At 58.4% G+C, this 60948-nt stretch overlaps 1 protein-coding gene across 1 annotated transcript; it reads right to left on the minus strand.

Moving 5' to 3' along the window:
- TRMT44 (tRNA methyltransferase 44 homolog (S. cerevisiae)) lies at window positions 31868-60470 on the minus strand. The gene is given in 14 exon segments (XM_021100950.1): window positions 31868-34975; window positions 39335-39451; window positions 41821-41967; window positions 41970-42026; window positions 42029-42200; window positions 44634-44817; window positions 47035-47110; window positions 47113-47140; window positions 49721-49792; window positions 51413-51520; window positions 52070-52138; window positions 54704-54923; window positions 58189-58303; window positions 59803-60470. Coding segments are annotated over 14 exon segments (2376 nt in total). The 5' UTR covers window positions 60440-60470; the 3' UTR covers window positions 31868-34601.

Below are 60948 nucleotides of genomic sequence, written 5' to 3' on the forward strand. Positions count from 1 at the left end.
AAGCCCTTTCTGTGCCCAGAGAGGTGCTGTGGGCGCAACCAGGACCTGGTGGGACTGCAGGCAGAGCAGATGATGGACACGGAAGGGCTGGGGGCGGGGTCGTCAGGTACTTGCTCCGCAGCCCCAGTGAGCGCCGATGGTGACCAAGAGCCAGAGCGCCAGCAGCCTGTTGGGGAGTTGAGCTGGTTGGTGGTTCTGCAGCAGTGACCACACTCTCAAACACACACACACACACACAGATACGCATGCACATACACCCACCCCCACCCACACACCACACACATGCACGGGCACCCTAAGTGTTGGAAGGTGCTAGAACCTCAGAACCACAGAGGAGTACAAACAGCAGCCCTGACGCCTACCGGCCAAGTGGCTCCAGGCAGCCTCTCAGAGCCTCGAGCAGAGGTCCCCAGGTGGGGGCTTAAGGGACTGAGTCTGGGGCAGCACAGCAGGTTGGTGTCCAGAGAGGGTCCCCTGGCTGGAGCTGCTGAAAATCAGGCACCTGCCCTGCACATGCGCGTGTGCGCACACACACACACGTACCTGCGCACATGGGCTTACATGGGCACGTGTGCACACCGTCAGGATCCGGCTCTGATAAACCACAGCTCATGGGGAAGACGTCACTGCTGTTCTCTCCACCTGCCAGGACGCCCGTGCAGTTTCCTCAAACCAGAGGCTTCGCAGGTTCACGTGAGGAAGCACAGCGCCTGGGATCCAGGAGAAACCCACGCCACATCCTTGAGCCAGATGGGATGGATGGCCAAGAGCCACGTGACTCAGAGCCTGCAGCTGCTGATTCTCAGCAGGAGCTTGATGCAGAGGAGAGAGCCCACCACCCGGAAGCTCAGGCGCCTCCCAATGACACCTAAGGACCCCGAGGGGGCCTCAAGAAACAGAGGCCTGAACAGACAGGCTGACCTTGCGGGGTGTCCCGGCGCTGCAGGAAAACGCTGTATGACAAAGCTGTGAGCATAGCGCCGCACCCGGTGCCTGCTTGCCCTCCTTGCATGATGGCCTAGGCCAGGGGTGACCCAGCCCCATGAGACTGAGGACAATCGGCTCTTTCTGCGGAAGTGAGAACCACCAGGGAGCCTGACCATAGCAGGGGCCTGGCCACAGAACAAGAATCCCAAGAACCCTGTAGGCAGGAACCCAGACCCACGGTGTCCTCACCGTAGGATGGTGACAGTGGTACCCAGCAGGCCCTTGACACAGACTCTTCCCCGATCTGCAAGCTCCAGGCCAGAGTCTCCAGGGAAAGGGATGAGAGGGGGAGCAAGGAGACCACTCAGCCTGCTGTGACAGTCCTGCGGCCCCAGCCTGGCCCTCCACACAGGATGCCTGCAACCCAGGCCCAGGAGAAGCTGATCTCAGGTCCGGCTTGCTCCCAGGTTGAGCAACGAATGTTGAAAACTTCCTAGGATTAGAAAGGGCCAGGTCCTGGCCCAGACGGACCCCACACCTGCCTGTGCCCAGTCAGTCTCCCTGGATAGCAGGCTCTTCATTTAAAACATGGGAAGTGGGGCTGGGGACAGCTCAGTCCCATGGCTTTGGGCAAGAGCTGAGACGAGGCCCCTGGTACCTCCGGTGTGGAGGAGGGGCCTGTGGGTATGGGCTTCCTTTGGGGTCTCTGGCTGGAGACCACAGGGGCCCTCTGCCAAATGAGCCAGAGCCCCCTCCCCAGCAGCTCGCAGGATGGGGGGCCTGACAGCCAGGACCCACCTTGTCACAACAAGTGGGGCAAAGCAGATGGAGAAGGACCCACTGGAGATGCTGGTCTTCCTGACACACACACCCCCCTCACTGCAGCCCTGCTTCTGCCCTGCCACACGCTGCTGCAGGGAGGGGAGTGGACAGCCCCGAGGGCAGGGAGGGGACAGAGCCGAGCCCAGAGGCAAAGAGTTCAGATGCAGAGCCAGGGACCAGGGACAGGACGGAGAAAGAACCAGGAAAGAGGTGAATTTCTTCTGTAAATGTGAAATAGTGGAGGCCTGGAGGGGGGGGGGGGGTCCTCCCCCTCCCTCTCCAAGCCCCACTCCTGCCCACTTTTCCTTCCGCTGGATGCAGAGGGAACTAAGATTTGAGGGAGGATCAGGTTGGACCCTTGGTGAGGGAGAAGCCACCTGCACCCGCAGGACATGGAGAGGGGTGTGGCAGGTGGCAGGGGCTGCAGGAGCTCCGTGCACAGGTTGGAGGAGGCAACCCCCGGCAGTGGCCCCAGCTGGGGATTCAGGGACCATGTGCATGCCAGGTAGTGAACAGACAGAACCCACCAGATCCACCCCAAGACTTGAGTCCCCAGGTCAGTGGGGCAGAAGTGGGAAGTATTCAGATCGACATCCACCTGCCCCAGGAGGGGCATGGCCAAGTCCCCACATCAGGGCAGGGGCAGCCCTCCCCTGCAGCACAGACCTTAGAGCTTGCTTCAAAAGCTCCTGTCCTCTCTGGATGCAAGGCTGAGAAGCATCTGTTCTTTCCAATATGTGGACACGTGGAGAAGTGTACAAACAAGCCAGTGTGGAAACTGGTGAGCAGCCTGCAGAGGAAGCCTCACGAGCGTGGCTGGCCTGAGCAGGTGATGGCACCTGGAGGCTCCTCTGAGCCACCTGCCAGGGGAGTACAGGAGCTCAGATGTGGCCCTCACACTGGGCGGGGCTCGGGGGAGGCTACCTGCGTGGTGAAGACATTGCTGCAGCAAAAGTGGCGGCGTGCCACCCGCAGCATCCTGAGCTAGGCGAGGCTGAGCACCACGAGCTGCAGGCTCAGCTGGTGGCACCGCACAGGGAGGCTAGAGTGGTGAAGACCTGGTGCTCAGGCTGGGGTGGCAGCCAGGGCAGCGAGCAGGACGTGAAGGCACCTGTAGCCAAACGGGTGAATGCAGGGAGCGAGGGTCAACGACTGTTCCCACGTAGACCAGCACCAGATGGGTGTGCGCAGTCCGCAGGCACCTATCCTAGCGCAGTGGGAAAACCCGCAGCCAGCCACTGGTCCGGGCTCAGCGCCACCAAGTTCAGCACCGCGTTGGACTCCAAGAAAGTGTCCAGGGAGCGGACCGCCTAGTACGCACCAGGCCCCGACCGCGACCACCCGCAGCATGCGGAGCAGCGTCAAGGCAAGTCCAGGGCCGCAGCAGCAGGTGGTCCAGGGACTGGTTCCCCAGGAACACGCCTGGGGCGCGCGCGCAGCTTGGCTCTGAAGACCTCAAGCAGCACCAGCGCGTTGGACAGCGGCGACAAAGCCGATACCAGAGCCAGCGGCCCCGCCAACAGCGCCTCTCCCCGGCCCTTGGCGCCAGCAGCTCGCCAGGTCCCCGGCGGGCCAAGGGCGGCGGGCGCAAGCGGGAGAAAGCGCCGCGGTGGAGCGGGTGCGCCCGCAGAGTCCTAGAGATCCGGAGGCAGCCGCAGGTCCGGAGCGGCAGGCGGAGCGGCGCAGGCACCGGCCACGGCGCCGCGCGGCGGAACTGCGGAGCCGGGCAGCGCCGAGCGGGTGGAGCGCAGACGCCGCCGCACAGGCCACCGCCCGCGACGCTGTCCAGGGTGCTGAATGCGCTCACTGTCGCCCGCACCTGGCGCAGAACCGCCCTTGGCATTTTCCAGGGGGCACAGAGGCCTCACGGCTGTGGCACTGCCTTTCCTTCTCTCCTCGTGGAGTGGCCGGAGGGGCGCCCCAGCCCTCTGCTCTGAACCACGTTGATTCTCGCAGGGGATCTCCACCAGAGGCTCCAGAGCGACTCGTGCACGGTTGACGTGCTAACCAGCCCGTCAGCTCCTCCTCCCATGCCCCTGGCCACGTGCCTCCCCCTCCTCTGCGCTTGTACCAAATTGGAGAACCCAGGGGCTGGTGGTGGGCTCAGAGCAAGGAGACTGCGGGGACGGGGCCAGCAGAGGGCTTACAAGGAGGACACTCAGGGTCGGGGACTGGACCCATGCCGGGTGAACCAAGAAGGGTAGCAAGGGGTGAAAACAGGGTTGGAAGAGGATGAGAGAAGGAAGGCAACGAGGAAGGAAAGGCAAAGAAGTGGGGAGGACATACGGAGATGGAGGCGGAAAGAGGCGGAAAGGCAGAGAGCGAGAAAGGATGAGAACCTGGGAGGCGGCTCCTGGTATTCTGCGATCCAGAAACACCTTTGGAGCTGGAGCTCTGCTGCTGCACGCAGCCCCTGGAACCCCTGGGAGGGGATCTGACTCGCTCCCACCTGCGCACGAGCCCTCTCGGCTTCTAAACCGAGTCACCCTGTGGGAATCTCCAATGTCTTCAGTGGCCAGTTGGCAGGACAAGGATGAGGGGAAGGCACGTGGTCCCAGGACGCTTCTTGGCATCTTCTCTGTAGTGCCAGCCCGGATGGAGAAGGAGCCAGCCTTTCCCCCACCCTCACCCGGAGGCTCCAGCAGCCCAGCCCCTTCTGAAGAACAGTGTGTCTAGTGGGGAGAGGGCTCACCCTCATGGGACTCTCCCTGGCGGGCAACTGGAGGAAGCAGCAGGGCGGCCTGGCCCCATCACCCCATCACGGGACCTCCCAGGCCTCCTCTTCTCGTCTGGGCAACAGGGATGCTCCCAGCTAGTAACCGCAGCTGCCTTTAGCGGCTGCTATGAAGATAAACTAATAGGAGGCATTCTTGCTGTGGCGCAGCTGAAGCGAATCCGACTAGGAACCATGAGGTAGCAGGTTCAATCCCTGGCTTCACTCAGTGGGTTATGGATCTGGTGTTGCCGGGAGCTGTGGTGTAGGCTGCAGACACGGCTCGGATCTGGCATTACTATGGCTGTGGTGTAGGCCGGCGGCTACAGCTCCGATTTGACCCCTAGCTTGGGACCCTCCATATGCCGTGGGTGCAGCCCTAAAAGGACGAAAAAAAAAAAAAAAGATTAAACTAATAGGAGTTCATTTTGTAGCTCAGAAAGTTAAGAACCCAACATAGCACCGTGAGAATGTGGGTTCGATCCGTGGCCTCACTCAGTGGGTTAAAGGAACCGGTACTGCTGTGCCTGTGGCATGAGAGCTTCCATATGTTGCAGGGGGAAAAAAGATTAAACCAACAAATACACAAATGGCTTAGCATAGTGCCTGGCACACCCCAGCAAATGCTCAGAGAAGTGCCAGCCCCTGTTAGGATTCGCACTTCACAGTTGGGAAGAGGAAGACTTAGACGTTAAGTGGCTTTGGAAAACCAGGGGTGTGGTGCTGGGGATCAAACTCTGGCTCCAACCCCAATGTCCTGGTCGCCCCTACACGGAGGGACCCTCAGAGCGGCTCCAAGCCCAGCCTCCACCCATTCGATACAGCAGGTCCTCTTGCTTCTTCCCTCCTGTCAATCTGCTTTCAAACCCAAGGACGTTTTCACCAGATCAGATCTTGCCGGAAACCAGAACAGCGATGGCAAAGCCTTGATGCTGTCCTCAGAAAGAGAAGGGACTCTGAAGCCCCTGGCGTCCATCAAGGATGCAGGGACATAGCTGGAGCCGTGGAGGTGGCCATGACCCACAGCAGCAGGGGCTCCCCCAGGCCCACCAAGGCTCTGTGGATCAGTGAACACGTCAGGGGCCTTGGGCACAGTGAAGCCTTGGAGAGGAGCAGACGGGGCATGGAGGCAAACTCTTAGAGGGAGGGACACCTCAGCTGGAACCTGTGGGTCAGGTGCATTAGCCAGCTGAAGACCAGGGAACAGTGTTATTGGCAGAGGGAACAGCATGTCTGCAAGAAACTCTGAGAGTTTCTTGTAACTTACGCAGTTTGTAAGGAATCAGGCTTGATTCCGAAGTAGGAGGTGGGTGGTCTCACTTTACAGGACCCCACCTGCCACGGTGTGGAAGGCGTGTTGGAGGGGCACAGGGGAGCCCCAAGCCGGCGAGGAGATCCATTGGCCAGGGGGAAGACATAGCTGGGAACTGGCAGGGAAGGAAAGTCATGAATCCCATTTCACAGATGAGAAAACTGAGGCCAGCAGCGGGCCCCCACCCCTTGGCTTCCTTTCAATGGGATTTGGAGGGAGTCCTTTCTCTTTCTACACAGAAGAAGGCCTGGTTCTCTGAGAACCTTCTTTAGATCAAAGTTCCTTCCTCACAGACCCGGGGGGCTCCCTTCACCCACAGTGAGGAGAAGGAACATCTGGGGGTGGGGGGGCTGGGGCTCCCACCCTCCCTTTGTGCAGCAAAACGGGCACACCGCTCCTGCCTTCCACCCTCAGGCCCAGCCATGCAGAGAGGAACGCAAAGAGGTTTTTAAAGGGAGGAAAGCACTCACTAGGAAGACTGAATGAGAAAGCGAGGGAGATGCCGGTCCTACAGCTGCTCGAAATGTTCCAGCATCCTAGGATCAAAGTTACACGGGGCAAAAGGCAAAATGTGGTTCCTCATCACTCGTTGGGGAAACCACTTCCCAAGGGGAGGGAAGCAGTGCCGCGGATAAAAGAGGTTTCTCCTTTGGCTCAGAAATCCAGGCTTTTCACACCCGGAAATGAGCTTGTGGGTGCAGAGGTCCAGGGCTGATCATCTCTCAGAGCTGGGGGGGGCGCAGCCCCTTCCCACCCAAGGAGAGGCCGGGGGCGGGGGCCAGGTTCACCTCCACACTTATGGGTCCCGGCATCTGTCCAGGCTTATTACTGACGTGACAAAAGAGAACACATGCTCAGGTATCACGTAGGATGTCGCTGTAGACCTGTATCTGTGTGTGTGTGTGTGTGTGTGTGGTGTGTGTGTCCCCCAAAAAAACTGACATAAGGTTCACCAAAAGGTTCAAGGTTGATGTTTCTAGGAACAGAACTTGATCTGATTTTTCAAAACTCTATCTAATCTGTACAGTTTACCTCAATATGTGCATGTGCCTTTTTTAAAAACACAAATATGCTATTTTCAAAACAATTCTTTATACAGTCACCTGCAGAGAAACCGTGGAAAAGACACATCAATTTCTTTATTTCTAGTCTTGAAGAGCAGCTTGAAGTCACTTCCTTGGCAGTCCGGGTGACGGGGCCAGAGTCACCTCCCCCTACCAGGAGTCCCTCCCAGGGCAGGCCTGCCTCTGGGGACTCCAGGAACCAGGGAAGTTCTGAGCAACTTTGGAAAATTATTTCTTTTTTTTCCTTTTAGGGCTGCACGTGTGGCACATGGAAGTTCCCAGGCTAGGGGTCAAATAGAGCTGCGGCTGCCAGCCTACACCACAGCCACAGCAACGTGGGATCCGAGCCACGTCTGTGACCTGCACTACAGCTCCCAGAAATGCTGGGTCCTTAACCCACTGAGCTGTGGCGGGAATTCCTGAAAATTCTTCAATTCAACCCACACCATGGGAGTCCCTCAAGGTGGAGTCGTGGGGTGGGGAGCAGGGGGGCCTGGGAAAGAGCGGGGCCCTGGGCAACCAGGACCCACAAGCTGAGACACCAGGGACCAGACTTCGACATGGTTCATTTTAGTTATGGATCTGCTGTCTGCGCTGCCTAGCAAACAACCCGCTTAAAGCAACATCCTTTCAGCAGCTCCCATTTTGCGGGTCAGAAGCCGCCTGGGGCTAGGCTGGGTCCTGTGCCGAGTCACGCAGTCGGGCAAGGGTCCTCCCCTGAGTTCATGGGGTTGTGGGCAGGGCCCACTCTCAGCCCGGCCATGTGGCCTCTGCCTCCAGGGCTGGTGACAGGGGCCACCCCCCATAGAACCTCCCTCTGAGGAAGAGCCTGATGAAGCCAGGCCCACCAGGATACCCCCCACACACCCCCCATGCCTTGAAGTCACAAGTGAAGTCCCATCAGATTCCTGGGTCCAGCCCACATTCCAGGGTCGCTGATCAGCATGCACCCCTGGTGGTGCGATCTTGGGGTCACTCCAGAATCCTGCCTCCCCCCACCACGCTGGGCACGCTGGGCACAACAGCTGAGGTGGCAGCCTGGCCTGGCTCTGGGCTGTGGGGCCCACCCCTGCCCCCCTCCCCCCTGCCCCTGCAGCCCCGGAGTCAGGGCCAGACCCCAGCTCTGCAATCCTGGGACAACACGGCCAGCTGAGCCATGTGGGTCCCGTCAGTCATTTTACGGGCAGGACAAGGGCCCTGCGGGTCTACACGCACTTCTCACGCAACCCTCACAACCGCCCTGAAGGAAACGGGGCCTCATCCCCTTTCAAACACCAGAAAGCAGAGCCCCTGCTGGCGAAGCCAAGTGCCAAGGCCTTGGGCGAGTCACTAGACAAGGATCTGGATTTCACGTGCATTCATTCAACAAACGTGTGCTGGGCCCTGGCTCTGGGCTGGCCCTACAAGCAGCATAAGACGTCACCACCAGCTGGGGACCTCTGGGCACACCCCGTCCCCACCCCATGGGGGGATGAAGAGCTCCTGGGCCCGACGGGGCTCATCGCCAGCAGGGCAGACAGTCGGGGGGGGTTCCTGGAAACCACCCCTCCTGGGGAGCAGAGGCCCCAGGAATCCGCCTCTTCTCACACCCCCGCGGGCGTGGACCCGGCACCTCTCAGCTGAGCACTGCCCCAGCCTCCCTCCCCCCCAGCCCCCCACCAAGGTGCCCCACCTCAGCGCCTCCCCCCCCCCCGCCCCAGGATCCTCCGAGCCCCTGAGACTCCTCCCCTCCTTCCCCAGTCCCGCCATCCTGCTGCAGGTCCTGCCCCCCTGGCGCATCAGCCTTTACTTGGATGCCTCCAGGAATGGGGAACTCACTCGCTGGCATGGGAGCTCGGCCCCTTAGTCTACTGTTTGGAACTTCCTCTTAGCCTTGAGCCTTTGCCCATGCCAGTCCCTCTGCCTGGAGGATTCTCCCCACTCTGCTCCAGCCCCCACTGCTCAGGCCGGCTCTGACCCCCCCAGGTCTTGCTCTAGGATCACAGACCCTCCCTCGGTCTGGAGGACATGGGCCCGGCACTGCCACGCCCCTCCCTGTCCTGTCGCTGCCATGCAATCCCCCGCTCACGATGCCCCCTCCACTATAGTCTGGGCACCAGGCCCTGCACCTTAGTGCCACCTTGTCCCCATATGTGGCTCCAAGCTGCCTCCTCGAAACCCGATCGTTAACTCCCATTCTCCCTATGAGAGCCACGCAGAAGGTCATTCTTCATTCCCAACCAGCAGAGAGGCGGCTCCCCGGGTGCCCAAGCCCCTCCCCAGAGGCACCTGCATTGATGAGCCAGAGGCAAAGCGGCGGCTGGTCACGGCAGTGCTGGGAGGCACGGGAGGGAAGTGGCCTGGCTCCTTCCCGCTGACAGGGGACTCCTGCCCCTCTTGCCAGGTTTTCGTTTTACCCCCAACATCCAACCATAAACAGGCATTTCTCTTGAATGCGGGGAAAACCACACACTGAACTTTGCGGCTGCGCTTTGGAGCACTGGAAGTTTCCGTGTCGCAAAGAAGGCTCTCAGGAGACCCAGGGACCTGCTCCGGGAAGTCACAGCCATGCCCCTGACGGCAGGTGGCACCAGCTCAGGGGTCTACACAGCAGAGCCCCGGGGGCCAGGGCTCCTAGGGTCTCGTCTCAGCAAAGGCTGAGCCCTCCCTGAGCCCCGTCCCCTCCTGCACGAGCTCCTCGGGCGTGAATAGGACTGAGGCCGGGCCAGACGCCCTGCGCCCTAGACCAGGCTGGGCTTAAGCAGCTAGGCCAGCTCCCCATGGGGTGCTCTTCAGCGGGGGACATTCCTGCCTTTGTCTGTCGTCAGCCAGCCACAGACCAAGGGCGAGTCCCTTCCTAGCTGCTGGAGGCGCGAGGGGGGCCAGTGTGGCTCTGGCCTCCAGGGACCCCTGCCCAGGGGAAGGCACAGATGGGTGGCCGCGCGTGGCGCTCATGGCACTGGGAGATGGAGGATGAGCACCTTCTGGGTCAGGAGCCCTGGGGGAGGGGGACAGATCAGGACCCCACCTCACTAAAGTCGCCCTGGAACCAGGTCCGGATGTGACAGCTTTGTTCTCTGGCTCACTGTGCTGGGAGGTAGAAGGACCCGTGCCCGGGGCCCTACGACGTGCCGCGCAGTGTGTGTGCTGTCCTCCCCCGCTCACAGGGCCAGTGGTCGCCTCACCTGTTGGAGGGAACGAGAACTCGCAGGTCATGTGGCGCATCCAGGGTCTCGCACCACTAGCAGGACGGTGCTGGGATTGGAACCTGTCTACACAGCCAGAGCACGTGGCCATGGAGTCAGTCTCCTTCTGTCCGGCCACCTGCTCTAGGCACTCACCTGGATGGTTCTCCAAGGCTTGGTTTGTTTGTTCATTTTTTATCAGAGTCGAGTTGATTTACCATGTTGCGTCGATTTCTGCTCTACAGCAAAGGGACCCAGCCATACCTAAATATACATTTCTTTTCTCATGTGATCTTCTATCGGTTCTATCCAGAGAGATTGGGTATAGTTCCCTGTGCTGTATAATAGGATAGAGGTTTGGTTTTCATCAAACATTGTCCTCAATTCCTCCAGCAACCCATCAGGAGAGGGAGGCCCTGAGCCATCTCACAAGGTGGCCTCTGGGCACTGCCTGGCCACCTGTCCCTAGGTCCACAAGCAAACCACTCACTCCTGAGCCACAGACTTCACTCTGGGGGCCCAACCTTGCCACTGGCCACAGTTGTCATGAAATGTCCATCAGGGACCCCCCCGACCTCCGCCCCGGCTCACAGAAGGGGCAGACAAGACCCAGGCCACCTGATGCTCTCGCCCTGGAGCAGAATTTCGAATCTACTGAACCACACAGCGCTGTGGAAACACCTCCAGAAGTCACATACTACCCCCCTCCTGCCTCCCTGGCCCTGCTCCAGCCATCACCCTCCTCCAAGTCTGGGCCCCGAATCTCTCCTTGGCTTCTGCGAAAGGGGCCACATATGTATTTGGTGCAAGTTGTCGGCAGTCAGGCTCCACTGCTTCTGAATGGAGAGCCTGTTGGACCCAAGGGACTAAGGTCCTTGCTGGATCTCAAGTTCCAGGCAACTCCCTTGCTCAGGAAGCTCCAGCGGCTCCTCAAGGCCCATGGACCAGATTCCAGCCTAAGCCTGGGATTCTAAGCCCTCCAGGCCTATCCCCACAGGGTGCTCAAGCCTCATCCCCAGGGTGCCTCTGCACGTGCCCGACTGCACACACTCATCTCTGCGCCCTGTCCTAGACACACCTGTTCTCACCTCCACAGCTTCTCCGTCTGGACCTTCCAAATTCAGTCCACCCCTGGAGGCTGTGCTGTCTCAACCAGCACTCAGGGAAGGTGGGACCAAGGCATGTGGCTGGTGGGGCTGAGCGAAGCAGAAAAGCTAGGACTTGACCCAGGCCGCCAGGCTGCAAAGCCTATGCCTTAATCACGACCCCTTGCTGCCACCCAAGGAGGAGGGAGCCCCAGGAACAAAGAAACAGCAAAGTCAGCCCAGGAGAGGAGCCGGCAGCTGGGGACAGTGGGGGTGTGGGGGCAGGGGCTGCATCCCAGCCAGGTTGGGGGGGCGGGGGGTTGAAGAAAGGACCCACACGGGACCTGACGTACCTAGCCACACACGGGGAGTTTGGGGATAAGCTAGTGATAAGTACATGAAAAGCCAAGCAAATGAAAATGCACGGCAAGAGTCAACTCCAGACAAGCGAAAAAGCCGTCCCAGAAAGGCAGCGAAATCACGGTGCACTCCGTGTCCATCTGTCAGTGGCATTTACTTGGCCATCACCACACAGGTGCTGAAAACTGAAATAACTGAAACTGTGCAACAGCTTCCGGGGAGGATGTGCGGGGCAGGGGGAGGACCAGCCCCTTCCCCGAGGAACAGTGAGAAGCAGAAGCCTTTTGTAGGGCAGGAAGGAAAGATGCCGCAGCGGACACGCTGCCAATTTCGCCAGCACTTTCAGGGCTGAACAGTCTATAGGAGGCGGAATGCTTTCACTTAGCAAGGCTTCAACAGGCTCCGCAAACACAGCATATTCTGTCTTCCCTGTTTCGGCCCCACAGAGCCGTGGGGGCAGGGGTGTCCTGAGGCTTTCCGGCTTAGAGGCGGTAAAGAGCTGAAAGTCCGAGCAGTGAGGGGTTTCCTGGGGCCTCAGGACACACTTCCCAGCAACCAGAGAGACACGACCAAGGGTGTGGACACCTGGGAAACATGACGGGCTGTGGCCCTGGGCGACTGGGTCCGGGCTGCTCCTGGATGACCGCTGGCTCAGGGGGCAGCACCTAAGAATGCGGCCCTCCCACAACCCCAGACCCTGCCTCATCCCACCGTCCAGGTTGCTCCCAGCTCCCGGTCAGCCCTCTCCTAGGAGAGGACAGATGGGACGCTCCCGGGAGGTCCAGAGCGGGAAAACCAGACGGGGAGGGACAGGCAGGAATGCTGAGCCACCGTCTCCGGTCCCTCAGGACAGAGCAGAAATGGAGCCCATCTTCCACCGAAACCCCCAGACCCTGTCTCCTGAATGAGCCAGTGAGGGAATGAATGAGTACCTCTCTGGGTCTCCCTGTAGGTCAAGGACGGCGTGAGCTATTGATAACTGCTTCCTAACGCTAAACAAGAAAGGAAGGAAGTGGGAGGGAGAGGGGGAGGGAGGGATGGAGGGAGGGGGGAGCAGCTGCCCTGACGCTGAGGCCTTGTGCACCAGCAGGAAGCATCTTCCTGTATTTCACCCCAGCTGTAACCTAGGACACTGCAGCCTGGCCTGAAGGGAGGAAGGCATTGGGGCGGGGGGTGGTTACACAAGGGAAGACGGGGATTTCTCTGCAGATCTGTGATGCAAAGAGCAAAGAAGAGAGAGTCCGGCAGGTATCGCTTTTAGGTCCAGCTTTCTCAGCTTCTCTGAGCCTTGGTTTCCTAAGGGTTCTTTGCTTAAGAACTGCAGACTCTAAGGGGTGATGGGCACAGAACAGCCCTGGCCTGTGTGTATAAGTTGCGGTCAGTGTGACTAAGTGCCACATGGACACAGGAGGCAGGAGGGAAGGGGGGATGAGAGGGGGTGGGGGAGCAGGAAATACCTCTCCCTCTGAGAAAGTCAGGTCCTGCTGTGGCGCTGAGGCTCAGCCTGTCTCAGGAGAACCAGCGGGCGGCTAGGTGAACAAGACAGAACCTGCAGGTAGGGAAAGCTTTCAGCAGGGATGGGCACAGCTCCTGTGGGTGGGTATCCAGCTGAGGGCAGCTAAGGGGAGAGGTGGGGGCTGTATCTGAGGACGGACCAGGTGCCCAGCCTCCACCTGTTCTGGCAGGTGGGCTCTACCCAGGCTTCTCTCAGACCATGGTGGTGGCACTAACAGCTGCGGCAGCAGAAGCCCGTAGGTGTCCAAACCTTCCTCTCCAGGCAGAGGAGCTGAAATCCCAAAAGGGCAGGACAAATCATATAGCTTTTTAGCCCTGTTCTCCCACTACTTTGCCTTGGACTCGGGTGCAGTCCCAGGAACATACACAAAACAGGGTAAGTAGAACTCTAGGCTTTCAGTTAAAAGACTGAGAGAGGACCTCAGGGAACTGGAAAATCCCAGAGACGTCATGAAGATGAAGCAGTTTGGACCCTGACACAATGATGCTGACACAACCCTTGGGCTGCACTGTGTGGATCCGACAGTAAACAGTCTATGAAGACCTTAAGGAGTCCTTCTCAGGTCCCAGACTGGCCACTGGGTGGTGCACACTCAGGATAAATCACTGCAAAGACTTTGAAAATGGAACTGATGTTGAAACACGACCCACAGAAGGCTGCTGGATCCGTGTGAGCTGGACCCAGGTGGATCCCATGCTTGCTACAATGAAAATATCAACTTTCTTTGTAGGATTGAAACAAGGCCCAGAGGCTCATAAGATAATATTCTAAATGTCCAGGGTGCAATCCAGAATTACTTGACATACCAAGAACTTGGAGAACCTCTATGTGCCCAGGAAGAGCCCACTGACAAATGCCCATGCCAAGATGCCCATGCCAGTTTGTCTGATTAAAACTTCTAAGCAGGTATTGCAAAAATAACCCAAGAAGAAAGGTGGTCACTACCGAAATGAATGGAAAGATTGAAAGTCTAGGCAAAGAATGAGAAGATATAAAGAAGAACTAGATGAAAACATTAGAACTGAAAAATACAATTACCAAAATTAAAAACTCATTGTATGGGCTCAGTGGCAGAATGTACATGACAGGAGAATAGGTGAGTGAACTCGATGACAGAGCAATAAAAATTATCCAATATGGGCGAAAGAGAAAAAAGAGAGTAAAAAATGACCAAAAAATCCAATACTCTTTCATAATGAAAACACTCAACAAACCAGGACAGACAGGAACTTTCTCAACGTGATTAACAGCATCTGTGAAACAAGCATGGCAACCGCCAAACACCATGGTGGAGACTGGATGCTTTCTCCCTAAGATCAGGAACAAGGCAAGAACGTCATCTCTACTCAACGTTGTCCCGGAGGGTTTAGCCAGGGCAATTAGGAAGAAAAAGAAAAAAGGCATCCAGACTGTAAAAGAAGAAGTAAAACTATCTCAATTCATGGATGACAGGATCTTATACCTAGAAAACCCTGAGAATCCACAAAAGCATCTCTTAGAATGAATAAAAAAACTGAGCAAGGTTATGAGAGCCACATACAAAACTGGGTTGTATTCTTATACACCAGCCATGGACAATCCAAGAAAATAACTCCATTAATAGTTTCAAAAAGAATGTAATACTTAAGAATAAATTTAACTAAACTATAAAACAGCACTAGAAGAAGTTGAAAAGACCTAAATAAGTGGGAAGACATCTTGTGTTTATGGATTGAAAGGCTTAATATTTTAGGCAGTATCCCCCCAAATGACCTACAGATTCAATGCAATCCGCATCAAAATTTCAATTGCCTGTTTTGCAGACATGGAAACCCTGATCCTAAAACTCATGGAAAGGGAGCCCCAACAGCCAAAACGCTCTTGAAAAAGAGTAATAAATTTGGAGGATGAACACTTACTTTTCAAAACTTATTACCAAGCTAGCATCACTGAGATAGTCTGGTACTGGCATGAAGATAAACCAAGAGATGAATGGAATAGAACTGAGAGACGAGAGATGACCCACACAGTTAGGGTCGATGGATTTCCTACAAGGACACCATGATCATTCAATGGGGGAAAGAATAGTCTTTTTAACAAATAGACGTTGGATAGCCACATGCAAAGGATAATGAATTTGGACCCCTACCTCACACCATATACAAAAATTAACTCAAAGTTAACCCAAAGACCTCAGTGTAAGAGCTGAAACTACAAACTCTTGGAAGGAAACATGAGTATCAGACATTGTAGCTTCAGATTTGGCAACCGTCTCTGAGATATGAAACCAAAGTAAAATAAATAATAAAAAAAGGAGTTCCCAATGTGATGCAGCAGAAATGAATCTGACTAGCATCCATGAGGACACGGGTTTGATCCCTGGCCTTGCTCAGTGGGTTGAGAATCCAGCATTGCCATGAGCTGTGGCTTGGATCTGGGATTGCTCCAATTCCAACCCTGCAGCTCCAATTTCAGCCTTCGCCTGGGAACCTCCATATGCTGCAGGTGCAGCCCTAAAAAGCTATAGATACATATGTACTGGACACCATCACAATTAAAAACTTTTGCTGCCCAGGACTCTCTCAAGAAAGCAAAAAGGCGACACAGAACGGGATGAAATATTGCTAAGTACAGGCCTTAAGTAAGTAAGTAAATAAGTAAATAAATAAATAAAATTTAAAAAGGAAAATAAATGAACAAAGCCACACAGGCCTGTGAAGAAATCATGCAAGGTCTAATGTTTATGCCCTCAGAGTCCCAGGAGGAAGGGGAAGGGGGCAGGGGAGGGAAAAACATCTGAAGAAATAATGGCTGAGAACCTCCCAAATCTGGCAAAAGACATAAACTGAAAACAACCCAAATGTCCTGGGGGTGAATGGATCCACAGACAAGGCTGCATCTGTGACTGAAGGCCACCAGGACAAAAAGGAACATCCGGCTGAGGCCCACAACTCCTTGGCTGGTCCCAAAGGCAACACGCAGAGGAAAGAGGCCGGGCTCCAGGTCTCCCATCCTGCCGGGGTGTCTTTCATCGTCGTGGCCTGAGGGCTTTTTCAGGTCATTCCAATGTCTTATTCTGCTCATTAGACATTCTGGAAAAGACAAAACTCTGGTGATGGAGAGCAGGCCACTGGTTGCCAAGGGTTACAACTCGGTGGATGGGGGGGACCGTGAGCAGCTCTGGGACGGCCGCCTGGACCACTGGGTCCAACAGGAGAGCAAACACCAGCCCCCCCCGCCCCGAGAGTGGAGAGTCCTGACACTCTGCCCACACTGGGGTCCAGGAGGGAGCTGGGGACACAGGGAGCAGCCAGCCCTGACCACGTCCCCTCAGGAGTCACAGGCCCAGAAACAGGAGGTCCCAGGGGAGCGGGGCCATCGCACTCACTGCCTGGCCCCACTTTGCCGTGTGCACCTGTGCCCCTGCCTCCCCGAGCTCAGCCAGGGGCCATGGTCATCCAGCTCAGCACATGCCCCAGTTCATTGCACTTGACGTGTCTTCAGAAACGAGGTGTTTGGCCTGAGATGAAAGCGTTGTGTCTGGTTTCTTGGCAGCAGTTTCTCTCTTAGTGGAGGCATCTCGCAGCGGTCCATGTCTGAGGCCATGGGTTGTGCTGGGTATTAATTCATGCCACCGTCCTGGGCATTGCGCCTGCTGGTTGTCACCACTGCCCCGGCCGAGGTCCACTGAGGAATAAAGACCCGTCCCAGGGCCATGGACGATGCAGCTCTGCACACGTGAGTGAGGCTGGAGTGAGGCCACGAGAGCTCAGGTCGAGCTCAGCGCCAGCCTCGCCCCCAGAAAATGAGAAGCCAACAGGCCGCGCTCCAGAGGCCTCCCCCCGCCCTCACCATCCGGGAACACAAACATCCTTCCTCTTAAACTGGGAATATTTTAAATTCCATAGAAAGCCCCATTGAACTTTTCCAGAAATATTTCCTGAGCAGCAAATTCTTAAGCCTCCTTGGAAATGCATTTTCCTTCTGTCCTGCTTTCTCGGCTGCCCTTTGTCTCCCCCGTGGCCCAGAAAATGCTCTGGCTCACAGGAGGGCCAACGTCCTTTTGAGCAGGCTTCCAGGAGGGGCCTTAGTGAGCGGCTGTGTTTTCAACCTCCGTGGGCCCAGGGGCCTCCATGGAGGTGGCTTCCGTTACCTTGTGTCCCCTCGGGAAACGCCTCCCCCGGGAAGCCCTCCTGACCACCTCCCCAGCCTGGGCAGCCCCTGGGCAAGCTGTGGGCAAGAAGCCATCCATCCCAGGCTGCGACCTGGTCCTACTACGCATGCGTGTGCGCCTGGCCCCGAGGGGGATGTGCCGTGTGAACTGGCGTGTCTGCATCGGGAGGACAACTGGTGAGGACGTGCTGGGGATGCTGCCGGGCAACCTGCAGAGACATCTCCCAACACCCGCCAAGGACCTGGGAGCAGCACCTCGAACAGATTCTGCAAACTCTGCAGAATCACCCAACGGGGCCTCTCGCCTCCCGTGTGCCCAGGATGCCAGGGCGAGCCCCTGCGCGAGTGAGTGTGGGCGCCACGTCCCAGCAGGAGGCCTCCTGCTGGAAGCTGAGGGACAGAGGGAAGCCAGGACCAGCTCTCTGAATTGGGACCTAGAATGCCTTCCTTCACCGCCTCCCCCGGGCCAACTCCTACGCATCCCTCAATGCCCTGCTGTGTGCTCACTGCTCCCAGGCAGACTTCTCTGATGCTAAACCTGGCTCTGGTGCCTCCCCTGGGTTCCCGCAGCCTCTCTGCTCCCCTCGGCCACAGCAGAAAACATGTGAAAACGCACTTGGACAAACTGGAGTCTGGCAGGAAAGGTTGGAAGCCTGCCCCCCTTTCAGCTGTGTGACCTTGGGCAAGTTCCTGACTCCTCTTAGTCAGTTTCCTTGTCTATAAAAGAAGAGTAATAATATATACCCTGAAGTCTGCTGCAAGTGTTACAGAAGGCAATCTTTATAAGCTTCCTGGAACAGCCGGAAAACTCCATAAATGAGCGTGACTGCTGCGACGCCGACTGTGGCTGTTACAATGGTCTCTTTCCTCATCTGTTTTCCCCCCTGAAGCGGGGGTGGGCACTGGGTCTGCCCCATGGGGATGTTTGTGTTTGCGGAACAGAATGCCGCCTAGCAGCCCGGCCCGGGACAACGAGCGGATGTGACCTCGGCCATCAGGGTGGGGAGGGGGCTCATTAGAAGGAAGATAGGCCTGGGCTTGGCTGGGAGCCAGGGCTCCATCCACGTGGCCACCTGTCCCTTCCAGAGCCTCTCTTTTCGCAGCGGAAACTCAGCCCTGGAAACCTCTCTGCGGGGGCACCGGCACTGGGGAACGCTGGCCAGCCCTGGCCAGGAGGGTGTCTCCAGATGGCCCTGGAGCATCGCGGCTGCATGTCTGCTGAGAACGCTCTCCAGCCCTCAGCCGCAGCCCTGCGCTGGCACACAGCGAGGGCCGCTTGCTGCCCTCCACCCCACCCGCGACCAGGGACGCAGTCGGGCGAGGTCCGCATGGGGACCCAGGCCCCCGCCTTCCTCCCTCCTGCACTAAACGTCAAAGTAGAGACGCTGGGGCGTTTAAAGCCCATGGGTCCTTTCGGCAAGACCGGCTCTCCCATTCTGTGTCCAGCCTGTGACAGGAGCAGCGGCGGAAGCGGTTGGAGCCCCGGCCTCGCTATGTACCTGCAGAGCTGCCGCAGGTCCAGGGGCGAGACCCCATGGCTGAGAGAGGAGCTGATGGGCATCGGGGACCCTGTCCAGCCAGTCCCAGTGACAGGGCACAGGGCAGCCGCTGTCCAGCCCCCAGAGGCTCTATCCTCACCACTCAGCCTGTCCAGAGCCAAGCCAGTGCTGCCTACCCACCTCCCTGCAGCTGAACTCTGCTCTTTGGGTCAAATGCTGAGCAGTTCCTGGCAGGGCCGAGCCTTCGGCGGCAAATTCTCCTTTCATTCATTCATTCATCTCCCTGGGCTTCAATCCCTTTATCTGAAGAATGAAGATAATGGCAGCCTCCTTGCAGGCAGATGCCATGTGAGTTACCGCCTGGAGTAAGCACATCTTCACGAATGGCACTCTTCTGCTCAAGACTGGAGCCCAATGGGGACAAAGAAATCAGACAGACGGAATGGGGACGAAACCTCACATCACGACGTAAAGCGAACAAAGCGCCATCCGAAGGACAGCTTGGATATGCAGCAACAGCCCTGAAACCCGGTCACCAGGAGGAGGCGGCCACGAGGTGCCTTGGAGGGGACACATCCAGCCAGGCGGGGCACTTGGAGAAGACTGAGGGTGCAGAGGCAACACATGTCGGTACCGCCCACCCCCTGAGCAGGGACAAGGTCCCCCCCGTCCAGGAGGGTTTAGGAAACTCCCTCCTTTGGGACACGAGGGGAGGGGAATGCACTCGACACACCCACCCCCATCCAAACGGGGCAGATACTTATATAAGATGCGTAGACGGTGCCGGGCTTGGGCTATCATGATTCCCACTGTTCTTTGTCAAGCCCAGCAACGCACAGGCATGAGGCTAAAGCTGAGGATGCGGAAGCGAGCAGAGCGGGCACGGTCCTGCCCACCTGAGCCTCTGGCCGGGTGTCACTAGCCTGGGGTATGGGGGAGGCGGCCACTTCCCCAGGTCTCCGTTTCCCCTTTCTCTGGTTAGGAGGAGGTACCGTGCAGTGTGTGTTCCCTGCAAGTCTCGGGTGCTCCTGCTTCATTCTTTTCAACGCGCTCTGGGTCCCTTTGGTCCTTTGAACTTGCATGTGATTTTACTATCGGTTTGTCAACTTTTACAAAACAGCCCGCTGAGACCTCGCCTGGGCTGAGATCCAATCTAGACACATTTAGGGAGAAGAGGCATCTTAACCTCTTCTCTGTCCTTAGGTTTTTAATTCCTTTTAGCAACATCTGGCGATTTTCAGTGCACCAGCCTTTCGCCTCTGTCAGATTTATCCTTCAGTGTATCCTAGTTTTTGATGTCCTCATAAACAGTTGTTTTAAATTTCAGCCTCCAAGCGGTCATTGCTAGTGTGTTAAAAATGATTTTATATTATTGAGCTTGTGTCCTGCACACTTGCTAAGCTCACTTATTAGTTCTGGTAGCTTTTTTGTAGATTCTATCCGACTCCATCAGATTTTCTACCTAGACGGCTATGTTGTCTGTGAATGAAGATAGTTTTACTTCTTCGTTCCCAGGACGCGTGCCCTGCTTCTTTTGGCTGCCTCCTTGCCCTCGGTGGCCCGGGGTACTGCTGACCAGGAGTAGGATAGAGTATATACCCTCGTCCTGTCCCTGTTCTCAGAGGCAGCTGGTTTTCCTCCACTAAGTAGGATGTGACTCCAGGGGAGGCGATATTTTGTAGGTGTCCTCAATCAGCTGAAGGAAGTTCCCGTCTATTCCTCGTGTGCCAGGAGTTTTTAATCAAAAGTACGTGTTGGGTTTTATCAAAGCCTTTTTTTGCCTCTACTGAAATGGTCACGTGATTTTTTCATTTTTAGCTCATGAATGTGGTAAATTACATGGATTGCTTCCTAAATGTTAAGCCAACCTTGCATTCCTGGGGTAAATCTGCCTTGGTTATAATATACTATTCTATTTAGGTATTGTTGGATTCAGTTTGCTAAAATTTTGTTTACAATATTTTCACTTGGAGTTCCCATTGTGGCTCAGCGGGTTCTGAACCTGACTAGTATCCATGAGGATGCGGGTTTGATCCCTGGCCTCGCTCAGTGGGTTAAGCGTCTGGTGTTGCCGTAAGATGTGGTGTAGGTCTCAGGCTGACTCAGATCTGGCATTGCTGGGGCTGTGGTGTAGGCTGGCAGCTACAGCTCTGATTTGACCCTAGCCTGGGAACCTCCATATGCCACAGATATGACCCTGAAAAGAAAACAGAATTTTTTTCACTCAAGTTCTTTAGAGAGTTTAGTCTGTAGTTTACTTCCTGAAATACCTGTGTCTGGTTTTGGTATCAGGACAATGCTGGCTTCAAAGAATGTCTTGAGGAATATTCTGTTCTCTTCTATTTTCCAGAAGAGCCAGGGTACAATTGGTGTCATTTCCTCCTTAGATTTTTGGTAGAATTTCCCAGTGAAACCACCTGGGCCTGAATTTTTTTTTATGTAAAGGTTTCAACTACTCATTCCATTACTCTAAGAGCTATAAGGCTATACTCTGAAAAAAATAATGTTTTTCTTCTTGAGTGAGATTTTTTATCTCATGTGTTTCAAGGATTTGTAAGGATAGCTAAACTGTTGAGCGTATTTGTTTTTTTGTCTTTTTTTTTTTTTTTTTTTTTTTTTTTTAGGGCTGTTCCTGCAGCATATGGAGGTTCCCAGGTTAAGGGTCAAATTGGATCTATAGCCACTGGTCTACACCACAGCCACAGCAATGCCAGATCTGAGCCACGTCTGTGACCTACACCACAGCTCATGGCAACACTGGATCCTTAACCCACTGAGCGAGGCCGGGGATTGAATCTGCGTCCTCATGGGTGCTAGTCAGGTTCATTTCCGCTGAGGCGTGATAGGATGTCCCTGTTGAGTGTACTAACAAAAAGTTGTCCATACTATTTCCTATTTTCCTTTGAATATCTGTGGAATCGTAGTGATGTCACCTCTCATTCCTGCCCAAATAGGATCTCCTATAAAACAGTGAAGCCTTTTGGCCAGACATGCTGAGTCAGCTTCTCCAGTAGCTACTTCACATCCTTCTGGAACCCCTAACTTTTCCTCCCCTCCTTCCCTTCTGCCTGCATCCAGTTGGCCCCAGGGGTGGCCAAGCCAGGTAGGACCAGGTGTGGCTGCTTACAACAGAAAACAGAATCGAATGGCTTAACAGATCAGCAGATCACTTTTGCAGGTAAAAGATGTCAGCAGGGACCCCAGTCTGCTCTCTTTCTGCTTGAACACACTCAGTGTGTGGTGTCTATCTTCAAAGTCACAATCTGGCTGCCATAGCTCCGACCAGCACATCTGCCTTCCAACCAAGAAGGGAAAAGCACGGGTTAAGGGGGGCGAGCACCTGCTGTCTGTCCCTCTTTAAGGAACTTTCCTTAAGTCTCACTTGGGTACTTCCACTCCACCGACTGGCCTATGCCTGCAGCTCCAACTTCACCTGTTCCTTCCTCCAGCCTGTCTCCTGGGGTCCCGCCAAGCCCACTCATTCCCCAGCAGGACTCAGCACCAGAGGCTCAGAGGGTAGACCTCTTTCCTCAAGACTCTATAGCGGGGAAACTCAGGCCCCAAGAAAAGAGGCTTCTCAGAGTCTCACAAAGTTGGTGACCCAGCAGGGTGACCACACCAGCCACAACTTCCAGCCAAAGGTCTAGCTGGCACAGTCTGCCTGGCTCTCTGAAGACAGCCTTCCAAGAGACTCGAGGATCCAGGACCACCCAGTAAGCGGCTGAATGAGTCATCTCGGAGCAAGGGTACCAGGCGCCCCTGAGCCGTCCAGAAACGGGGTCCTGTTCACAGGAGGCGTCTCCCATCCACACACCACATCCGCTCAGCCCCCGACACAGGCCACCCGGCGCCTGCTGAGCATGGGGTCCAGCTAAGCGTCCCTTCGTCTTCCTAGAACAGTTCTTCAGTCTCTCACCCGCTCACCTCCTATCCCCCAGAGGTGGGCACCGCTGACCCCTGCCCATCTCCTTGGTGAGGGAGCGCTGGGGCAGAAATGGGCAAATGACCCCAGAGCCAGGGGGCCTCCCCCCTACACTCAGACTGCCAGGGTTGGAGAGAACCAGAGAGAGTGCTAGCTGATCCCACGGCAGCAGCCCCTCCGGCACATCTGCCCCCGCCCCCGCCGCCCCCCACCACAGGTAGGCAGCCTGAGGGTCCCAGAAACACCTTGTCCAGGGGGTGCCGCGACAGGAGTCAGGGCCCGGCTGCCCCGCGGGCTCTGAGCAGAGCCGGGTCCCCACCGGAGGCACCTCCCCTTTCTGTGGTGTCCCAGCCCCCCTGCACCGGGAGTTGCCTTCCCATTTTGCAAGTGAAAGATTACACTACATCGCCTGGAGCGTTTTCAGACCCGCGCCCTGCGGTCCCGCCCAGAGAGCTGCGGCTCCCCCAGCCAGCTCCTCGGCGTCGCCTCCTGGGGCAGGAGGACCTAGATGGGCTTCCTGCCCCCCTTGAGGCCTGGCTGGGCAGAGGGAGGCCAGAGAGGGCCGCGCAGGGCAAGGGCGCCGTCCAGGCCGAGATGCCTGAATGAGGCTCAGTTCTGGGAAGTCACTTTTTCCTCCTCTGCTCCCCAGGCGCCCGCCCTCTCTCTCGTGTCCTGCCAGGAGTTCGTGCCTCGTGAAAACCCTGAGAAGACAGGGCGGCCTTCCAGCTGTGGGCCTGCTGCTGACGTGGCCTCGGGCCTGGCCACCACCAGGAGCACGAGGGAGCCCATGCAGGGAAACAGCCAACCTGTCCCGGCCCTTCCTGGCCAGAGGGACCGGCCTCCGGCAGCCGTCTTTGGGGGCTTTTGGGGCAAGGGGACTGGCAATGGAGCAGAGTGGTCCCTTCTGCTACCAGTCCTGGGGGTGCGCTGACGCTGCAGGGCCTCCTCCCCAGCCCTCGCCCCCCAGAAGCCCCCCACCTCCTCCTCCTTCCCTGCAGACAGGAGGGCCGCCCCGGCATCACCGTGTGCGGAGAGACTGACCCAGGGCAAGGCCAGGTGTGTCTGAGCCCAAACTGGGCCCTCCACACTCCACCGCCCTCCCCGTGGCCTCATGCGACTGAAAACGGACCCTGTGAAGGAGCACGAACCCCAGAGACTTTCAAGGTCAAGGGACACCTGAGCTGGAAGGACCAGAGAGCCACCAGCTGAGGACTTGGTGGCCCAGAGCAGATGGGGCCCCCGGCCTCACATGGCAGGTTAGTGACAAGGCTGGGACAGAGCTGCCACCGCCTCCCGAAGCCAGGAGAGCCTGCGTGTCCCCTCCCCAGGGCCTGTGCTTTCCTCAGGCCCCTCTCTCTCCCCTACCTCCCCCGTCCCCCGTCCTGAGGGAGGGGGCAGTCCTGCTCCAGGATCTGGCTCAATCACCACTGGATAGAAATGAATTTCAAAAAAATTTCTGGATGAATCATCGCACCAGGAAACCTCGAAAACGGCCTGTGTCTGCTGGAGGCCTCTGTCCTCCACCTCACCCGTCAAACTGCTTCCTGCTGTCTCCTTCTTAAAATCCTGGAAATAACCCACTGGCTAACGGTCCGCGCAGAACAAACGCTGTGCCTGCTTCCGCCCTGGGCCCCCCCACTGGTTAGAGCCGCCCGGAAGGCTGCCTGCTAATTGCGATCCATCCCCCGTCCTCGGCTCCTTTTGCAGCTGTGGTGCAAGTCCGTTCTCTTCTCAGACAGTCATGAGCGGTCGCCGCTGAGAAGAGACTCCATCTGCACCCCACTCCCTGACACGTGTTTAAAACCAGCTGGAAAAGGCACCAGGCTTTCAAGAAATTGTCTCCTCCATGGTGTCAGTCACACTGTTACAAGGATGCATCATAGCAAATGTCACTGGGGACCCCACTCAAGACGACACAGCGCCTAGCACACGGGGTGTCCCTGGTTCAATCACATCTTGTCAAACTGAGGGAAGAAAGCAGGTGGGGCGGGAGGGAGGGAGGGAGGAAGTGTGAGTGGATGGGGGGGGGCAGATAAAAGGATGGAGGGAGGGAGGGGTGGCTGTTGGACGGCTGGAAAGATGGGTAATGTGAGGTCAGGCACTTTGTCCTCACGGGTGCACGTATTCACTCATTCCACAAATATTTATTGAGCACCTGTTATGCAGCAAGACCATTCCACACACAGGGAATCAAGAAAGAACAGTCTCTCCCTGGAGTTCAGAGCCTGAAGCTGGAAGAAGAACAAACAGTCAGGCTCCATTTGCACAGAAGGAATGCAGAAAGCAGTTTCCCCATCAGCATCAGCCAGCTCAGTTCTTGGCTGAATGTGTCAGCATTTGTGTGCTGAACTCAGCTGCAATAAAAGGCAGTGTGGTGCATTAAAAGGAGCCTGCACTCCAGAGTCTGAGCAGGTCAAATCAAAGCTTTGATGCTTACCTCCCATTTAACATGGGCAGATCGATTCTCCTCTCTTGGTCTCAGTTTCTTCATCTATACAATGGAAGAAATCGTCCCATTTGCAGTGCTGTCATGAGCATTGAGAGATGTGATGCTCTCAAAAAAAGGAAGTTTCTGGAGTTCCCTTATGGTGAAGTGGGCTAAGAATCCAACACTGTCACTGCTGTAGCTTGGGGCGCTGCTGTGACATGGGTTCAATCCCTGGCTCAGGAACTTCCACATGCCACAGGTGCAGCCAAAAGAAAATAGAGAAGAAAAGAAAGAGAAGTGGTAGCTTCTATGACTGTGCCTCAAGTGTCAGCTTTATCCTCCCCCTTGAGTAGTGCAAACCTAGGGGAGTTTACCTATAGGACCCATCCTGTCCCTGAACCACTGCCCTCTTCCTGGAGGAGGCGTCTCTCCATGGCTCACTATGCCTCTGTGAATCCCCCTAGGCAGCTCACGGACATTCTGCTCAGGGCCTGGGCCCCCAGGCAACCGGCCAAGGCCCTCTCAATCTGCTGCGATGCTCCCAGGCTGCCTGAGCTTGCCCTACCTTGTCAGTGGGGCAAGGAGCAAACCACCAGCAGACAGTTTGTTTACAAACAGAAGGAAATGTTGATGCAGCTGGTGGCCTCCGGGTGGAGCAGGGGGCAGTCCAGGCAGCCTGTGGTGTCTCCCTGGTCACAAGACCTGAGTCCAAACAAGCATCAAAGAAGGGTCGCACGGGCAGGGCCGGTCAGCTGGAGGCCTCCAGATGCCCCGTATCCCCCTGCAGCTGGCGGCCGCGGCCCTGCCTCTGTCTCTGAGACTCAGAGCCGCCCGATCCTTTCCACATGGACTTGAGTGCAGTAATGGTGTTTTCTGCCCCTGCTGAGCACCTGCTGTATGCCCGGCTCTGATCAAGGGTGGGGAGCAGGCGGCTCCCCGAAACACAAGGGAAACCAAGGCTCAGAGAAGAGTCTGGCTTGACCACAGTCACAGAGTGTTTAGGCAGTAGTGCTGAGACTGGGCCCAGGAGCCTCCAAGGCAAAACCTTACATATTTTTAGCCGAAGGGCCCGGCTCCCAAGTCAGTAAAGCCGGCCTAGAGGATGGGGTCTCAGCTGCTCTGCCAGCCTGCTGGTCAAGCGTCAACTGGACAAATATTTCTGGAGCGGCCAGGACATACCAGGCCCTGGGCTGGACTCCTGGGGCACAGCCAGCACAACACAGTCCTGCCTCCAGCAGCCAAAGTGAACCAGCCCAGATGATCTGGCCTGAGGGGAGGGGAGGGGACCTTGAAGCCAAGGCCCAGGGAGCAGAGAGTATTTGGGGAAAAGAATTCCATGGGCCAAGGGACACCCCAGAGCAACCCCAACCCCCAGCCCAGCCCAGCCTCCTGCCCGTCCTTTAGGCCCATCCCGGGGCCATCGCCCCCTGGAAGCCTTCCCTGATTGGGCTCTCCTTCCCGCTCTGGGCTCTCCTCCTTGGCCTGGCTGCCTGTCCGGGTGCCAGCCCCTCACTGAGTGCCCTTTGTGCCAGGGCTTCACCCGGCCCGTGAGCCGCTACAGCTTAGTTCTGTTTGTGCAAGGTCACGTGACTGTGCTGCTGTTGGCATCTCCGCGTGCCTGTGACCTCCCTGTCAATGTTCCCAAGAAAGAAACGCTGGGGTCTGGGGGCTGTTTCTTTCCGCCCTTTGCAGACGCTGCTCCGGGTTCCCTCCTTCCTGTCGAGGCCGAGGCGGCGTCAGCACCGCACAGGTGAGAGCCGAGGCCCAGGGAGGGGCCCTCCAGTCGTGCCTCCTCGGTCTCCTCTCTCCCAGGAGGCCCTGGTCCTGGACCGAGGAGAGGGCCCGGCCCCCCAAGGACTAGAGTTAGGTTACCGTTGCCCTGGGCTTCTCTGGTTATTCCGGGAGAGGCGCGGTTACCAAACCCCAGACTCGTCTGCATCCTGCCTTCCAGTTTCCAGGGAAACCTGAAACGTTATCTGCCACCTGCCCACAAGAGGAGTGGCTGGCAGGGACCCCTCCGGGCTGGCCAGCGGCCAGGGCCTGGGCTGGGAGGGGAAAGGGCCTCGGAGCTGCTGGCTTGGAGGGGCTCTTCCCCCACCTTGCACGTGCACCAGCTGAGGCTGCGGGAGAGCGCGGGACTTGCCCCAAACCCGACAGACCAGTCCCAGGACCCGCTGGCAAACCTGATGGTGTCGTGGGCGCAGTGTCTCAGGTACAGCCAGCACCTCCCATCACAGCCACTGTCCACATCACTGAAACCTTGTGACCACAGTTAGGGTGGGCGGACCCCACGGCCGAGAGGGGCTGAGGGACAGATCTCCCTTCCACGCAGTCCCCCGGGGTCTCCGAGCGTCCGCCTGCATGCACAGGTGACTCGGTGTGGCTTTCAGGCATATCAGAGGTGCCTCCTCCAGCTGGGGCATCCCTGGGGCAGGGGCTCTGGGCTCCTGTGGGTTCTACCAGCCCGACAATAACCTACAGCCATAGGCAGGGCCGGCAGCGCCAGCCACCAGCTAACAATGGCGCAACAGCTGACACCTGCCGCTCACAGCCTGAAACACTGGCCCGAGTGGCTCTGGGTTTCCGTGGAGTTGGGGGTGTTGTGGGAAGGGCTTGGTGACCCCAGGCCAGGCCTTCTGGTCCTGCCTGCTGGGCCGCAGGCCGCCCCCTTGACCCACTGCTGCCAGGTGGGCCCTGATGGGAGGGAGGGCACCCAGCTAGGCAGCAGCGTCTTTCGCTGGGAGCATGAGGGAGCTGAAGCTGTGCTTTTCATCTGCGTCAAGAAACAGCTCGCAGCCCTCGCAGCTGGGCCTCTGCTGGAGCCTCAGCGGGGCGGGCGCGGAGGAGGGGGGACGGCGGGAGTGTACACGCGGCCCCTGGCCGGCGTCCCTCTGGACAGAGCCCCTGCTTCCCCCTTGCAGGGATCCCCGGCCGCGAGGGAGGGACCTGCCCGGGTTAAATCAGGCGAGGCTGTGCTGAGCGTGGTGGCGCGGAGCCCTAGCCGCGCTGGCTGGCTGGGGACCTTGCCACGCCCGGGCCGCTGGGCAGTGGGGCTGGTGAGGGCTCGCTTTGCATTTAGGAGTCTCGAGTTCTCAGGAGGAAACAGACTGTTGAAAACGTGGGGCATTCCAGCAAAGCCGCTTTCTGGGGCCCTGGGGGTTTAGGAGAGATTCTTTTCGCTTTACCCCCTGCGTTGGAAGCAGTTCTGCACCGAGTCCTCTCAGCGGTGTCCAGCGGGGGACGGCCAACTGGAGCTCTGTCACCACCCCCGCCCCTGCTCCCCACGGCTCCAGGTCTCAGGAAGCTCTGGGTGCCCGTGTCCCTGTAAAGGCTCGCAGCGGCAGGGAGAGCCGTTCTCCTTTTGTGCCCTGTGTGTGCTCCAGCCAGACAATCTGGGGATCAGCTCTGCACTGCCATTTACTGTGTGGCCCTAGACAAGTGTCTCAGCCTGTGTCTCTGACTTCTCATCAGTACAGAGTGACAATAAGGACACCCTCCTCTGGGGCTGGAGGATGAGCAGCCGGGCAGGCGAGCTTCCTGCTCCTCCCCGCACCAGCTCCGTCTCACTCCAGGGCCACAAAGGAGGCCTTGGGGGTCTCCACCCACCTCAAGTCTCAACAGCTGCCCACCCGGGGACAACTGCCCACGGTCTACAGTTTACCGCAGAAGGGGGTCCCCTGGTCCTCGCTGGGGGACACACGGCCCTGCCAGCCCGTTTGCTCGGGACCCTCCACCCGACCACACACCACACCTCTGGCTTCTGAGTCTGGTGCTCCGGGCTGGTTCCCTGGGGACAGATCTCAGGCCTGGGCGCATCAGCTGGGGCCCGGCAGGTGTGATCTTGTGACTTACATCACATGTACCGGGTCTCAGGCGGACGGAGGCGGGGTCTCCACTGCGGGGCCAGGCGAGCGCGCCCACCCTTCAAGGCAGGTGCTGACATCCTCGCTTTACAGACTTCTCATCCGCATGGAGAGTGACGATGACGAAACGGAGGCTCCCTGCCCTGCCCGAGGTCACCGAGCTGAAGGCGGAGGCCACACTCGAACCCGGGGCTGCTTGGGCTGGTCTTGTTTTCTCCACACCAGGCGGCCTGGCTCCTCGTGCCCCACTCCCGCCCCCACTGCCTCCCTAGAGGACAGCGCCTCCAGCCCGGGGTTCGCCAGGGGTTAAGCTTCACGGGGCTTGAGTTCCAGGAACGAGGGAGCGGCCCTGCAGCGGCGTGGGGCCCCGGGCCTTGCATGAGGGCCAAAGCCCCGCTGAGCTCACAGAGGCCTGCGGCTCTGGGGCCCTGTGTGAGGCCTCATTCCCGCCCTGACCCCGGACGCCTCTCGCGGGGCGGCCCAGGCCCCGCAGCTCTCCGGAGGGGCCTTCGCAACGGTGAGAGGGACACAGTGGCCCCTGGGCGTCAGGCCCGTGAGGCGGCCCGAACCCGGCCCGCTGGTCTCGGATCTCAGGGGCCCGGATCCTGGCCGAGCCCCACTTTTAAGAAGCGGACTGCGGCGGCTTCTCCCTCCGGCATCGGTGAATCTCTGACAGAACATCTGCATTTCTTGACTCTAACAAACACCCCCACCAAATCTACATTCTATTGTAAGGAACATGCGCAGAAAAGGAGACGACCTCTTGAAGGGAACGTATCCCGAATTAAACTTACTGTCAAGCACATTTCGAGGGACTGGAAACACCGGCCACAAAGCAAAGTCTCGGCAGAAAACAAGGCAGAGGCAGCGGACAGCGCGGGCACTGCCAGGCACCCCGGCTTCGCTCCACAGCGTGCTGAGCTCCTGAACCGGGCCTGAGCCTGGCCAGGCCCTGGAGACAAGGGAGGACCCAGGGTCACTCCTACTCCTGAGTCCCCCAGGGGGACAGACTCCAAACAAAGGACGGCACCCCGAGTGACAGGCACCACCCTAACTTCAGCAAAGGAGCCAAGGCCGAGGCTGCAGAGCTGGGCCATGTGCGTTCTGAAGCCACATTTCAAGGGGCCGTTGCTCCGTGGCTACCACATCAGACCCTGCAGATCTGGAGAATTTCCACCCCTGCGGAAGACTCTAGCGGGCTGCAATTTTAGGGAAGAGTAAGCAGTTGCCTGAGCTGGATCCTGGGGGGTGCGATCACAGGTGGGGTGGGGGCGCTGGGGAGACGCGCTCGAGAGCCTGGCATTGAGGGCAGCTGGGCCGGCCGGCCAGGGGAAGGGGCTTGGACTTCATACATGAGTCTGAGGATGATTCTTGGGTTTTAAGCCGCAGGCCTTGGCCCTCAGGATGGGAGAACAGATGCAGTAACCGTTTCCCTCAAAGCTCATCACGGGATTCCGGCTCCCAGTGATCACGGAGCGGCTTGTTCAGGACAAAGTCTTCTGTTAATAAAACTACAGATCTGGACAGAGAGAACAAAGGTTTGAAGGCACCAGTGAGTGACCCAGAGCAGAGGCAAACTGGAGGGGAGTCACCCCTGAGAAAGGGCACACAGAGCCGTGGTCTGCCTGTCCCTGGAGGACCTGCCTGGACCGCACAGTGCCCAGGGGCAGGGGCAGGGCCAGGCAGAAAGCTGCCGTCTCATCACCCCGAGGAGTCGGTCACAGAGTGTAGGCCGGCCAGAACGACTGGAAATTGCGGGGGATCCCAGAGAGGAGGCACTCCATGGACGCCTCACAGAGGGGGAGCACTCTAAAATCTGCACGGAAACTCCCCTGGAAGCCTCAGCTGACCCCTGAGTGGCACAAGAGCAGGCCGAGAGTCCAAAGGCCAAGGACAGGAGCCGAAAGTCCAGCCGAGCAGAGCATGTGGCCACTGCATATGCCCAGGGGCACAGCATCTGGAATTCAAGTCCTGCCAGGTTCGAGGGGCTGGGGAAAACCTTGGCTTCCCATGAAAACCCAGAAAGGCCCAGCTGACAAGTGAGCAGCTGTCCCAGGATGGCAGGGTCATGGAATAAAGAATCAGAGTAAGACCAAAACGGAACTAGATCTGCCTTTAACAAAGTCTACTGCCAAACTCCTGCCAAGTCAAAGTGATTTACTGATCATTAATGAGCACGAGGACAAAATCACCACTTGACAGGGACATAACAGACTTTAGACTCTCTACAATGTAGCATTCACAGTATTCAGTATAAGATAACCAAAAAGTCTGGTCACATGAAATAAACAGGAAAATGTGACTTCCAGTCAAGAGGAAAAGAGTCAATAGAAACAGACCCATAGATGACTCATGTTAGAACTGGCAGAACAGGATTTAAAACCTGATAGATAACGGCAGAAAAGATGGAAAATTTCAGGAGAAATTACTTGCCAAAAATAAATAAGTATATAACCAACAGAACTCCAGAAACAAAAACTGTATCTGAAATTTTTAGAAATGTACCATTGAGTTCCCGTTGTGGCTCAGCAGTAATGAACCTGATTAGCATTCATGAAGATGTGGATTTGATCCATGGCTCACTCAGTGGGTTAAGGATCTGGCACTGCTGTGGCTGTGGTGTAGGCTGGCAGGTACAGCTCGATTCAACCCCTAGCCTGGGAACCTCCACATGCCACAGGTGCGGCCCGAAAAAAAAAAAAAAAAAGAAGAAATGTACCATTGAATAGAATTAACAGTAGATTGAATCTAACAGAAGGAAGGACCAATGAACTCAGAGGCAAGAGAGAAATCATTCCAACTGAGGCACACAGAGAAAAATGATCAAAAATAAACAGAGCCTCAGTGATTGATCCATGAGCTAGTCTCAGGTACTCGAGCATCCATAGGATTGGAGTCCTAGGAGAAGAGAGAGAGAATGGAGCAGGGAAAAATACATTTTTGCAATATTGTCTGATGCTTTTCCCAAATTTGGTCAAAACATAACCTGGGGACTTATAGAGTTCATCGAATCCCAAGCACAAAAAATAAAGAAGGAATCGTACCTTAGGCACTTTATAAAAAACTGATCAAAACTAAAAATGAAAAGTCTTTAAATTAGAGAAAAAGGCACATTGCATACAGAGGCAGAACAACAACCATCATGGTTAACTTCTGATGGGGAACAACAGGGGCCCCAAGAATGACATCTTCAAAGAGCTAAAAAAAGTGAAGAAAACAGGCGCTGCCAGTGTGACTCACGGCAGGATGGGGACGGGAGGGCCATGGTTCCTGGTGCAAAAGGAGGAGAGGAGATGCTGCCTGATGTCCACCCTGGATGAAGCTACAGGGCAGTGATTTCCGAGCTGGGAAAGCCCCGTCTCCCCCACTGAGTGGAGGGCTCCGTCTGGGGGCGTCAGGCTGTTCCTAAGGCTCCCATAACTGGCCGCGGTTCCTGGGTGAAAGCCCAGACTCCCCCCGGCCCCGTTTTCAATGCGCTTTCTTGTGGGTTGTTTCTTCCCCTGACGACAGAGGCCCCAAGAAAAACTGCCCCTGGGGGTGCCAGCTGGAAGTGGGCTGGAAGGAGGTTAGGTAAGGCCCTGGCCTCTGGTGACGGGGGTGCTCCTGCAGGGGCCCTGGGCGGGATTGTTCTGTGGCAGTTGGGGCCCTGCATGGCGACTCTCGGTGGGCGGTCACCCAGAAGCAGGACTGAGACAAGCACAGCCTCAGCTCCCCAACCCCCTCAGGGGACAGGGGTCTTCAATGGGGAGAGGCGGCTGGAGGTCACCTCTGAGTGGGAGAGGCAGGTGGCTGCCCAGGGGAGCTGACCCCACTGGCCAGGGACAGGTGGAGGACGGAGAGGGGCTTCAGGGTACCCAGAAGATGTGCCACATGGCCTGAGGTCACACTCCTGCCCACCCCCTACGACCACCCCCCAGGACCCTCTGGGTCTTGCTCATGCTCCCACACCGACTCAGCCTACGGTCTTGGCCAACACCTAACCAGCCTGGGACACTCAGAGGTCACCTCCTGCCCTGCCAATCCCACCCAACCTGGGCTGGGGTCAGGCCGGTCGCTGTGGTAACCACAGGCTCCCTCTGTGCACCTCATCTGCGGCAGAGCGTGAGCCCTGCTCTGGGGCCAGGCGAGGGCTGCAGGGGCCGTGCAGCTGAGCCCACAGGGCTCCCTGGGTCTTTGCAGGAAATGTGACTCCAGGCTGGGCCCACCTGGACACAGAGGCTGTGGGTCCTGCTGCCACCAGGCAGGGGTCTGGACTGTGTGGGCCTGGCTCAGTCCACCTCACAAGCACCTGTGCTGCGCTCACAAGAGGTAGACCACGGCCATTTCTGCAGTGCTGGGTGGCACACAGGGGACCCACAAGGCTGGCAAGTCCCCACTGGTGCAGCTCTCAGCCTGGCAACACCACTGGGACAGGCAGAGACCACGGCCACCGGCTGGGGCCGGGAGAGCGGAGGTCACCTGACACCCTCCCTCCTGACCCCGACCTGCTGCTCAGCCAAGAAAGTGCCGTTAGGGCTTTTCAGGGCAAGCTGTCCGGCAGCTCATTTTCCTCGAGGCACCCCACCCACCCCAGGAGCGGCAGCTCCAGACAGGTTTTGCATCCAGGGCTTCATGGCTACAGCGGCGAGGCCCTCACACCGGGAAATGAGAGCAGGCAGGCAGCTCTGACAGACAGGCCACCTGCGGTGACCCTGTGCTGGCTGGGGCCACATGCCCTGCACACGGGGTGAGCCTGGGCTCACCCTTCACCCTTAGAGACGCTCCCCTTCCAAGGGGAGGAAGTGAGACTGCCCTGGCCTGATCCCAAGGTGGGGAGGCGGGGCCATCCCAAAAGGGCAGTGCCCGCATGTGCCGATGTGCAGGCAGCAACAGCAGCCTCAGCCCTGCTCCGGGGATGGAGACACCTTAGGTCTGGGAACAACAGGTGCGGCGGCAGCGGGGCTGCAACGCCATGGCAACTAGGGCTCCTCCCAGCTCTGCTGCCTCTGTGACTTCCTCCACCAGGCACCCTGCAAGGCCAGCAGCCATGCAGAAACGGGGCTCTGCAGCCAGGAAACGGCCCCCAGGAGCCCCGGCGGTCCCCTCATGCCTCACTGGTCAGAACAGCTCCCACTGCACAGCTGAGCCAACCACAGCCAGAGTGGCCTCTGTGGCCACTCAGGCCACTGGGACGCCCTCCTCAGGGCCTCACACAAGGCAGAGTCTGCCCCCCACCCATCCCTGGAGGCTGGCCAGCCCGCATCCTTGACCTGGGATGGGGCCTCCCAGCTGACAGGGGTGTGCCCGGGCTGGGCCCCGGGCCCCACGGCAGCCCCAGCCCCAGCCAGGCTGCACCGGCAGAAAGGAGCAGACTCCTCTCCCTGCTCACGAATGGACCGAGGACCCCGCAGGAGGACAACGCCTCAAGGCAAAGGCCCACGAGACCCGTTCCTGGGAAAACCAAGAGGCAGAACAGCGTCCCTGACGTGACCTTCTGTGTAAAACCGCAAACAGACTTTTCAGCAGAAGCACACCACGTCGGTTTTTCCAGAATCAAGAGACAGGAGTAGCGGCAGGGAGAGGAGCTCGGGGAAGGGCGGGGAGGCCGACCGGAGCCCCGGAGGCCAGCTTGAGCGCTTCCTGCGTCCCCTGAGACACAAGCCGCCGCGAGGCCGTCCTGTCCCCTGATGTGCGGACGCGGAGCACACCGGAGAGCGACCACGTTTAAAACGAGCCCGGCGCTCGGGCGGGGGCGGTCAGGTGGTTCAGCTTCGGCAGGGGCCTGGCGGGCACGGTCAGGGCCTCGTGAGACCTTGGGCGCAGGAAACGACGCGGACCACCACCAGGACACGGGCCTGCCCGCCGCGCTCAGGGAGCGGGCACCGTCCCCTCCGGGCGAGGCCCCCCACGCCGGGCCCCACGGGCCGGGCGGCCGCAGCGGACAGAGCCGGCCTCTTCTTCCTGGCGGGCGCCGGCCGCAGCTCCCCAGGCCCGTGGGCAAACGGGCAGCGGTCTGGAGGCAGAACACAACCGTCGGGGTGATGGGCGAAAAACCAGCAGATCCGGGTCTTGAAGGCCCCCGAGAACAGCCGCTGCTCTGCTTCGGGTTCCTTTTCCTTCCGCGGCCGCTCTTCCCTCCAGTCGCGGATGCAAACCCGCCCGTCCACAACTGGGTTTGGAACAAAGAGAAGAGACACAGCCAGGGCGTTAGCAGCAAGCTGGCCGGTTCTCCAGGGGCAGCGGTCCCGGGCTGAGGAGGAAGCCACAGGAGACCGAGTCCCCACCAGGCCGGGCAGTGGGAGGAGGAGAGGGCCCGGGACCCCCAGCCACCCCCACCTCAAGGGGGAGCACGAGGGGGGGGAGGGCCGGGCTGGGTGGAGGCATCTGGGGGCTGCTGGACGCCAGGGGGAGGGGCGGACGGCCTGCGCGCCGGCTCGGTGATGACAGGACCCAGGTGTGACCCCGGAGTGGCTGGGGCAGCTCGGGGGACGGGCTGGTGGAACAAGGCCAGGGGCCTGGGAGACCAGAAGCCTGGTCCCAGTTAGGGTCGGACATGGGGACGTCCTCACAGGCGCACTGGTCTTAGATGTGTCCACGCCTCCACATCAGAGGGGACGGAGGGGGACAGGGAGAGGCCCCCCGGGCAGGTGAAGATGAGGGGCGCTGCCAGTGCGCAAGCAGAGCCCCCACAGGTAAACAGGAAGCAGGGGAGCAGTGGGCGGGGGCAGGAGGCTGAGATGCAGTGCAGGGACCTGTGTGGCTGGGGTGACGCAGTGCTGGGCAGCTGGGGGACCCCCCCCCCCAGTGCCAGGGAGGGGGCGCCGGCCAGTCAGCTGACCCCACCAGGCTGCCTCTGGAACCAGCTGCCCTGGCTCAGCCAAGGCCGCCCCAGGCGCTCGCGCGGGGCTGGTCCATCCATCCCGAGAAGTCAACGCCTCCACACGCAGGGCAGCCAAAGCAACCAAACCCGCCCGGTTTTCCCTGGAAGCTACACACCCCCGGAGACAGAGCGGCTCGGGGAAGTAAAGGAAGCTCCCTGAGTAAACCTGGCTCTCAACTTCCAAGGAAAACCTGAAAGCGTGAAGGCAGCCTGATGTTCTCTTTCAAACTGCCTCGTGTTCTGGCAACGGCAAGACAGTCCATCTTCACAGACAGACAGTAAAAACTCTCCCCCGAAACCAGAGGAAGGGACGCAGAGCCGCCTCTGCTCGGAGGGCCAGAGGCAGGACTCGTCCCGAGAAGCACCTACTGAGGGCCAGGCTGGTCCTGCCTCCCTCCCCCCGCCGGCTGCTTGCCCTCCGAGCAGACGCTGGGCACCCCTCTCCTGGCCAGAGCGCTGGCAACGAACCCCGCCGTCCACTGGGCGCTCCCACAGCAGCCCCTCCTGGCGCAGTGGGGAACGACAGCCCGGGCCGGGGCAGGCTGTGCGGAGGAGTCTGGGGGACCTTGGCAGGAAGACGAGGAGCCCTGTGGGTCTGGATGGGCTCAAGGAAAGTCAGGAGAGGGCGAGGGGTCCACCGAGGCCAGAGCTGGGCACACAGAGGTCAGGGCAGGCGGGCCGTCTCGGAGGGTGTACTGAGCCCCATTTCTGCAGCAAGGCCTGAGGCCCAGGGCGCAGGCGCTAAGCACAAAGGGGGGCCCTGGAGAGGGCAGAGCCCAGGAGTCCCGAGGGGTTAGGAGGGCTGGCATGCTCCCCACAGCCCGGCTCCCAGCCTGCAACCGCGTGCGCACCCTCCGGCTGGCTCCCAGGCCAGGTCAGCAGGCTCTCCCCGGTGGAGAGCATCCTGATTTTAAAAGAATTATAGACACAAGATGCGCCCTACCAAGTTCACTTCTCATCCGGCATTTCCGAGCCCATTTCTTCACTAAAGTGTGAGCTTGAACTTGAACCTACTGTTCTGGCTGCTCTGTTCCTGGTGACAGACAGCACCTTGACCTAAGTGTCCTCGAGAAGTGGCTGAAGACTCTTCCAGAAACTCACAAAGGAGGTAACTTTACCGGGACGGTGTGCATGCTCAGTGGTACTGGTTCAGGAGTCCGTCTCACCCGGGTCCCCAGCGCGGGCCCTCTCCCTTCCAGGAGAGCCTGGGCTGTGACGGACCTGGACTATGTCTGCGTCCTGGAGGCTGGGAACACAGGACTGGGCGGCGCCCAGTGTCCTGGCCTCCGTGTGGTGGCGCTGGGGCTGCCCGGCCCACAAGGTGCCTGGTGCAGCTGGAACGAAGGCAGCCGAGAGCGTTTTGACCTCCTCAACTCATGTAAGTGCTGCTAGAAAACCAGCTATGTTGGTTTTAAAAAAACCATCTCCTACGGAGATAAGACCCAGCTCCAGTGCATACTTTTTGCATGACTAGGAGCAAAATGTTTACTGGGGCTCAAGCCCAAGCCTCCTCCTCGCGTTGTTTCCAAAAATAACCGAGCCCCTGGCCGCGAACTGCGAAGCGCAACCACACACACGCACATTTCTGATGGGACGAACAAGGCGCTCCAACCGTGCAGGGAGCAGGAGAAAGCAGAGCAGCCCCGGGGCACAGCTCCGGGCCGTGGAGTCCAGAGGGGCAGGGACTCCCTGCTGGAAGGCCCGCCCTCCACCTGCCTCTCACCCACTCTCTGCAAGCGCCCCCACCCCAGAGCCACCAGTTCCACGTGCAGGGCTTACTGCCATCAGGACAGGAGCAAGTACCCAAGCAACACCAAGCTGAGATGAAACTTGAGCTGGGCTCCAGAACAACCAGGCCCCTGAAGGCACTGCAGGTGAGAACCTAGCTCTCAGGTGCATGGGGGTGGCACACTGGGGGCTGCACACCCAGCTGTCGTGTGCATACGGAGGCAGGGCGACCAGGTGGTTAGAGGCTTACAGACCCAAGGGGTGGACGGGGGGCCTCCCAGCCCTGCGGCCCACAGGAGGCCTCCTCCCCCCTACCCCCAACCCCTGTGAAACTGCCCCACTGGTAAGAGGAAAAGTTCGGGGTTGGGGGAGCAGCTCAGATGCTGGCCCAGGGCGTGCTGTCCTCGGTCGACTTCAATTCTGTGCTGCCATCAGGGCCCCCTCACCTCGGCAAAGGCCCCCAGCCCAGCAGGGCCAGTCCCCTCTTCCCCACAGACCCGACCAGGAGACCTGTCCCAAGGGCACCTGGGGGTCGGGGGTCAGGACCCCACGAGGGGGCGGCGGTGTGCCCTCCTCCTGGGGACACTCACTTCTCCATCCATGGCCCTATCGGCCTCTCGGGCGGCAGGGAGGACTCGGCCCTGCCTACAGGGAGCCTGCGGCCCAGCAGGGGCAGTGAGACGACTGGCACAGGACATGAGACAGAAGCGCACGCGCAACCCGGGCCCAGCAGAGGCAGGATGGGGCGGGGCGGGGGCTGCTGGGAGAGAAGGCTTCCGAGGGGCCTGGCACTGGGAGGCCTGGGGGCGGCATGCGGTCCTGAGTCACGGCCCCGCAGAAACACAATGGGGAGGGAGTCGGGGGCTAGGCCAGCAGGGAAAGGAGGGCTCCGAGCCAGGCTGCACACGGCGTGCCCGCAGGGGGCGTGGAGGTCAAGGGTAGGCCCAGGGGTCTGCTCTGGAGCCCACGTTCCCAGCACAGCTCCACGGGCGCCATCCTGGAGCCAGCGATCCGCACGTCTCCGTGTGCCCCGCTCCACCCTGGTCCCCATCCACCCCCGGCACAGAAGCGCGGAGGCGGTGACAGCGCTCCCCACCCAGCCCTCGTGAGACGTTTCCTGTGCCAGCGGCAGGACGACAGGGGCCACGGCTGCGCCGGGCAGGACTGGGGCACAGCCTGTGCTGAGCCTCCTGGTACCCAGCCAGGCGGACAGCCGGCGGCCCGTGACGGACGAGCCAGGGCCCTGTGTACAGAGGTCACGGGCAGGGACACGGCGGCTGGCCTGCCCCTTCCCACTGCCACGGCGGAGGTTCCAGGGCCCGAGCCCTCCTCCCGGCCACAGGGGCTGCAGTCAGCACCACCGACCCCACCGCTTGTCCGCCAAGCCCCCGTCCTGCCCCTTGGCACTCGCCGTTCCCTCTGCCTAAAATGCTGTTCCTTGGCCCGTCCCCACGTCCCCATTGAGATGCTGTTTACCTAACAGGAGCCTTCCTGACGCCTCTCTGAGCCTGGGCCGGGCCGCTCCCTGAGGTGCAGGGCCTGGCCGGGAGCTTGGGGTGCGCCAATTTGCAGGCAGAGGCCAGAGCGACTGCCGAAGCTCCACCCAGAAAGGCTCTCTGGTGACAGAAGGCCCCGACCGCAGGCCCTCCCTCCCAGGGCAGGAGCGGGCACAGCCTGGTGGGAGCGGGAGCAGACTCGTGGGTGCTGGGTGAGGGGCTGCGAGAAGGCGAGGTGCAGCGGTGTGGCCTGGGTTCCGTCCTGACGGGAGGTGCACAGGAGGGGCCCGTATTCTAGCCCTAAGACGCCCCCAAGATGAGCGTCATTGCTAAAGAGAGAGCGGGGAGCAGAAGGGAAGAGAGGCGGCCCGACCTGCACGAACGCTGGGGAAGGGGGAACGCGGGCGGCGGGCCAGGCCCTCACCTCGGAACACCTGCGGGCTGTTCCTCAGAAGCGTCTGCAGGCCCCCGCACTCCCGCTTCAGCCTCCGCAGCGTCTCGCCGTCCAGCTCACCGGCCACTTCCGCCAAGGACAGGCTCACTGTCGAAGATGGGGGTCCCCCAAACAACAAGAAACCTATTACGAACCTGCTGCACAGGCGGCACTAGGGGGCCCCGCATTCTACCATACATTTAGTTTTACTTTCTGGGCCGCCCTGTGACAGTGGAGCTCCCCGGCCGGGGATCAGATCACAGCTGCAGTTGCGACCTGAGCCACAGCTGTGGCAACACCAGATCCTTGGCCACCGGGCAGGGCCGGGGATCCAACCGGCAACCCAGCACTCCAGAGACGCCACCCAGCCTGCGGCACGACAGTGGCAACTCCACCTTCTATAAACTTTTTTTGGGGTCTTTTTGCTTTTCTAGGGCCGCTCCTGCAGCACATGGAGGTTCCCAGGCTAGGGGGTCTAATCAGAGCCATAGCCACCAGCCTACGGGATCCGAGCCACATCTGCGACCTACACCACAGCTCACGGCAATACCAGATCCTTAACCCACTGAGCGAGGCGAGGGATCGAACCCGCAACCTCATGGTTCCTAGTTGGATTTGTTAACCACTGCATCACAACGGGAACTCCAGCTTCTGTAAACTTAATCCCCCCACGTGTGTCAGCGAGAGAGACCACGCAGACTTTCCATTCAGTCCGCGGCTCACAACAGCTGGACGCCACAGGCAGAGGCACCACACCTGAGATGCCAGGAGCTCCCCGCCAGGCCGTGTCCCTCACCCACGAGGAGAGCACATCTCCCAGATGGGGGAAGCTGGCACCGCCATGTGGCCCCACCGGAGACCCCGCCAGCTGCGGCTCGGGGCTGGAGCCACGCTCCCTCCGCCAAGCCCACTGGGCCCCTCTGAGGGGCAGGGAGCTCGGGAAACCTCCCCGCCCCTCCTGGGTTCTGTGCCCTTGCCGACCCCATGGTGGAGGCTACGTCTACCCACCCTGTGCGCGTCCGGACCCCGCCAGGAGGGCAGGCCCCTCCGCCCACGTGTCCCCTCAGCCATGCCTCGCAGAGCGCGGACTCCGGGCCTGCGATGAGCGAGGCCCGGGGACAGACCCACTCATACCTTGCACAGGGCGCAGACACCGGGGACAGGCTGGGAAGGGCCGCTAACTCCAGCGACCAAAGCACAGAAGACCGGCTGTGAGCAGAACCTGCAGCTGAGAGCCAAGGGCACACTGCCCCCCACTGGGCCGGGCCTCTCACGCCTGGTGGGGCAGCGGGACCTCAACCCAGCCCCAGAGCCCTGGAGACCCACTGAGGCGGCCGCCGGGGCCCAGCCATCAGAGCCACCGCCGTCTCTCCTCCTCAAGCAGAGAAAGACCCTGTCTTGCTCACTAGCGGGGACCCGGCAGAGGGGGGCCCGCCTCGCACCCTTGCTCCCAAAGGGTGCCCCGGGGACTACAGGTCAAAGTCCGTATTTCCAGACGGGCCCACAGGCCTGGGGGCTCCATGCCCATGAGAAGCCCCACCCAACTGCACTCCTCTCTACCCTGGCCCGCCCAGCAGGTGCACCCAAGCAGGAAGCCAACCCAGAGCTCCCCACCAGCTGCCGGCCGTGTCACCGGGTATGCGGACGGTCAGCCCCTGAACCAGGGTGGCACTGACCACCACCGGGTCCCCAGAGAAGCTCTGCCAACCAGACGCCCACAGGGTCGGTGATTCCCGGAGGGGGACAAGCTCGATGGCGCTGCCGAGACGAGGGGCGTGATGATGGACAGACTCGGCAGCCCGCCATCCCCGCTGGGGGCAGAAGGAGCCATGGCTGCCCCGCCCGGGCCCCTCGCACCCTCAGGCCCGCGGGCAGTGGCCCTGACCTCGATCTCCTCCAGGGACCCCACAACTCCTGGGGCGGCCCCATGGCGCCTCCAACAGCGCCTGAGAAGATCTGGGCCGTCCTGGCAACTTCACACAGCAGCCAGGACTCCGTCTGAGCCCCGCTCCTGACAGCCAGACTCCAGCCCGGCGCTCGCCCTGAGAACGATCAGAGGCACGTCCCTCCCTTGGGTCACGTCTGAGTGCTGCCTTTGGGGGATTTCGGAGAGAACTAACTTGTCCAAGCATAACGTCTCCCAAACGTGCCATATATTCGAGGGGCCAGTGCTCTCCTCTGGCATCTGGTAACCTGCTCTGCTCGGATCACGTCTATGGATGAAAATGAGGAGACGGAGCCCTCAAAACTTGAGTGTTCCTGTAAAGGCAAAGGGCCTGGCCTTCACCGTGACCTCAGCTTCCTTCTCTGAGGCAGCCCGAGTCCTGTGTGCTTTGTGAGGGGACCTACACGGAACAGTCTTCCAACGAGCTGGCGAAGAGCCTCACTGTCTTGAAAAGCGACCACCCGGGTCTCAGTGCCACCGAGGAGAGCAGGGTGGCTGCCCAGACCCAGCAAGCAGCCAGGCCCGTACTTACCTCCTCCATTCCAGGCCTCTGCATCCCGGCTCTGGGAACTGCTGGGCTCCGACTGTTTTCTGCCCAACAGCACACCTGCCACTCGCAGAACCACTTGATCAATAAACGCACGAGGGAGGCGGGCGCAGTTCCTCACGCGCTCACTTGTTCTCGGGGCTGAAATCCACGCAGCCAGAGGCCTTCCGCCCGGACCCCTGGCCCTGGCCGCCCAGGCCCGGGTCCAGGCCTTGGCCACCCTCGGGGCAGGGGGCTCCGGTGGCCCCAGGCGGGGGAGGGGCAGGCCCCCGGCCCCGGCGGCTGTGGATGTAGCGCCTTCTCCGCTCGTCCACGGAAGCTTCTCCGGCAGGTGGGTAGGTTCTGGATCTCCCGATGAGACAAACCTGCAGGAAGAGAAGGGTGAGCACGGCGGCTTCCTGCAGCATTTCGCCCTCCTCCGCCAGAGGCTCTAGCTCTGGAGAACAGCTGACACCCGTTTCAGATTCCTCTCCTGAAAGAAATCCTACAAAGACAGATACACCACTCACCGCCAAAGCCATGGGAAAGCTCACGGCTCGGACCTCGAGAGCCCGACGCGCACGTACAGGTCAAGGCCATGTTTCGGAGCTGGCCGGCCGCGCCCCGTTTCAAACCCTTCCTCCCGCCAGCCCTCACTGCTCCCCGGCTCCGCCCCAGGGGCAGACCCTGAGGCCCCCTCCAGAGCTCTCGGGGGCCACAGCAATGAGTGTCTTCATGCCGGCCTTGCCTGAGCGAAGGCAGCATGGGCGCATGACCCCCGCGCCTCAGGGCCTGGCTGTCCAGGGCATGCTGTGCCCTCCCTTCTCCAAGTCCAGACGGAGGCTGCCCTTGGCTGCCCCTGGGAGGGCGAGCCCCATCCCGCAGAGCTTCCAGGAGAGCAGCCTCTCTGGATGTCCTCCTGGACAGGAACCATCAAGCCAGCGTGCAGGCGACAAAAGCAAGTAAATCCGTTGTGTAGTGACGGAATACTACTCAGCCATAAAAAAAGAATGAAAAAAGGCCATTCGCAGCAACATGGATGGAACTAGAGACTCTCATCCTGAGTGAAGTCAGTCAGAAGGAAGAAGACAAATACCAGACGGTATCACTTCTATCTGGAATCTAATACGGCACAAATGACCCTTTCCACAGAAAAGAAACTCAGGGACTTGGAGAGCAGACTTGTGGTTGCCAAGGCGGAGGGGGACGGAGGGGGAGCTTGAGGTTCCTAGATGCAACCTGTTGCCTTTGGAATGGGTGAGCAATGAGATCCTGCTGCGTAGCACTGGGAACTGTGTGTAGTCACTGATGATGGAGCCTGACAATGTGTGAAAACAGAATGTGTGCATGTGTGCGTAACAGGGTCACCATGCTGGACAGTAGGAAAAAAATGTATTGGGGAAATAACTATTAAAAAAAACAGGAGATAAAATTCTACATACCTTATAAAACAGAAGAAGCTTTAAAAACATTTATTTTGAAATAACTATAGATTCAAAATTTAAAAAAAAAGAAGGAAAAAAAAGAAAGTAAATCTGGTCACATCAGGCCGCCCCTCACTGCTCTCCAGCTCTGCCACCTGCTATCGTGTGATCTTGGGCAGGTGACCAGTGTGTGGGGAGAGGGCCTGGCATGTGATCAGTCCTCAGGTGACAGCCACGTGCGGACCCCCTGCTTACACCTACCCCGCAACCATCTGCCTACAACACCGAGGCTCAGCGAGATGAAGCCACGGCCTGCGGTCACCAGCAACTGGTGGCGCCAGGACCCAAACCCCAGCAGCTTCCAAACTCGGAAGACTAGGTGCCAAGAGAGGAACATGTAAGGAATGACACGGAGGCGCTCGGAGGGTCCTAAGGGGCTTTCCAAACTGATTTCCAGCAGCAACGCAGTGATGCGCCAGAGCCGACCACGGCCCAACCCCTGCCAGCGGGTGGGCGCCCGCCAGGAGAGCTGCCCTCCCCGTGCAGCAGGTGAGGACACGGGCAGGGGCGTGTGTGATGCGCCCATGAGCGCCCGGTGGGAAGTGGCAGAGCCGAGGGTCGAACTCAAGTCTCATCCTTCTCACCACCGCCAAGCAGCGGAGCCGAGATCTGAATGATGAGTTTTCGTGGTTTTGTTTTTGTTTTTGTTTTTTTTTCAAAAAGAAGCATGGTGACAGCCACAGAGTCTCTCAGAAGGAAGTCGCCAGAGACAAATACACAACGGACATCAGCACCTCCTCCCCTGGCACTCAAAGGTTCGAGCCTCCTGAGTGGAGAGCAGGACCCCAGCGGCCCACCCGACCACCTGGCAGGGCCACAGACCGTGCAGGGGCAGTTTCTACCTGGACAAAGCGCATTGCAAGCAAATCTGAACTGAGAGGTTTTCCCAAGAAAATCTGAAACCATTTCAAACCTCTGAAGCCAACTTCAATTTCGGCCAGTTATTTGGGAATCTAGGTCAGAACCCAGAGCCTCCTGCCTCAGACCCACTGAGGCCAGAAACCTGTACAAAAGTCAAGCCGACACCGACTTTGGGAGGGTCCCCTGGGGCCAGTCCCAGATTCCAGACGGAGATAAGATGTGGCGGGGGCTCCCGCAGCTTGGCCACGGGCCTGGAGAAGGAGGGCCAGAAGGCCCGCCCAGGGGACGCCAGGCACCGCACCAGCCCGAGAAACCTCAGGGTCGGAGACCTTGGGATCAGCACAGGCACCTCTGGGACAGTCCGCCTTCCAACGTCACCGTGCTGTCTGTGGTTCCCTGACAAGGAAGGCGCCACGCTTTCCCGTCCGAACACCCACGCTCGGCCCGCCGGGACAGGCAGGAAGGAGGACGCACCCTCTTGGTGGACGGAATCCGGAGGCAGTCCTCCTCCACGTGGAAACCGCAGGTGGAGCCCACCTCTGTGATGAAGTCCAGGTACCCTCGGTACTGCGTCTTCCCACTCTGGCTCCGCTGGAACTTCCCGACGAAGTCGAAGAAGCAGCAGGGCAGGACGAAGAAGCGGCAGCTGTAGGAAGACCTGCAAAGACAACCAGCAGCACAGAAACTGAGCGTCCTGAATAGACTCAAGACAGAAAAGTGCACAGGAAGCCACGAGGCAACGGGGCCTCAGGGCAAAATGCAAACAAAACGCTGCGGGCCAAGTTAGGGTCTTATGTCCAAAAATGAATCACAGCCGTGCCCGGTTTAATCCCGGGAGACAGTGAAGCAGTGTCTTTCCACTAACACGGGACTCTAATCACTTTCCTGCAAAAGTTTTCTCTGCTGTAGTTATGGTCAACTGCATAACGTAAAACTTTCTGGAGATTTCCAGCTGTGGACAGCAAAAGGGGGGCACTACAAGATGAAGGCTTTCTTCTTGGCCTGTATTATTCTAAAAAGGCCAGAAGAATAGATCCAGAAGGAAGGTCTTCGTAAGACATAGCCAGATGGAGACAAACACTGTACGTTATCACTTATGTGCTGAATCTAAAAAATAAAACAAGAGCATGACCACAACAAAAAGAAACAGACTCACAAATACAGAGAACCAAGCAGCAGTTACGGGGCGGGGCGGGGGGCAAGACAGGGCTGGGGGGCAAAAGATACAATCCGCTACACATAACATAAACGAGCTGCAAGATCATATCCTGTGGAGCTCCCACTGCGACTCAGCAGCAACGAACCTGACTAGGATCCATGAAGACACAGGTTCAATCCCTGGCCTCGCTCAGTGGGTTGAGGATCCGGCGTGGCCGTGGCTGTGCTGTAGGCCGGCAGCTGCAGCTCCAATTCAACCCCTAGCCTGGGAACTCCACACGCTGCAGCGAGGCCCTAGAAAAGCCAAAAAAAAAGAAAAAGAGTACATGGTACAGCACAGGGAACACAGCCAGTATTCCCGTGTTTTATAAGAATGAAAAGATTCTTCATCTGTAAAAGCTTTAATTGCAATGTGTATACTTGAAACAAATATATATTAACACTGGGAATCAACACCTCAAACACCTCAATTTTAAAAAGTGATGGTAGAGGAAACCAGTAAAAAATGAACAATGAATCAATCATAAAATAGTTGATAAGTAAAATACTCAAAGAACCTTGGAAAAAAGAGACTTGGCAACGGGCAGCGGCTCCCCCCTTGAAGGGACCCGTGTTTCAGGAGAGCACCTTTACACGGACAGACAGACCCTCCTGTTAGCGGAAGAAAACTTCCCAGGAAAGACAGAGCTTGCGCCAGTGGGTGCAAACACTGCAGAAGCGGTCATGGCGCCCGACAGAAACAGTGTGGACGCGTGACCCGTGGATGTAATTGTGTATGTCCCAGGAGCCGCATTTTAAATAGCAAAAGAAAACAGGTGGAATTTACTTAGTTATTTTCATTTCACGGCTGCACCCGAGGCACATGGCAGTTCCCAGACCGGGGTTTGCATCTGAGCTGCAGCTGCGACACCCCGACCCTATACCTCCACAGTGACGGAGCCACTGCAGTTGGATTTTTAGCCCACCAGGACACAGCGGGAACTCCAGAACTTATTTTGTTTTATTTTTATTTATTTATTTATTTGTTCTTTTGCCTTTTCTTGGGCCGCTCCCACGGCACATGGAGGTTCCCAGGCCAGGGGTCTAATCAGAGCTGTAGCTCCCGCCAGAGCCACAGCAAAGGGCCTCCCTAAACACCCCTAGGCACACATGCCTCCTACACACAATGACACAACCCAACAACACTCACAACCATACAGCACACCCACCGCAGAGACACGCAACACGCACACTCGGCAGAAAGATAACACAACCGCTCCATGACCACATACACCCACCACCACCCATACCCCGATAAACCTCACAACACCCCCCCAACCATCACACAGGCCACCCTCACACACACGCCCCACACGCACTACTGCACCCTCCCAGACACACCACACAGCGCCACAGCAACGTGGGATCCAAGCCTGTCTGCAACCCACACCACAGCTCACGGCAACGGCGGATCCTTAACCCACCCACTGAGCAAGGCCAGGGACCGAACCCGCAACCTCATGGTTCCTAGTTGGATTCATTAACCACTGAGCCACGATGGAAGCTCCCAGAACTTATTTTAATTTATCCCAATACACCCCAAATCATTTCAACAACCGGAGCTGGCCACGCCTGCCGTGCTCAATAGCCACAAGCAGCCAGGGGCTACGTTTTGGACGGTGAGGTTCAGGCACAAGGCACCCCCACCCTCACTGCACCAGCTCCACTACCTACTCACCGGGCTGCAATGACAGGAATCCACGGGGTCAGCTCGTCGGAATGGTTTCCGATTAGCCAGTCGACGTCGGGGAAAGGGTCTGATCATTTGGTGTGACTGCCCATTCCTGAAAGACACAGAACAAGAGGAAAGGTCTAGTATCTAAAGGACGAGCTCCTGAGCTGGGGCTGCCGCCTCGCCCCCGTGCAGAGCCACGACCACCGGGCACAGCCCTGCCCCTCCGCGCTGCGGGTCCCCGTCTGCAAAGGGCGAAAGCTGGGCCCGGAGTGAGGAAGCGTATGCCTGGCCTGGCCTGGCCTGCCCGAGGCGCCGATGCTGCCCGCAGAAGGGTGAGTGGAAGCCGGGGCCTGAGAGCCTAACACGACACGCTCACGCGACCTCAGCTTCGGAACGAAGCGCAGGCATGTTCCACGGCCAGGCGTGGGACGCAGCTTCTTGTCTTTCAAAAACCTTATTTGATGGAAGCAAGAGGCTCTTAAGAAAAAACGTGCTTTTGACGACAGAGTCGTGATGGTCACGAAATGAAGCTCCATATGAAACGAATTCTGCAGCCTGCTGTCTTCAAAACCGCAATGACAACTTTTTTAAAAACAAGTGAGGCTTTGCTGTTTAGCACGCTGGAAAGAGCACTTGAAATGTGATTAGGTAAAATTACTAAGTGTAATTTGTGCTTACACATAAGCCATTTAAAGAGGCAGACAGACAAATTTACATCTGGAATGGGTAGGAATAAAGGATAAGTAGCATCAAAAGTTTGTTTTTCCTGCTTTTAAATTATGCACAGACCATTCTCAGGATTTTACTGAAATACTGTTTTCAGCGTTGTAACGTCCGTGGAAAGAGAAGCCCGTCGGCTCCCTTAAGAACCAAGACGACGTGACGTTCTGGCTTGTACCCAGCAGGCCTGCAGAGACCCTTGTGCTGTGGTTTGCGGTAAAGCGTGCGTGGCCCTGAAACGTCAGCGTGAACGCAGTGCCCTCCTGTTTGCTGGCTCGAGGGTGATCCGCCCGCCCTCTGGCCCCGGGAACTCTTTCTTCGGCTCTGAAAGTCCAGCGGTTTCTGTGGTCGCGTCGCCCCTGGGGTTGACTGTCCCTGCAGCGGGGAGGCGTGGCGCGTCTTAGCAGCAGGTGTAGGGTGTTCACTGAAGGGTCTCGGGTCCTGACAGCGCTGTCCCAGCCCAACTCCAGAACTTGCCAGGGGGGGAGCCCGGCAGTTCCGGGCGAGAACGTGCTGAGTCCGGAGAGACCGCCAGCCCTGAGGCGCACTCGGGGCGGTGCCTTCTCCCCACGCTTTCTCTTCTCATGCGTATTTGCTGATGTTTGAATTTACGGGTCATGTATGAATACACGGCAACATGCGAATCCTTGCAGCATAAAGCAAAGTACGACCATATGATGGAAAAACTGAGCAGAGGCGGAGGTGTCGGGCCACCGCCGTGAACGTCCCTTCCTCCAACCTTCCTTTTTTGCAGTAATAGTCTCAAAAAAAAAAAAAAAAAAAAAAAGCAAAGAAAAAATACAAAAATAGTCTTGAAAACTTGATTTCCTATTCGCAGATGAAACGATAGACGTGAGATGTGTCTCCAGAGCACAGCGGTGCTTCGCGGGGGCGGGCAGGAGACAAAGGGTAACGGGGACCTGCGACCAGGGTCTGTGTTTGCCACGCGCTCCTGTCCACTGTCTGTGTCCCACGTCCCCCACGGGAAAAGCGAACGCTCGCTTCATTTCTCCAGCAGCCTCCTGCCCTCTGGCAGATGATAATCTGGGCCCTAGTCACACCCAGGCGACTGAGCTTGGGGACAAAGGTCTCCAGGTGATGCGGGCAGCTGGGCAGAAGCCCCCACGGTGCCCCAGAGCCAAGGACACGGCCCCACTGCTGAGCGCTTCCCCGGCAGCCTAGAGGCCTGGCCTAGAGGCCGACGCCGGGAAAGGCCGGACCCCACCCCCGACTGCCTCGTCCCGGGGAGGCCCCCCTCCCTGAGAGCTCAGCGCTGCACTGGACCCCAACAAGGGTGACGGCCTCACTACAGCCTGGCAGTCACAGCAGAAGCCAGGCCGCCGGGTGGCCCAGAGCAGATGCCTGTCCATCCCACAGGACAGCCGCACGACGACCAGCCGCGCCCGCCCGGCTTCGCGCCCTTCACCCGACTGTCGCCAACGTGCTCTCCAGCCGAGGGCCGCCCTGCCCCCCCAAGTCTCTCTTTAGTGCTTACTGCCCCCCAACCCACCCCGCCCAGTGTAGCTGTGGGCTTCCTGCCCCCCACCCCCGCCCAGAAGGCAGGAGCCTGGTCACTGTGGAATCATCAGGCCCGCCTCCAAGTCCCCTGGGCCCCCACCTTCGGCACCAGCCCTGATGCAGCATCACCCTTCCAGGCTCAGCCGTGCCCCTTAGAGGCCCTACAGGCCCGCCCCAGTCCCGGCAGGGTGGGCGCCCACGGCCGGGTGAGCGTCCACGCCGGATGTGAGGCCTGCGCAGCAGGAAGGCCACCTCCGGCCTGGTCAGCACCTCTCTCCAGCCTGACCGGAGGCTCTGCCAGCCTCCCCCTCTCAGGTCCCGGAGCAGCGGGGTCACCGTGAATTGCCAGGTGGTCAGCACTTCTGACTGGGCCACGCGGAGACACAGTCCTTAAACCAACTGCCCCCGGGCACCACCGTGCTGAGGTCAGGTGAAGGGACCGAGCCAGTACCTCCAGGTGCGTCTCGGGTCCATACATGTCCCAGATGTTTCTTCTCCGGACGTCAATCCCTCTGCCTGGATGCTGCAACGACGAAGTCGAGGAATCAAAGGTTAGGTCGGGACATCATAAAAGAGGAGCAACAACGCATCAAACCCGGCAGCCTCGCCGCCCGCCGCACGGGCACGAGACCCTGAGCGCCTGGCTGCGGCGAGCGGACACCCAGGCCCGTGGGGCACAGGACCTGCGCTGCGGTGTCGGAGGCTTGCCAGACATGCGTGTACACAGGCCACAGCGAATCAAAGAAACGAGATGGCGCTTGAAGAAGGACGCTAATCTCGGCTTGCAAAATATACCAGACTTGCCCAGACCCCTGGGGAAAGGGAGTGAGGATGGGAAAAGCACAGCGGACGAGGGCTGCTTGAAAGCACGTGGCCGAATACTCCAGATGTCGTGAGGCGACGCCACTGACATCTTGGTCTCAGGACCAGAACCCCGAGGGAGCGGGAGGAAAGGGCGGAAGAGCCTTAAGCAGAAACAGCGTCATCTTTCTCTGGAGGGTTGTAACCCTTCACAGCCTCTGTGAGAACAAAGGCTCTGGGCCTGCACACCTGTAGCCGTGATCAGTGCCAGTGTAAATGCCATGTGGGCTCCTGGACGTGCAAGGAAGGAGAAAAGAGCCACTAAAACTCCTGCCTTGGCTCAGAGGGCGCCTATTGCCGCTCGAAGGCGGGAGCCCCTGATGCCCACTCTCTTTCTCTGTCTCTTCGTTCTGAATTCTGCGGCACCGCTGACTTGGAGACCTGGGTTGACGAGCAGGTCTCGTCACTGCGGCACCTCCGTGCTCGGTCAACAGGCCAGAGTGTGGCAGCACCTCCAGGGCCGCAGCCGCAGCCAACACACCTGGAAAGGGAGCCGGCCCCTCTGCCCTCGGGCAAGCTCAGCTCTCAGGCTGCCTGCTCCTCCAGGTGACAGGTGCCTCCTCACCTGGCACCCCCTGAGCACAGGCAGCTCTTCGCGCCCTGCCCGCGCCTCCAACCACCTGCTCCCAGGTCACCACCTGATGCGCTAACCTGCTCACAGGGCTCATCATACAAACTCATTTTCTCGTAAAGCACCTCAAAAAGTGCCTTCTAACGACCCCACGCCAAGTCCCAGAACCAAGGACAAACATGTCTGTTCCACAGGGCAGGACACCAGGGTCCACGCCACTGGGCTTCGAGCCCCGCTGTCACCCTCCAGTCTGAGCTGCTGATGACCAGCTCGCTGGGCGAGGAGAGCTGCGGGCGCTGCGGGCACAGGCGCTGCCGGGGCTGCTGTGAGCACCCGGCCTCTGCTTCCCAGGCCAGGACTCGGCGGCAGAAGCGAGCGTCACGCTCCACGCACACGCGTAGACCCTGACTGTCCCGAGCTCGGACGGAGGCTTCTCGAGGGGCGAGCCCACCTTAGCCTTGGTTCCCCGCCCCGTGTCTTGGTGCGGTGGGTTCTCCAAAGAAATCACTGACACCAAAAACACAGGGGCCGCTAAGCGTGTCCTGAGGGTCCCCGTAGCCCGACGCTGTCCCGGCCTCCTGCTTACGAGCCGCCCCGCCACTCCGTCCACACCCAGTCGCTCTGAATCCAGCGCGGGCCAGCAGACAGAGGCCTCGTGCTGGGCTTGAAGATGCTCCAGCCCAGGGTCGACAAAGAGCCCGGGCACTTTACCCCCTCGCTGCTCAGGATGTGGACTAGGAGGCCGTTCCCGCAGCCGAGGTCGACAAAGGACTGCCGAGCCGTCTCTCCCCGCACGGCTCTCTCTTCTTCCCAGAGAATCTGGAAAACACACAAACACCAAGCAAGCCAGTCTGGGAGTCACTCCACCCCAGGGTAACGCACACCCAAGCCCCGTGGGACGGCAAATCCGCTCCCAGGACGGGGCCTGGCCTTCACCTGGGCATATGCCCAGGTGAGCAGAGGGAGGTGGGCGGCACTGCTGCCGCCCAATCTAAAGGCGTCGTGGGTCAGAAAATCGAGACGAGTGAGGCCAGGGGCCCCCAACCTAGGTGGTCGCAAACCGGCCAGGGCAGGTCTAGAACCAGGAACCCCGAGCCCGAGAACGGGGGCGGGCGCTCATCGCACCGCCCCGTCAGCAGCATCTCCGTGGTCCAGGCTGCCTCTTCATTAGGAAAGTCCTGCTGCAGCTCGAGCGTCGGCAGTGACGCTCCAGATTCGAACTTGCTCTGCAGTCATGCGAAAGCACCATGCCGAGTTTAAAGAAGGCATGTACGCGCGGACGCGGCGTCGGCCAACACAACTATAAAACCCTCAACGGCCAGTAGCCGCCGCCCCCACGAACATGAACGTAACGACACATGGTCTCACCAGCAGGTAGGCAGCAATTGCCACGTCTTCATACACAAACTTCTCCGGGTCCGTGACTTCAGGCCACACCTGGCAAAATTTTCAAGACCAAATGTAAACTGCCTGCCCGTCCCGCTTCACACGCTGAGGTGCGCCCACAAGGCAGAGGTCAAGGTGGACGAATCGGGCGATGACACAGAATGAGGGCACTTCAAAGGCAGAAATCTCTCACAATAAGCGGTCTGCATAAAAGACATGGGAAACTGGGAAACCTCGTACGGTATTTGTGTAACGGGACACAGGGAGAGCAATGGAGGCCGAAGCGTGATTTTGGAATGAAGACATTGTATTAAGATACTTATTTACTCCCTGTTTTTTAGGGCTACCCTGCAGCATATGGAGGTTCCCAAGCTAGGGGCAGTATCGGAGCTGTAGCCTCCGGCCTACACCACGGCCACAGCAATGCCGGATCCTCAACCCACCAAGTGAGACCAGGGAGCGAACCTGCGTCCTTACGGATGCTAGTCAGGTTTGTTATTTAATACGAGAGCTCCGTATTGAGACATTCAGATGAGGGAAGTGGCCGTCGGCTCCGCCACCCCATCACTGATGTAGCCGAGGCTGACGGGCAAGGAAACGAGGGCTGGGCGTGAGGAAGCAGAGCAACAGGGGTCAGGCCAGGGCTCCCGCCGCTGTCAGGGACCTCCCGTCCCTCATCAGGTGTCACTCGGCGGTTTTGTCCCGTCTCTCTCTCTGCAAAGCCGGAATAAAGCCCATGGCTGTGCTCGTGTGAGGTCTCGTGACTAAAATCAGCCAGTGTGGAGCTGTCCTTCAGCTCAGTGGGCTGAGGATCTGGCGTTGTCACTGCAGCGGCTTGAGTTGCTGCTGTGGAGCAGGTTCGATCCCTGGCCTGGGACCTTTCCGCAAGCTGTGGGTACAGCCAGAAAATAAAAGTTGACATTAAATAAAACAGTAATGCGCGGGACGGGCATCTGGCAGACAAGGGAAAACCACCGGCCACTGTCGAGTGTTCTGATTCCCGTCCTCGGTCTGGCGGATCAGACAGTCCAGACGCCCCACGTCACCAGGGACACCTTTAAAAGCTGGAAGCCCACAGAAGCGCCTTCTTAAAGGTGCGCACGGCAAGACAATGAAGGGCCACTGGCCAGGACCGGGAGAGCAGGGGAGCCAAGGCCGGCCAGCCCGGGCCCGCCCTCCGTCCTGCGGGAACCAGTGGTCACTGCGTCACGCCTGAGACTTGGGGGCGGGGAGGGGCTTTGCTACACGGCAAGAGGGGACGGATTAAAACCACACAGAAATGATAAGCTGTGGTTACTTCTGGAAGAAAGGACGGAGACAGACCAGGAGGAGCGGATGGCGGTCAGCGACATTAGCACAGGCACCTGGAGATACTGAGGGTTTGGTTCCGGACACCCCCAAAGGGAGCATCACAGTAAAGCCAGTTCTTCAGATTTGCAGGGCAAAGAAGTTATGTTTACACTACACTGTAGTCTATTAAGTGTGCAACAGCATAAGGTCTAAAAAACAATGTATGTACCTCAATTAAAAAAAAAAAGCTTTCTTAGGAGTTCCCACAGTGGTCAGTGGAAATGAATCTGACTAATAACCATGAGGTTATGGGTTCAATCCCTGGCCTCGCTCAGTGGGTTGAGGATCCAGCGTTGCTGTGAGCTATGGTGTAGGACGAAGACTCAGCTCGGATCTGGCATTGCTGTGGCTGTGGTGGAGGCCGGCAGCTACAGCTCCGATTGGACCCCTAGCCTGGGAACCTCCATATGCTGCGGGTGAGGCCCTAAAAAGCAAAAAAAAAACACAAAACACCAAAAAAAACCTTCTTGCTAAAAAATGCCACCCACCATCTGGGTCTTCAGTGAGTTGCAGCGGCAAGGCCGAAGGTCTCTGCTCACAGTACCCTAGCGAACGTACCGTGTAAAATACTGCGTGAATTACCAACATGTGACAGGCACACAAAGCGAGGAAATGCTGCTGGAAAATGGTGCCAACAGGGTGACTCCGGGCAGGACGGATACAAACGCTCAATTTGTAAAAAGTACCACATGTGCGAAGCACAGTCACTCGAGATCTGCTTGTGGTGCTCTCTCTCTTAAGCTGTGTTCTGAACACACACGTGTGTGCTGCTACCTTCTTTTTACATTTTAGATGTAAAATTAAGAACATTTTACAAAACTTTTCTCCTTTTTGAGAATATATGCTTTTGTGCTTCAATTTTTCATGTATTTTCTTAAAATACCTTTATGTTTACACTAAAGAATTACAGTGATTTACTAACGACTTTATAATGTTCAATTACTTTAAATGAAAAATCTCCCCTTTGTTCTCGTGAACAAAACTAATGCACAAAACCAAACTACCGAACAAAGCACAATCCTTTTCCGTAACACAGTTGCCAGTGTTTTTGTGGTCTGCGCCGCCCCTACCCCGCCAAGTATGTCAAAGCACAGCCTGCAACCAGGGGGCTTCGGTGGGTGTATGTGGACTTAAGGTCCGCGTCTGTAGGACCTAGAAGGTACACAGGGAAAACAGTGTCACCTGCGTACTCCGTCCGGTATACACCCCATCTAGCCGGGGCGGGGCGGGGGGGGGGGGGCAGAACACCTTTCTCCCCAGAATTACCTTGACCATGTCCTTATACTTGGCTTTGAGCTCCTGGTAGACCTGGCTGTACTTCCCGATGGGGATGAGGGACAGGGTGCTTTTGAATCCACGCTGCCTGCTCCCCACACACCACCTGGCCAGCCTGGCCAGCAATTCTCCCCCAAGCCAGGTGGGTCTGGGACAGACAATGCCATCCGAATGCCATCTTTCTGGACAGAAAATTAAAACAGATATGAACCTTTAAAAATAAGAGAAACAGGAATAAGCCGAGCTGGTTTCAATTCTTTTAAATTACACATTTATTTGCCAAGAGAGAAGTTAAGACAGCTACAGTTACAAAATATTTTACCCAAAGCAGAAAACAATCTGGAACTAGTTACAGAACTTTCATCTTATACAAAAACGTTTAAAAAAGCAGAAAGGGGAGTTCCCGTCGTGGCGCAGTGGTTAACGAATCCGACTAGGAACCATGAGGTTGCGGGTTCGGTCCCTGCCCTTGCTCAGTGGGTTAACGATCTGGCGTTGCCGTGAGCTGTGGTGTAGGTTGCAGACACGGCTCGGATCCCACGTTGCTGTGGCTCTGGCGTAGGCTGGTGGCTACAGCTCCGATTCGACCCCTAGCCTGGGAACCTCCATATGCCGCGGGAGCGGCCCAAGAAATAGCAAAAAAAAAAAAAAAAAAGCAGAAAGGATGCTTCCTCTCCTGCAACCGTTGTGAACAACGCGTTTCCCCATCTTAGGAAGCCCATCAGAAAGACAGACAAAGCACAAAGCCCCCCGCCCCTCCAGCGGGACCAATTAGCCAGATTCTAAACTGTCTCCTGATTTCCTGAACTCTTCCTTGTTTCACCTCTTTCACATATACAACCCAGACGGAGAACGCTGGTCCACCAAGGACCTCCCGGCCAGGAAGCTGAATGCTCAGTCGCAAGGCTGAGGACACTGTCCATCCCGCCCACCGTGTGTCCTCTGCCACAGCCCTGTCTGTCCCAGCCCCTGCTCCGCCCCAGCTGCCAGCAGCACTTGCTGTCTGTGTGCGGCGTAAACACACAGCAAGAGGGCCCAATCCTGACACCCACCCTCCCCAGGGAAGGGGAGAAGCAGCAGGTTTGCTGGGCTGCAAAAAAGGAGGTGGCACCCAACAGGGGAAGGAGCAGAAGCCCCGGCCAGGCAGCAAGCAGGTGAGTGGCAGAGCTGGGGCAGCGGCTAGGCAGGAGCAGGACTGTCAGGCTTTTGCCACCACACACATCAGAGGGACACAACTTGCTCCCGTAAGTAACAGGCACTGAATCTCCATGAGGCGCAGCCCAGGGCACTCGGAGCTGGAGGCCTGGGAAGGACGCTGGCCACTCGCCTTCCATCGCTTCCCTTTGGAAGCTGTCCTGCTGGGACCGACAGCCCTCAGGCCTTTCCTGCTCTTTCCCAGGTGTCCCCCAGGGGTCCCCACAGCTCCCCCTCATCTGCCCAGGCCTCAGGGGCCTCCCCACCCGCCCTGGTACACTGGGCACAGTGCTGCCTTTGCCAAGGAGAGGACCTGGAACAGAGCCCAAGTTGCCTCACTCCTCCACATGATGCTCAGTGCCACCTGGCATGGAGCTGTGGTCTGTCTCCTGCCCACAGGCCGTGATGCCCCCTCCTGCCCAGCACCAACACCCGGGGGGGCATGTGACACATCTTGCTGCAAGAACACATGGACCCGAGTACCAAGCCCATTACAGCCGCCACCAAACATCATGTCATCGTGCTCTGCCAAGAAAGCCACGTATCTGGCCCCACAGTGTGACCAGTGCCCAAAGCAACTTAAGGGACAGCTGCCCAGCAGGGCAATGACAGGAAATGCCAGCCTGGAAAGATGGGAGCACCAGCCATGCTCAGTGGCTCCCCCTGCAGACAAGGGACCCCAGCTTTCCCGGGGGGCTGCCCTCACTCCCCCACTTTCCTACAAGTGGGGGACGGGGGGGGGGCCTCAGGGCAAATGCCCCTTGGGGACTGTTGGAAATTTGCCAGACATGCGTGTACACAGGCCACAGCGAATCATGAAACGAGATGGCGCTTGAAGAAGGACGCTAATCTCGGCTTGCAAAATATACCAGACTTGCCCAGACCCCTGGGGAAAGGGAGTGAGGTGGGAAATGCACAGCGGGCGAGGGCTGCTTGAAAGCACGTGGCCGAATACTCCAGATGTCGTGAGGCGACGCCACTGACATCTTGGTCTCAGGACCAGAACCCCGAGGGAGCGGGAGGAAAGGGCGGAAGAGCCTTAAGCAGAAACAGCGTCATCTTTCTCTGGAGGGTTGTAACCCTTCACAGCCTCTGTGAGAACAAAGGCTCTGGGCCTTGCACACCTGTAGCCGTGATCAGTGCCAGTGTAAATGCCATGTGGGCTCCTGGACGTGCAAGGAAGGAGAAAAGAGCCACTAAAACTCCTGCCTCGGCTCAGAGGGCGCCTATTGCCGCTCGAAGGCGGGAGCCCCTGATGCCCACTCTCTTTCTCTGTCTCTTCGTTCTGAATTCTGCGGCACCGCTGACTTGGAGACCTGGGTTGATGAGCAGGTCTCGTCAGGGGACCTTGGGCAACTGTCACAAGGCTCCACCGGGGCCGACCCTGAGTGTCCCATCAAGCAACAGCTGCAACAGGTCCCTGTGACAGCCACCCCTCCTCAGGGGCGCAATCATGATTTATTTCCTAAGTTAGACTGAGGGCCACAGAGGCGACACCACGCCCAGAGTCACAGTGCTGGTGGGAACCCCAGGTCTATCTGCTACCCAAAACCAAGCACTTCCCACTGTACCCCAGGGCTCCCTCTGAAACCGCATGCAAGAGCTCCCTGCAGCTACACAGACGTGGTCCCAAGGTCGTTCCCCAGAGAACAGACCGACGCAGCTCCGAGGAAACATCTGTGGAGCACTGAAGGAACTTACCGCTCCTCTGACTTTTTCATTTAAAAACATCAAATGGAGGAGTTCCCGTCGTGGCGCAGCAGAAATGAATCCGACTAGGATCCGTGAGGACTCGGGTTCGATCCCTGGCCTCGCTCAGTGGGTTAGGGAGACAGCGTTGCCGGGAGCTGTGGTGTAGGTCACAGATGGGGCTCGGATCCTGCATTGCTGTGGCTGGGGCGTGTGCCGGCGGCTACAGCTCCGATTTGACCCCTAGTCTGGGAACTTCCATATGCCGCGGGTAGGTGAAGCCCTAAAAAGACAAAAGGAAAGAAAGACACAAAATAACAAGAGAATCGCCTGAATCCGGTCCTAGAACCAGGTACAAATAACCATCAAGGCTACAGGAAGGTAGCGGCTTGAGACTCCAGCCAGGCTGTGACCACCTGGTGCCCACAGGGAGAAAGACATGTCAGGGCAACGCCAACCAGGAGGCACATCCCCAAAACCCGAACTACCTCGGAGTGTCCCCAGCGCTCCTTGGTGACCCGAATCTTACAGCCACGTAAGGAAAACGAAAAGCATGCCTCGCTGAGAGAGAAGGAATGTCATCCATGGCTCACCATTCTCCTTCGGTGCGACTGAGCTGAACCTGATACACGCTGCTCCTCTTAACCCTTAAGTTCCCGTCGACATCTTCTTCCAGGGGTAAAAAAGTTACCATTCCACCGCAGACATCTGGGGAGGAAAAGGTAAGACAAAGGCGCTCAGTCCAGAGTCGGATCGGAAGTGGTCCTCAAACGGTCACAGATGGGCTGGGCTGGGCTGTGCCTTCAGTCCCCAAGGCTCTTCCCACCTGATTTGCTGCGGCGTCCTGCCCACCCGCGGATGCCAGTGTTCCCTGCGAGCAGAGGGCAGAGGTGGCCCTGGAAGGGCACTCGTGGGGAGGAGCACGTGTCCTGGGAAGAGGACCGGGGAGCCCTCCTCCCCCGGGAAGCCCACGGGAGCTGGCGGAGGCCCGAGGCTGAAGGCGGCCCCGTGGGCACTGATGTGCCGATCCCCTGGGTCCAGGAGACGTGACGTGTGAGAGGTGGTCAAGCCGGAAGGGCTCCTAAACTAGTCTGGGCGCCAGGGCCGGCCTCCTGGAGAGGGGACACCTGGAGGAGTCTTACGGGGGCACAGAGGCCTCCCATACAGGGGGAGGGGCAGATATGCACCTAGGAGCATCTCAGCATTCCTCCCGGGGGTGACAGAACAGCCCCAGAGACACCCACACCCTAGCACCCAGGCCTGTGACTACACCGGGTTACGTGGCAAAAAGCCATGACTAGGGTTAGAGAGCTGAGAAGAGAGAGAGTGGCCTCTGCATTACAGTGGGGCTCGACCTAGTCACACGGACCCTGGAAAGCTGAGAGCCGCCTCCACCGGAGGCAGAGGAGAGGCAGCCGCAGAAGGCAAGGGGCGTCCAGGCTCAGGAAGGAGAGATGGGGGAGGCCTCTGTGGGCTCCCCGGGAGCCGGCCTTCTCCCTTACCCCTAAACCTACTAAACTGCTCTTTGCCGTTCAATGTCCACGCGCCTTCACCTTCCAGGCACCGCCCAGGCAATGACCCCACCCTCTGTACGCAGGACATGCATCTCTACGTGCCCCTAGCGCCTTGTCACCGACTGACCGCTTTTTATTCTGCTTCCTCTGCGGATGACTCTCCTCTTGGCCAAACCAGCCAGGTGCTCAGCCTGGCTCAGAGAGGCTTCAGCTGTGGCCTATGAAGCCTTGAACAAACACTATTCAAGTTCCCCAAAGTTCAAGACCTCACCCCTAGCATGACCCCAGCCCCCTTGAAGTGCCTGAGAAAACTCAAGGCGACAGGAGAACTGTGCGTCCCAGCCCACATCTGAATGGGAGCCCCTGGGGGCCCACCCCGCGGGAGGGGAGGCCCTGACTTCCCTAAGCAGCGTTACCAAACCCGGATCACGTTCCTACACCGGTCCCCCACCTCTCCTGCTTTCTGCTGATGTGTGGCCTCCCCGACTCTACCAGCCCCCACCCCTCCCTATTTCCTTACCCTCCCTCTAAAACGGCCAGTCACCTCTGCACAAATGGGAGCGGCTGCTCAGTTCACGCTGGACTCCTCTTCCTACTGTGACAGAGTACCACCAATTAAAATCTTTCCCTGTCACCTTAGCGCGCGTGGCTCTGTTTATCTCTGACACCTGCCACTCTCAGAAATACTCTTACCTTGCACGACCATTTCTCTCCTCGCAGCACCGAGCGGGCAACGCGGGCTCGCCTTCGGGATGATGGTTCTGAGAATCAGGACCAGCTCACGCTGAGCCTCTTGCTGCGAGGCCGCCTCCGAGCCGGTGAGGAAGTTTAGCATCTCTCGATCGTCGCCGGCGAGGCTTTGTGAGAAATCGTTCCAGATAGAATCCAGATCTGGGGCGGGGAAGTGACCCTCCTCGGCTTCAGCCTGGCCGCGCTGGCCGGGGGCCCCTGCGAGCAGAGGCGCAGCGGCTGCTTCCCTCGGGTCGTCCCCACGCCGGCGCCCGACCTGGGGCTGGTGGGGGTCCTGCTCCGGGGCTGCGCTGGGCCGGGGTTCCGAGCCCTCCTGGGGGAAACGCCGGCTGGGTCCCAGGCCCCCCTCGGGCGCGCATCCCGCCGCGGCCCTCTCCTCCGGCTCGGGGCCCGAGCTGGGCCGAGGGCCGCGGGCCTCAGCCCGGGGCAGGGAGGCGCTGCGCCGGGCCTCCAGGCGGGCGCCACACAGCCGCTTGTTGGCCACCTGCGGCCTCTCCACCCACACAGCCACCGCCGCCCAGAAGCCCTCCGGGAGCAGCGAACCCGGATCGCTCACGGCAGCCCGGCCCACCTCCGCCATAGTCAGCTTGCTGAGCGCCCGGCGGCGCGCCGCGATGACGCAGAGCGCGGCGTGCCGTCATCGCGGCGCGCCGTGCTTGCGTCACAGGGGCGGTGCGCTAGGGCCGGAAATGATGGGGAATGAGCTGGGCCCGTGACTTTTCCGCTTTGGTTTCCCTGGCAGCCTTACCCTGGCGTTTTTGGCAGAGGAATTTAACCTGTGTTTTATCCTGGGCTCCGTCCAAGGGTGTTGGCGCGGGATGGTAACATGACCTGAGCTGAGTGTGGGAGAATTTGGAGGTGGTGTGTTTGCGGAATCTTAAATGTAATCCCAGCATCTGACATCTGATTGTGTCCAGCGTTGATTACTGATCAAGATTCAAGGAGCCCACGTTCGTGGGTGTCCAGGATTAGTCCTCTTGTGAAAACTCGCGCTTCTCCATTTTCGCCCTGGCAGCTTTCTTGTGTGGGAGAGTTGCAGCTGGTGCATGTCGACCTAAAAAAAATGCACGACCTGAAAGTTTAGAATTA

The sequence above is a fragment of the Sus scrofa genome, chromosome 8, assembly GCF_000003025.6.
Source record: "Sus scrofa isolate TJ Tabasco breed Duroc chromosome 8, Sscrofa11.1, whole genome shotgun sequence".
Taxonomy (NCBI): domain Eukaryota; kingdom Metazoa; phylum Chordata; class Mammalia; order Artiodactyla; family Suidae; genus Sus; species Sus scrofa.